The 57,957-nt window shown below is 38.4% G+C and overlaps 6 protein-coding genes across 12 annotated transcripts; 2 read left to right on the top strand and 4 right to left on the bottom strand.

Annotated features, from left to right (window-relative positions):
• Positions 1 to 1,071: 1,071 nt before the first annotated feature.
• Positions 1,072 to 10,220, bottom strand: LOC122655145. Its single transcript, XM_043849369.1, has 5 exons — positions 9,685 to 10,220; positions 9,297 to 9,567; positions 5,799 to 5,897; positions 5,468 to 5,682; positions 1,072 to 1,288 (listed from the first exon to the last, which is right to left on the bottom strand). The coding sequence occupies exons 1-5, from the start codon at positions 10,170 to 10,172 to the stop codon at positions 1,213 to 1,215; spliced, it is 1,149 nt and encodes a 382-aa protein (XP_043705304.1). The 5' UTR covers positions 10,173 to 10,220; the 3' UTR covers positions 1,072 to 1,212.
• A 2,950-nt stretch (positions 10,221 to 13,170) lies between these two features.
• LOC122655146 (zinc finger MYND domain-containing protein 15) lies at positions 13,171 to 20,259 on the bottom strand. 2 transcript variants are annotated; one of them, XM_043849370.1, is made up of 11 exons: positions 20,143 to 20,259; positions 19,425 to 19,538; positions 19,214 to 19,332; positions 17,405 to 17,451; positions 17,218 to 17,318; positions 16,889 to 16,976; positions 15,549 to 15,657; positions 14,185 to 14,356; positions 13,892 to 13,963; positions 13,561 to 13,674; positions 13,171 to 13,461 (listed from the first exon to the last, which is right to left on the bottom strand). In XM_043849370.1, exons 1-11 carry the CDS (start codon positions 20,242 to 20,244, stop codon positions 13,369 to 13,371), a joined length of 1,131 nt encoding a protein of 376 aa, XP_043705305.1. In that variant the 5' UTR covers positions 20,245 to 20,259; the 3' UTR covers positions 13,171 to 13,368. The 2 variants fall into 2 exon arrangements, 1 of the variants encoding a protein (XP_043705305.1); XR_006331971.1 differs by having other exon boundaries at positions 13,443 to 13,461; positions 13,561 to 13,682.
• A 2,063-nt stretch (positions 20,260 to 22,322) lies between these two features.
• On the bottom strand, positions 22,323 to 25,560 carry LOC122655850 (E2F transcription factor-like E2FE). 6 transcript variants are annotated; one of them, XM_043850215.1, is made up of 12 exons: positions 25,307 to 25,560; positions 25,096 to 25,163; positions 24,943 to 24,995; positions 24,759 to 24,836; positions 24,607 to 24,664; positions 24,393 to 24,527; positions 24,147 to 24,214; positions 23,989 to 24,061; positions 23,789 to 23,850; positions 23,292 to 23,706; positions 23,024 to 23,115; positions 22,323 to 22,652 (listed from the first exon to the last, which is right to left on the bottom strand). In XM_043850215.1, exons 1-12 carry the CDS (start codon positions 25,393 to 25,395, stop codon positions 22,647 to 22,649), a joined length of 1,197 nt encoding a protein of 398 aa, XP_043706150.1. In that variant the 5' UTR covers positions 25,396 to 25,560; the 3' UTR covers positions 22,323 to 22,646. The 6 variants fall into 6 exon arrangements, with proteins under 6 accessions (XP_043706150.1, XP_043706153.1, XP_043706148.1 ...); XM_043850218.1 differs by having other exon boundaries at positions 23,789 to 23,862; positions 24,393 to 24,507; positions 24,608 to 24,664; positions 25,307 to 25,559; XM_043850213.1 differs by having other exon boundaries at positions 23,789 to 23,862; positions 24,393 to 24,525; positions 24,608 to 24,664; positions 25,307 to 25,558.
• An 8,012-nt stretch (positions 25,561 to 33,572) lies between these two features.
• LOC122655851 (protein transport protein SEC13 homolog B) lies at positions 33,573 to 34,836 on the bottom strand. The gene has a single exon (XM_043850220.1). It carries the CDS (start codon positions 34,802 to 34,804, stop codon positions 33,896 to 33,898), a length of 909 nt encoding a protein of 302 aa, XP_043706155.1. The 5' UTR covers positions 34,805 to 34,836; the 3' UTR covers positions 33,573 to 33,895.
• Positions 34,837 to 48,048: 13,212 nt separating this feature from the next.
• On the top strand, positions 48,049 to 49,274 carry LOC122654183 (two-component response regulator ARR5-like). Its single transcript, XM_043848170.1, has 5 exons — positions 48,049 to 48,240; positions 48,342 to 48,418; positions 48,510 to 48,587; positions 48,735 to 48,805; positions 48,950 to 49,274. Exons 1-5 carry the CDS (start codon positions 48,078 to 48,080, stop codon positions 49,272 to 49,274), a joined length of 714 nt encoding a protein of 237 aa, XP_043704105.1. The 5' UTR covers positions 48,049 to 48,077.
• A 4,538-nt stretch (positions 49,275 to 53,812) lies between these two features.
• On the top strand, positions 53,813 to 55,423 carry LOC122653523 (formin-like protein 8). The gene is made up of 2 exons (XM_043847379.1): positions 53,813 to 53,973; positions 54,087 to 55,423. The coding sequence occupies exons 1-2, from the start codon at positions 53,825 to 53,827 to the stop codon at positions 55,369 to 55,371; spliced, it is 1,434 nt and encodes a 477-aa protein (XP_043703314.1). The 5' UTR covers positions 53,813 to 53,824; the 3' UTR covers positions 55,372 to 55,423.
• Positions 55,424 to 57,957: the final 2,534 nt, after the last annotated feature.

The following is a 57,957-nucleotide window of genomic DNA, read 5'->3' as shown; positions in this document are numbered from 1 at the left end:
ACCGTATACCGCTAAGCATGGCCAACAGTTCATTTATAAATTTTCAAGGTAATATTAGTAGGATTATAAATTATGGACTACTTGAAGACAAACTGATAGCGCATTTGGGTTGGCCTTTCTTGTAGAACGCAGGGGCCATCATGAGGTCAAGAGTTCCGACTCTTCTGTATTCTCCTTGTGTCATAAGGCACCCCCACACTTCCCCCCCTCTCTCTCTCTCTCTCAGCTGTTGTTTAGCACCCAAATTTGGAATAATCCCTGGATTCACAAATACCCTCTTTGTTCCATAATACCCTTCTAGATTCCAAATCGGCGCCTTTGGGGCAGCAGGAACATAGCTGCAACCCAGGCATAGATAGATCCCAGTACCACTTAGGGGTATCGATTAAGGACCAAAACCATTAAACCGGACTGGGACAGATCAGACCAAATGTTACTTGGTCCGATTTTGGCCATAGCTATTAATAAGATGTGTATTTTAGAACCTGAACTGAACTGAATAATCAGTTAGGAGTAATTAAGTCTAAAACCAAATAACCTACTATGACTGATTGGGCCAATCATACTCATGTTATAATGGGCCATTGCACCCCATGGGCCTTAAGTTTTATAGAAAATTGCCCCATTTTATCATAGATTTGAGTATGGGCCTTATCTATGGGCTCAAAATCGATCACTTGTAGACCCTATTTGGTCTTGGGATCAATTAGGCACCTGTTAGGACTGGTTAACCAGAATCATTTGAGATGGTAAGAAACACCACCTCATCCAAAACACCCATGAAAAGCCTACAACATGCTCAACCAGATAGGAAAACTATCAAACCGAAAGGATACCATAATAAAAACTTAAAAGCAAGGCAACTCATGTGATGCCTGATTGACCCACACCTGATCCAATGTAAATCCTATAGAGAAAAAATGTATATACCAAACCATAACCATGGGGATTAAGGCATGAGAACAGCATACAACTTTAGCAGTGGTGGTGCCCCAGGTATTGAACAAATGGTTTACCATGAATGATCTTCAGTTATGCCCTGAGCATGCAATGAGATGACAAAGATTTAAGTTGCAGGACAAAATTCTTTAGAAATTTTGTTATGAACTAATTGGTACAAGAATTACAAGTGATGACCATAATTATGGTTTCACAGGAAGTCTATAGAGCAGAAGAATATACATGCCTCTTCTACTTTTACTTTTTTCATCTTTACAACAGTCCGACAGCACAGCTCAAATGCAATCTGTTCTCCAAGCCTCTTAAGTGATGACCTAATAGCATGCACCTGCCATCACAAAACAAGATCCCTTTGTTATGGAACTACAGATGGGAAAATAACATCCAATGAGGAATAACTGTATGTGAAATATAGCAGCAACATAGCATAGGGGAAGAAATAGTGAACTCAGGAATATTTAAGGTTGTGCAACAGAAAATTTTCAAAGTTTGAACCATAAAAACCGATCTTTAACTGGTCTCCTTGGCCGTTAATCCACTTGTCCACAGAAAAATATTATTATTATACAATGGGTGGATAGAAGAAGATGGAAACAAGGTACTAACACTCATTAAGGAAATGACAAGTACCAAAAAGAAGCTTGAGCAAAGCTCATGCCTTTTACATGCAGTACAGGAACAAGAAAATGGGGATCAGCAGGTAAGTAAAACAGTGCCATTAAAATGGGTTTAGGGATAGGAGGATTACAATTGAATGGAAGAATGGCATGAAGAGGTTGAGCCTCTGGATTAACTAAGAAAATAAAAAGAAAATTTAGATGATTAAGCAGGAACTACTTCCATCAGAAAGATGAATGGATGCAATAATAAGGACTAACTACAGCATCATACCCCAGGTGCTATGGACTAATACCATGGAAGCACACAAGCGACCAATAGGAGAGTGGTATGGAGCAAGTGGGACCCGGGATTCGTGAAAGAAAATATATGTAAGCATAACTAAAGTTATACATCTATTAAAAAAAAAAAAGCAATGGTAAGGAAGATTCTACTTCCTCCTAAAAGATGTCATTGATGGATGCCCGCCATAAGAAGGATTCATTTACTAACACTTGGATTAGCCTAATGTAGCATGCCGCTACCGTAGTAAGATTTTCTTTACAAAAGAAGAAATAGTTCTCTATAAAAACAAAAAGAAAATATACAGGAATGGGAATGAAAAAAGAAAAGCGCATTGCATAATACAGATTAAAACATAGAAGTGAACCCCTCCTACTTCTAAACTGCATCCTGAAATTCATAGTAATACAAATAAGTTGACAGAAATTGAAAACTCAAATACATACTGTAAATAATCCTAGAACCTGTAACCAGTGCCTAGAAAAGAGAAGAGAGAAGAGAGAATGAGATGGGGAAGAAGAGAGAACAATGGGAGAAAAGGGTTGTGCGATAGAATCTGTATTCTACCGTACTAGCCAACATATATTTATATTAAACCAAATCAGAATTACAAAAGGAATATAACTCTTACCTAATTAAGCCTAAAGCCTAAAACAAGAAACTTACTTAGACTAGGAAACTAACAATTAAGACATAAACTAATAAAGGAAACCACGATAGGGGGACTCCCCCTATCGTGTTACATATCTCTTAACACTCCCCCTCAAGCTGGAGTATACACATATCAGAAGAAAGCTCCAGCTTGGACCAACAAGATCAAAAATGAAAGGCAGCACCAGGCTTGAACACATGTAGCCATAGATGCCAGCGAGCTCAAAGTAGCACTCCAATCAATAAATCCATCAACAATAGCAGTCCAAATCCAATCAACAACAGCAACACGCCAACACCAAAAGCTCTTCCCAAGGAAGTCAACAAAATGCAGCACTCAACAGCTACACCCAACGTCCTTCCCAATGAAGGCAATAAAATGCAAGTAGTGACCTGCTCCAACAAAGACAAACAAAAGTGCAACTCCAATGGTGACACAAAATCCCGTAAAAGTGCAGTTCCAGTGGCTACACAAAAGTCCACAAAAATGCAGCTCCAATGGCTACACAAAAGTCCATCTCGATTCTCGAGGAAGGCACTCCAACAACAATCAGACTCACTCTTGAGTCCCGAACTAAAAAAAAATCTCAGATAAAATTGCTTATAGTAGACATCTTCAATCTCCCCCTTACGTGTAGCATTACACGTGAACAGAGAACGACCAATAACATCTCAACAAATCTTATAAGCAAGACCACCAGCAAATAAGATCCCAATAAATTAATCTTCAATCAAGAGCAGCTACATATAATTGCCAATAACAGAAACACCCCTCACGATAATAACTAAAATCTCAAACCAATGCGATCTGTCCACCCAAGCAAGATAATGGCAAATTTGTAATTAATCTATCAATCCCAATATAATCCCAATCTTAAAATCCAACTATTGATCCACCCAAGATAGGTAAAACACAAATACAAGGAAGTAGTGGCAATCTGGTAATTAACCAGAATTTTCAAGTGGCTCTTGGGTAGATAAATAGGGAAATGGCAAAATGGTCAATAACTCAAAGTTGAAAGAAAAACAAAAACAAAAACAAAAACAAAAAGAAAAGGAATCTCATAGCTGTAATTAACCAAATAGTGGAGTGTCAAATGAAGGAATTAGTATTTATAGATGGGGGACATACTTGGAAGGCATGGTAAAATATGGACATAAGGAGATAAGTAAAGAAGTGAGGGGCAAAAGAGGAAAACTTACTTAAAAAAAAGATATGGACAGGAGACAAGAAGGTAACGTGACTGTCTTCTTCTCCTTGACAGTCACGCAACCACCAAAGCAAACAAATGGCAAGAAAACAAACTCAAAGAAAGAAACCCATTCGTAATAGAAAACCTGAAAATCGAAGAATAGCAGTGGTCTCCCATCTTCAGCTTGAACCAGAGGCGGAACCTGGGAATTGATCATACCAATATCACTTCAGAAGGCTCTGGTAGGTCAAATCGAACCAAGAATCCAAGCAAACAACAACCAATCGAAGCACACAACAACCAATCCCAATCGCAATTCCAGCAAGACCAGAAGCAAATCGAAAAGGGATTTAGAAGCAACCACATCTTTATCCTTCAAGAGACGCAAGCAGGGAAATAACTATCTTCAACCACAACCGACAGCCTCACTATCGAGAACCAATACCTTTCCAGATGCAAGCTCGATTCCAAAAACCCCTAGACGGTAACCACAAATTCTCCATCCAAGCACGAAGCTGCAAAAGTATGGCAGCAAAATCGATTCAAGATCAGCAAATCAATTCAACCATAGCACATATTGAAACACTTAGCAACAAGAATAGTGGTGTTGCTATCGAATCAGATCGAAGAAACACTTAGCAGAACCTAGCAGCAGAACAACCTTCAGTCTACAAACGATAGTAGTATATTTTCAATCGTCTCAATATACGAAACCCTTGTTCAGGAACAGTAGAAATACTTGATCACTCTCAATAGCAGTAGCAGCAGCAAATCGATAGGCACATGCTTCATCATACAAGAATCTTCATTGAAACCAAACGAATCTAAAAACGACTCTCAAACCGGCAACTGGTTGTTGCTCTGATACCATGTAAATAATCCCAAAACCTGTAACCAGTGCCTAGAAAAGAGAAGAGAGAAGAGAGAACGAGATGGAGAAGAAGAGAGAACAGTGGGAGAAAAGGGTTGTGCGATAGAATCTATATTCTACCGTACTAGCCAACATATATTTATATTAAACCAAATCAGAATTACAAAAGGAATATAACTCTTAAGTCTTACCTAATTAAACCTAAAGCCTAAAACAAGAAACTTACTTAGACTAGGAAACTAACAATTAAGACATAAACTAATAAAGGAATCCACGATAGGGGGACTCCCCCTATCGTGTTACATATCTCTTAACACATACTAAAGAAGCTAGATGTGTAACTTAAGAAACACCTTTTGAGTGAATTTGCATGGTTATAAAACCATGTATTTGCCTCATAATCACTGGCATAAAGCATCTACTTGGAAGAATTGTCACCATGTTTCCATGAAACAATAGTCATTGCTCTAGTTTTAAGGTTCAAATAACTGGAATATTGTAATATAAGTTGCGGGGTTATAATTACAGATCCAAGGTTCAAGCTCCTTCTGATTAGGTTTGATCTCCTTCTTGCTCAATTTCTTTCTTGGAACTCAGGCTCTCATACTCCCTTCTAATTGCTAGTTTATTTCCTACACCGTAAAGGACACCTCCCCCCTCTCCTTTTTTTCTGTTGGGGTGGAGCAGGAATGGTTCATATGAAGTTTCCATTGTAGAACAGTGGCATCTTTCACTAGTTCATTCAGACCAACATTTAAGTTATAATCACATGTATCGTGGGCCTGCAGATTATGAATACAGTAAAATCATAGAGTCCAACTTGGAAAATAAGTGTAATTATATGCATTATTGACAATAATACAAGATGACTGCCAAAGTATGTGGAGCAAACCAGAATAGCAGTTTCGCAAGGTAATCCCGAGAAGTTCCTATAGTATCGCAAAGCTCAATATCACCATCTGGTAGGTTCTCTGTTTTCTCTCTAGCTGAATCTTCCAGGAAACTGGAGGAGGTATCATCTTTAAACAACTTTGGCAGTACGTTTTGAACAAGTTCATGAATAACTTCCCCAACCTCTGAAGATGATGGACGAGATAGTTCAGTCACCTGTTCAAATCATTAGAGTAAAAAGAGATGTTAGAAAGTATGAGAGATGCACTATTGGTTTGAAGTACACAAACTGTTTTAAAAAAGTGGTAATGTAAATCAATCTAAGTCAATACCATATTTGGTTCCAAAGTTCGAAGGTACTCTAACAAATCGTTATTTCCTTCCCCATCATATTCCAAGTGCAAATTTTCCTGCTTTTGAGCATTGAATTCCTGAGAGAACACAAACCTTGTCATCTAAATATTCAATGAGGTATCATACCATCCAGATGTGAGGTTGGAACAGGAGCATATACTATGTACACTCATCATAGTTTTTTTTTGGATGAATAACTCATCATGATGTTAACTCATCATAGTTAACATCAAGCAAACGGATTTCTGTAATCAATGATTATTCATGCGACAAGAACAACAAATAAAAATGGAAGATAAGAACAAAGTCCTTCAATATCACAATATATCTTGCAACCAACAAGTTTTTTGTGTTGGAGAACAGATCCAACTATGATGGTAGTACTAGAAAGATGTAAGTAACTTAAACCAACTACACATATTGATGATATAGGATGTCCACGTTACTGTTCTCATGTAAGGTTGATACTAAATGGGTTCACTATGAATCTTGAATTTATAAGAGAGAGATTAACTTTGGGCATGAGGGGAATATTCATTGACAACTGATCCCTCTTGCCATAGAATGACATGTGCAGAATGGACAAACAAAATACTTTTTGAGCACCAGAGCTACAGCCTCTTCTTCATGATTAAGTTACTGGAAAGGGTTTGTTCTTTTGGACCCTTGCTTAAAAATATTTCCGGGGCTCCATATGACAGACCAGAATCTAAAAAGGGCCCAATACAGGTTACAGTAACAATCCATTCGGAGCCAGGGGCAGCTCAACCCCTCCAATTTTATTTCCCCCAACTCTTCCTCTTTGCTTAAAATAAACAAATAATTGGAATGATTGGATTGGATAACTAGACTATGAGACTAAGACAAATCATTTTCCTGGAGTGTGATGCGGAACCCGGGATACAAAACCCAATTGGGTTCGCTATGGGCCCACTCAGTTACCAACTACCTAAATTACAAGGAAACGATGGTCAATTTTGTAATAAACTGAAATTATCAAGAGGGAGTGGCAGGGATGTAATTAAACAGAATTTAAAAGGCTATTGGGTAGGAACAAAAGGTATTGATTTATAGATTTAGGACTAACTTTGAAGAAAATAAATTAAAGGGTAGGGGCTTGAAATCTTGAATAAGAACAAAGGACGGGTATTTTTGGAACTTGAGCTGTAAAAGGGTTTAATTAAAAGGGGAAAAAGAAGTATCGTCTTCTACCTTGGGAATGAACTGAAATGGCGGAAATCCAGCACCTCGCAAAGGAGAGAACTCCTTCTATATGCTTCAGTCGAGCCTGCTGACTCAAGGGGAAGTCGGTACTGACGAGGTCTTGAATGCACACCACCAACAACTCAAACAGCAACTATGAAAGAGATAAAGAACTGCTGAAACTAAGCCAGGCGATGGAACAGAGATCAGATTTGTTGTCAGTTTGATATTCCACCACAGGGAAAGATTTCGGATCTGAGATTCAGAGGTTAAGGTCACCTATGGATAGACAATCCATGCCTAACATATGAGGAAGAAATAGGAGGATATGAGAGACAACAACCCACAAACATGAGGGCTGTTTGTGCGACAGAACAAGGGATTGGGGAAAATAAAACCAGAGATACAAGGAGGAGAAGAAGAAGAATGAAAAAGAGAAGGGACGGAAGGGTCTCGCAGGGAAGGGGAAGAAGAAGAATAGCTGGGAGAGAGAGGGGGGGTTCACACAAACTACAGCCACGCAGGCTTTAACCATAATAACTCAATTATTCTATTCCAATCTGAATCTATTAGCATGCATACATGTATAAAAGGAAACCTATTCTAATTTGGATACTCAAATTAATTAGGAAACTAAATCCTAGTAGGTATCTCCTATGTAACCTATCAAAATAAAAGATTACATGTTAATCCCAAAATAGAAATAAATAAAAATCGTAAAATATCCTACTAGTGCACAGAGGCAAATTGGACCAGGTTCATCCACATCTGGGTTCCCAAACAGGTTCGGCCCGATCCATAGAAGCGCTCCTACATCATACTTGTTAGGTGAAATTGGTTGTTTCATGGCAAAAACAGGCATTCGGAAGAAAAATATCATCTTGGCTAGGATTGTATGGTACATTATTTCTTGTTAGGAAGAAAAGTTAGAGCTTGATGAATGTTTTGAAGCCAGTGGCGGCTGATGAAAATGGATGGGCTTTCATTATGGAGGCTGGCCGTGCAGCTCGATAATAGCAAGTCTTCTAAAATAAAGGAGTAAGAGAAGAAACTCCTACTTAGGTGTAATCATTCAAAGCAATTTAGGTGTAATCATCTCATTCATGATTTGCAACACCTTATAGCTGTTCATATGGATAGTTAATAAACCAACTCCTACTTGGGCAAACTCCTAATCAATATATGACTCAAATTAATAACTCCCACAGCCAGCTTACAATTAATTAGAGAATATCCAAGTAGAACCCCCACACTAAAAAGAATTTATCACCAGGCTCTTCTGCATGTACACAAAAATATTGCTGCAACCACAGGACTCGAGAGAAATAGAATACAACACTGACTGACTATGGGTACAAGTCAGGCAGGCCTGGATTGGGAATCGATAAATTTTGAACCAAATTGAGCCTGAACCCAACCTGGTCCATCAATTTGATTCAAAGTCAAACCTGAATTCAGCCGAACTTGCACCCTACTATTGAATATTTAGCAAACTATTTCAGTGATCCTCTTTAACAAACCAAGCACTATGACTGCAGTCACTGCACACAAAATCCAGATCCACCGAACCACCACCACCACCACCCCCAACACACACACACACTTGTGGATCATGCAAGCAGAAAAGACTCCAAGATAGCTGAAAATCGGTACAAAAGATCACTCTTTCAATTCTTCTCCTAAACTTCCACCTGTCTTATCTTTAGGGCTTGCATCACACATACTACATGTACAATATTCTTTTTATCTCTTTCCATATAATCTTATCGAGAAACTTGATTGTATTTTCAGGTAATTAAGCAACAGACAGAACAATAAGTTCATATCCTTTGTGTGTTTCAATATCATTCTCGTGGGTAAGAGAATCAGTTTCTGCATTAATACGCACAAATATCAGGTGAAATAAGAAAGCCCATACTTAATGTACATGAGGAATGAGATAGTTATGACAGATTAAGGCTACTTCTACCATTGATGCCAAGGGTATTGAATTACAATGGGATGTTCAAGTTGAACCCAAGTTTACTAAAGCAGTATATCACAGTTAATCAATAAAATAAAAGGTTTTAATACACATCATGCTAATGCAATGCCCATCAATAGTTTATCTTCCAGAAAATCCTCTGGAATTATTGAAAGCAACTTTTTGGTATAAACAGCTACTACTTCCTGTTGGAGTTAGTATATCCTGTTTTCATAAAAACGTTAGCCAACACGGCTGCACATAGCAAAGATGCAAATATGTGTGTGCCAGAGAAAAAGGGAATTTCAACCTTCTCAATTGTAGCCAGCTCGGATTTTAGCTCTGCAATGTAATTCAAAGCCTCGGGCGACAAGTCCCCCAAACCCGGGGGAACGCTTCTGTCCATTGCAAATTCACTGCAGGTATCCACATCAACCTCAACACCCGTACCTTCCCTGTTCTGATACTCCATGTCTGAAACCCCACAGCCATGAGAATGAACCGAATCTCCAGAACTCCCGGGAGAGATGTCGAAGTTCCTCATCAAAGAAACCCTATATTCCGCATTCCAAAGAGTATACCTGACAGATTACCAATAAAAAGAACCAATTCACACTCAAACCCAATTTTCCAAATTAATGGTTGAACCCAGCAGCAGTAGTAGTGCCGCCACCCAATAGTGCAGCAATAGTAAATACCCGGTAATGATGGCGGATACAAGGAGGCGATCGAGGGGACGCCTAGAAACACTGATGGTGACGGAGAATTGATCAGAAGGAAGCAATCCGAGCATCGTGGAGATTGTCCGCTTCATGGAATCCCTTGCGGCTGCAGAGACGCCCTTGGAGATAACGGAGGTATCGAGGGGTTCGATGCGTTTAAGCATAGTGGCGATTACAGAAAACTCTCGATCGAATCCAGACTTTCTGATGGATACAAAGTCGTCCGCAACGCCACCACCGTCGACACCCGATACAAGACAATTGAGAATCGGAGGAGAGGAGGAGCGATTCTTACAGTTCGAGGAATTGGTGGTGGTGAGGGTGATGGAGGGAAGTAAAGGGCGGATGAGGAGGAGATGACAGGAGAAGAGAGGTATTGGTGGAGGGGATTGGAAAGGTCTGAGGAGTGAGAGGTCGTTGGAACTGAAGCGAGACAGCAGGTAAGCTTTAGCAGTGGCCGCCATAAAGCCCGGGCCAAATCGACGCCTCTGCTAACGCCACTTTTTTTTCTTTTTTTTTTGGGTTGCCTTCAATCTGCCTCTCTCTATCTTCGCCTTCTTTTCTTTCTTTTACAACAAAATCTCAATCCCAGCCCCACACCCACATGGCCACATGTCCCCGTTGCTCCACGATTCCATGATGGCCACAGCCACCCAATTTGGTTCTTTCTTTCTTTCTTAATTATTTGTTGCCATTTAGGCATTTACTCTCTCTCTCTCTCTCGTTGGTTTATTTCCATTTGGGCCGGGCCAGGTTGTCAGGTTGGTGCGAGCTGGGGATGGTTTCATTATGAGCTAAAGGTAATACTGCTATAGATACATCACAGCATGGTTCAAAGGGTTCAGTATCCGTTGATTAAAATTCCAGTTTAGTTGGAATCGATTGAGGATCGACCGGAATTGACCTGAACCCTAAAATTCAATATGAATATCTACTAGAATTGAAATCAGGATAGGCCGATTCTTATCCAATTCGACCGAAATCGGTGATCCAACTCTGATTTCTCAAACCACGTACCCGAGTTTGATTGTATTGTCTTGTGTCTAGGTTCAGTCCCGAATCCATGACATATTCAATGAAACTCTCACAAACCCTTTACCAAAGTGCTCCCCCCCCAAAAAATAAAGTATATTTTCCAGTTGTTTGGAACTCAGTCCATTTAGTTGCAAGGGAAACTAAAAGGAAGGGGAAGTAAACTTTTTTATACTTAAAAAGGAGAAATTTATAATTATTATTCAATATGATTGTATAAATTATTTAAATATTTATCATATTTGATTATGAATATATTTTTTATTTTACTTTTCAAATCCAAGGAATTTAGATGCAAAATAAAATAGAATTCAATAACTAAATATGGAATGACTTTGAATTAGTGTCATAATCATGTAAAGTAATTATTACAAAAATCTCATTTTTACATTTGAAATTTTCACTTCTCTTCCCTATAATTTTCCATACAACTAAACCGAGTCTAAGACTCCCAATGGAGCATGAATCACCATCTTCACATTAGTATCTTTTTAAATTTTGAAGTAGTTTGACTTGAATTTCACCTACCTAGTGACATTTTTTTTTTTTTTTTTTTGATGAAAACCTACCTAGTGACAATGACAAAATGAGTTGGAACTCATTTTCATTGCTCTCCTCGAAGTGTTGTCACAAGTGGAGGTCAAAAAATTCATTTCGTCATAACTTCTGATTCTCCACATGAGATCCAATATAGTTAGGAAACAATAAAAATCCTCTACAGTGCAGTGGCAGTGCGGCCTCCATAAAATGCCACATGGCCTCTAGAGATCCTGCGGTTGACGATTGTTGCACATAATTTCAAATGGAGAAACCCATTTTACAATCCGATTTGTTAAATGACCCGCCCCACAACTGAAATAGGTCTCGTGAGATCCCAAAATCCAAATCCCTTACGAAGATCGAGCTTCTATCTCCTGCGTAAATTGAGGAAGATTCCCATGCTGTCCCTTAACGTAATCCTTCTCTCTCACAGGATTGTTTTATTCAAATTTTAATTTTCTCTCCTCTTAACAAATAACAATTGTGGACCCTTATTCACGAAATAAGCATTGCCATTGGCGTGGCGTGGGAAGAATCAAGCATGAAAGCCCTCTCCATTTGTAAAATAACATTGACTTCCAAAAGCACTACAAATGGAAATCCATTGTATTATTCATCTCCTTTTCAAAATCTTCATTTCAATTCTTTTCGGGAGCACGTACCCAGCACATTAGACTCCCACTACTACGAGGTTAGGGGAGGGTCATAATGTATATAGCCTCTGCTTTGCAAAAAGCCTATTTCCTGACTTGAACCCACGATCACTTCAATTTGTTTACCACCGTGGAGGAGATGAAAAATCTATCCACCCTTGGGTGGCAGGATTGTTCAGTTCATGGAAGTAAACATGCATTAATCCTTTGATCAGCGCACAAAGTATCACTTCCACTGTTCAAGACAAGAGGGAGAGAGTGAGCACAGAAATCGGGGCGGGTAATGGAATCTCTCACTCTTGTCACTGTAGTGATAACGGTTGTGGCCTGGGGTAACCTACCTAACCTAAGTGACAATGAGCTTTTCCCTTTAAAATATAGGGAACTTGGGTTCTTGTTTACTTTAGTTCATAAGCCAGAAACTCACAACTCAACTTCTAGAAGAAGATGATTCAGAGGTATTAGAAAATTTCAGTCAAGAATGTTTTGATTCTTTTGGAGTAACAAGAATTCTACTTAAATTTAAGTACATAAGGGTTTGCATTAACTATTGAATATATGCTCTGACAGAAACGAATTTAGATCATTGGAACAAACAAGGTGACCAATGTCAAACCAACTATACTATATTTTTATCAGTCAAAAAAGTTGTAAAAGTTCAGGAAGAAGCTTATAATTTGAAAGATTACCTTCAATGAAACACCAGACACTGAATAAATACCAGATACACATCGGCTTCATTGCGGTGCTAATATTATGTTTTATCATCTTCCACGCATTCATGAGGGAAGAATAAACAAGATATCTGAAAGGGACAAAGAAACAAATACACACTTATGCAGTGATAATTTGAACCGAAAACAAAATCAACTAATTAAAAGGCGACAATGTAAAATGACTATTGGGAAACACCGTAAGGATGCGGCATGATAAAGCCTTTCAAGATAGTAACTGCATTCTCATTAAAGAAACTATGCTCATATCTTGTACACATTACATGATGCATTGCTGGGGGATACCAACACCCCCCCCCCCCCCCAACCCAATAAAAAATAATAAGAGGAAATAAGAAAATAATGTATAGCTCCATATCCCCATCTAAATGTAGGACATGTATCCATCTTTCTTACTTGTCAGCCTTCATAGCCAAAGGCTAAATGAATATTCTCATAATGTTAAAGCTTCATTGAGCAAAAATCAAATACTATATAACTAGATGTATCCATTTTTCCTATTCGCAACTTAGCTTAGTAGCCTTCCAGTCATAATGCTCCACTTCGCTACCATCCTGCATTAAATACATCAGAAGATAAATTGAAGGACATTCTCAAGGTGCTTATATCTCTGTTCCCATTGCTTTCTTTGGGTGGAAATACTAGACCAATGCAGTGAAAACTATATCTTCAAATGGTCATTAAAGCTTCAAACACCCTCTTCACATCCCAAAGATGAAGCAATTTGAATAGCAAGGGAGGAACAAAGAACTATCTTCCACCACCATTGGTTGCCTGAATGGGTTTATTTGAATCTGCCCAAATGAGGACCAACCATTAGATCTAATCAATTAATTCAGTAAACATTAACTTCTTCCAAATCATCAAACCAGGGGTTTATAAATTGCACGCACAGGAATCCCAAGAGGACGGCCAGTTACAGAGCTTATGCAACAAGCAGCCAGATTTGCAGCTTCTTCACAGTAATCAGAAAAAATTGCTGGTACATTCATCTCCTTTATAAGCTCCTGCATAAATTTTTTTTACAAATCATAACAAAGGAAATAAAGATTTTACAGCTAACCCCTTAGATTGAAACCATTTCAGTGTTTAATTAACAAGAACGCAATAGAAAAGCACTTAGTTGAACCCAAACAGGAAAGAACTTTAACCGAAAATCTTCCAGAGCAAATACAGAATACTATAATCTTTCATTTCCAAAAGAAGAGAAAGAAGAAGACATACTAAAGTTGGTAACCAGCTAGAATAGGCAGCAATACCAGCATTTGAAGCAACAACCAAGTGAGGAAAGGAATCCTGCACATGAAACAAGAAATAATGAGCATGCTGCTGATGAAGAATCCACTTATCCACATAATTTTTACTCCAATATGCACTCTATATTAGGAAAGATGGCCCACAATGAACAACACTAAGACAACATAACACACACCCATTCATGCATGCTTGTGTTCACACACACACACTGTCCCTGCATGCAAAACACACACTGTGAGTGAGAGAGAGAGAGAGAGAACCTTCACTATTTCTCTATGCCGTTCATGATAAAAACCTTTATGGAGTTGCAGAGTCACAGGTGAATTTATGCCATTTGATACTCCCAAGCTAGCATTCTCAGTTGAAGATTTACAAGCACAATCTATCTCCGTACAACGAGCATACCTGCAGAGATCAATCCTTTCTCCATCCCTACTTTCAAAACACAGAAAACACAAGAATAAATGGCATGAGCCAGTAAATAGCCATCAGACAGCCAAAAGAATAATAAAATCCTTTGGTTGCTCCAATGGTCAAAACCTTTGTGTGGTACCTTGGAAACCAAGGATCAAGTATTGGTATGGTGAAAACCCTCTTCTCTCAAAAGAATAATAAAATCCTATTCATCAGCAGGTTTTAAAGAGCAAGGGAGAAACATGCAAAATGCATCTACAGAGTTATAGGATCACCTATAAATGGAATGGGTTATCAAGAAACTGTGTTTCAAAGTAGGTTAGAGATATGAGGGGAAAGACCCTTGCAAATTGAAATGATGAGACAAAAATGTGAGAGATACAACATTGATACTATAAAGATTAAAGGATCTTCCCTTCCTCCCAACCTCCCTCCTTTCGGTTGTCTTCATTTTCGACTCTTCTCCTTTTTTGGTCTAGGTTTACAGTTTAGACAACTGAAGTAGCAGCATTTCATCTTTAAACAAAATTTTCCATCTTGGCAAGGTCTTCCCAATACCTAATGGAACTTAAAAGCTACAGTTTCATAGGACACCAGGTGATTAAGTAAGAAACCACTAACATGATTTTGGCATGTTCAACAATTAACACTGATAGCACTGGTGAAGACTGAAGAGGATTGCACATTGAAGGAACTGTTGACAGTATAGTGAGAATAGGCTCCAAGACACCTCAATGGGAGATTGAGCCTTTCATCAAAGGGATGGAGGAACAGTATTTGACAGAAAGGCAGAAAGGTCATTCATGCACCATAAGGGGGTGTCTCTAACCAGGATAGGAACCTTTGAGGACAGGCATGATTTTACTCTGAACTTGCCCAATTTTGGGGGAAGCATTTTTTTGCTTGAGGGGAATAATACTATCAAGATGGGTAAAAAGCAAGCAAATTATAAATACAAAATATCCAACTCTTTGCACACACACCTGCAGAATAATATCCTGATATAACTTTGAGAGGATGAAAGAAATAACTACTGAATTCTTAAGAAGAGTAATCTGGTCTCATCATTGATCTCAAAATATGAACCATGATTAGTAATCTACTTTCTAACATGCTACATTCATTTTACCCGCGGGGGTGGGGGGGTGGGGGCGGGGAGAGACAAGGGAGACAATAGCTGAACACTGTAAAGGAAGTGCCTCCAACCAACCTAAATTGTGGAACTGCTGGACCAATAAGGTCTATATGAACCTGAATACCGGGAAGAAGAGCTCTCAACTCCCCAAAGACAGCAAGTTGAAGCAGTTCTTTATCAGGCCCTTAAAACATTGTTCAGAAAGAAAATTTTATAGATTAGCAAAACTTAAACAAAATTATCCTTCAAAGTAAATATAGTAATGAACTTAGGTTTTATATCAGTGTGTAAAAAAAAGTCTTAAGTCTTCATTACCAAAACCCATTAGACCATTGACAAATGCTACAAAAAAGTGTGAGAATATCAAGAATAATCTACGAGTAACAGGTAGCCTGTTTTTAAAGCTATGTAAGATGAAACGTATTTGTGTTTTAATTCATCCAAAGAAACAGAGAGAAAATAAATACCATACACGAAAATTCTTGGGTTTAATTTAGATAACATAAATGCTATAAAGTTGAAAATAAGATTTTAGTTTGATTCAATTCTTTGCTACAGTACTGAAATTTATTCTATGCATGACTAGCATTTTTGGACTTCAATGTAAAAAAGAAACAGAACACCTATTTAATAGTGTTTAATTAATACCCGATATGCAGAAGAATATCATACAAAGCTAGCATTCGATAATTTACGTATGCCACACAAGTATCAAATAAAAGACGGTTACAAGAAATAATTTCAACAACCATCAACCAAAATTGACGGTTACAATAAATGAGAAGGCTTTAACTGGTCATGACCAAGAATGGCAAGAAACACTGCTCTCACATGGTGGGCCAGGAATGCCCATTAAGCTCAATTAGTCCCGCAATCAACTCGGAATTCATCTGGCCCAAGCCAGATTAATCATATGCTGTGCTGCAGATCCTATTTCAAGACTCCTTTTTTGTCTTACATTCGCGTATATTCATTTCACTTCCATGAATAATCCCATTGGTAAGTGTCATTTGTCACATGCTAGGTTAACGACTGACTACAAAACCAAGAAACATATCTCATCAATGGAACTTAATTAAATCATCATTTAATGAGCATCTTTGCTTCTTTGATGGCATACCAGTTCCAGAAGGGTTGGGATAAATCTCAATTCTTTAGTTAAAAAATCCTTTAATTTTTTTATGGTTAAAGACAGATGACTTGCCAGTTAAGTCAAAAGCTGACATGTATATAACTTTCTTCATTAAACACATGGAATTAAGAAGGCAACCGCAACAAGGTAATTATTCCAGTTCCACATATGGTACTCAAAAACAACGAAACATGGCACAAATAAGGCAAAGGTTGGGAAGAGAAATTCAATTTCTATATTATGATTTTCTAGGGAACAGAAGGGCACAGGAACTGAGATATACCTAGATAGTGTATGTACAGTTTGTTGCTATTTTCATTAGTTGAGTTTCTTACAGCAGCAAGTTGTATGGCATGATATATAGTAACTGTCTGAAATAAAAAGCACAATAAGTAGTTACAAACAGCGCAAAAGGTTTAAGAATAAGTCAACATAACAAATAAAGAGAAATAAATAAAAACAAAATCATTGTGAACATTTTTTCTTTCTTTATTTCCCTTTATCAATTTTTATACAGACAGGGTTCATTGACATAGGTCAAACTCATTTCAAGAGCTGGTGTTGACAGTAGTAACCCAAAGTTCAACTATTAAAATAAAAAGCATATCATACCCACTGAAGAAGCAAAGCAACAGGTGAATGGAGTGGGAGGCATCTCCATTCATAGTAGTCTTTCCAATTACTCAAACGCATTGATGTTGGAGTTTTTGGCTCTGCGTATCATGTAAAATAACAGGTCATAAGTCAGTTGTTTCTAGCAATAAATAGTAGCACCGTAGCAGTAAGGAAATTACAGTACCACGGCATGGGCATAATATGGTTGGAAGATTCCAATCATAAATCATCCTGCCACACAGTAAAATAAGTTAACATAAACAAAAGGTCAGGGTCTAAATATCATTGACTAAGAAAGAAACAAAAAATTATCTCACTCTTACTATTACTGCTATATAGTCAGGCCATAACAAAGAAATAAAAGTTTATTTTACTAATATAGCAGCCATAACAGTCAGGACCAATAAATGTTATATCATGTATATTATGGCTACACTTAACCATTGAAGCCATACAGCTATCTTAATGTATAATATGCATTAAGATATAATAATAACAATTGTAATGATAAAATAGTAATAATAACAACAAGATGACGATGATGATAAAACCCTACATTGATAAATTTAGTTATTTAACACCTCCGTCTAAATTCCCAAAATAAAGAGAGGGTAAAAATTGATGGATCGCGAAATCAATCACTATTATTACAATTGAACTGTTTCAATAATAAAGCTTGCTTTTTAAAATTTTTCATTTTTTTACAATAAATTATTAGTAGCACTGATTTGGAAAGCTAACAAATTGTTACTAAAACAGTAGAATGTCATTATAGTGGTCCAAAAAGTAACATGTCCATAGCAAGTGAAGAGGTTATTCACCATTATTAGACCAAGCAAATACAAAATAAAAAATGAACTTGCATGCTCTACCCAAAAATAGAACTTGTAGTTAAAATGAAGAGACATCTGATAAATAAATTTACGTCTAAATAAAAGCATGGCCATTTGTTTGACACAAGACTATGGAATGGTGTCTCACACAGCCAATCTTCAGAAAATGAAGAGTTGTACTTACAAAGTCTAATGATGTCATTGTAACTACGTGCACTATAAATGTTTCTTACACCATATGCTTACATCTTTCATATAGCATGTCTCAAGGTACTTTCCGGTTATGGTAACTATCACATTCACAAATGACACAGTTGGTCAGCAATATGCATTAATGAGTGGGTCAGCAATATGCATTAATGAGTGGATGACATGCACATGGCCACAGAGAAATAACTCGAAACACGGTTAAAATTGAGCCTAGCCACCTGATCCAGATTGTGGTTTGTGATATATGATGCCATTGGGAGACAGACAAGTATTTTATGGCCCCTTCTGGATGGTTGAGCTAAAAGAGAGATATGAGCTGCATCAAATGTCTTCAAACTTCAAGATTCACATAGAATGGTGTTCTCACCCTGTTGATTAGTCATATCGTATTTGGTGATAGGCATTTTCTTACCCTCGGGAGATGCAACATAAGTTCATCAACCTAGTGCATAATCATTAGGTTGCATAAATTCCAAAATCAAGGTACAATCATGGAAAGTACAATCACGGGCAAAGCTTCACTGATTAACTCCAGCACCAATATCCAATGACATGGTGAGAAGGTTTGGTATAGTAGCTTAGTAGTATTCAAAGTATCATATGCTCCTGCTTGAAGGGAGATTAATGAATGTTTAGCCAGATTACCGGCAGCATAAACCAGTGTCCTTTCATATGAGTTGAGAGGATCTTAACTGACAATTCAATGAGTTAATAGAAATGATTGTGGTTTCAGTCCATGATGTTCAATTTTTCCTTTTCTTTTTCTCCCCCATCCTGCTGTCCTAAACCCTACTCTTTTTTTTTAATTCCTAAACAGTAGATTATACTGATATAGTCCATTTTTCATGTTGAAACTATTGTTCCACTCATTCTAATTAAAGCGCACAGTGAAGATCATATACAAGTACACAATGTCCATTACTCCATGTTACTTGAAAAGAGAGAAGAACCTCGGACAATCAGAAGCAGCAACTGATGCCCCGCAATGACATTCGTATCTCCACATTCCTACCTGATGAAGGCCTTGTCTCATAAAGAAGGAACACCTAGTCTCCGGCTTTTCATGAACCTATAAAAAGCATAGAAGAGACATACTAATCTAAGCAATCCAAAATAAAAGGTCACATGCACAAAGTTTAAATTATCCAACGTGCCAGATACCTGAACCAAAGCTTCCGAAGAGAATGTAAAAGGAAAATCATGCAAAACATCTGCAGATCTCATTTGCTGTTCAAATCTGGCACATTCTTCCTTGTGGTCACTCCAGTGTGAAAGCTGGTGAAAAATCTTTGACAAATTTAACAGAGCTTTTTACTTGAGTTATAATGTACAATTAGTGCTTTGGTAACTTTTTTTCGAAGTAAAACTAAGCCATTAAAAGATCCGATGGTTAGCAACTCTAATCGATCGTTGTGAGAAAGAACCAAGCTAAGAAATTCCACTTGTAAGATATGAGATCCTTTATGTGCACAGAATACTCACGGCGGACCCAACGACAGCCTACCAGCTCGCTTTCGTCCATATTTAGCTATTTATATTAAGCTTAGCATCCTCACCCGTTGCGTAGGTAATCTTACCATGTGCAGTAACAAAGAAAAAATTAACAAAACAAGAAGTAGAGTTTCGTTCTTTCACCAGAAACATCAGATTTGGCAGATGAATAGAATTGGATTCTACAGAAAGCAAAAGGTTTTTCAATTCAATTGGACTCAGTTCTGCTATCCGGTTTCTAAGTAGAAGTTACAGAGGCTGACTTGAAAGAAGCAAGGTGAGAAGGGCATGGGAATGCATCAAACCAGAACTAACTGTATATCCATATTGAATTGAAAGCTTACAGGAGTTGTTGATTAAACAAAAGAACAGAGGAGAGATAGAAGACCTGGTGAGCGACGGAGCAGTAAGCAACCACACCGCAGCGACCACATCGTCGAGTAGGAGGCCCGATACAACGCGTTCCGCGTCCCTTCGCCGCGCACTCCATCGTTTCCCTATATTCCCTCTCCGACTCTGAACTCAGGTTCTTCGATCACGTCAGTTGCTACTTGCTAGCTTGCGACTCTGCAAGCTGTGTGTATGTGTGCGATCTTCTCTTTTCATTTTTCCTATAGCAAGGGTCCGTTTGCTTGGAAAAAAAGGTCTTTCTTGGTATTTCACAGTACGTGAGTTCGTCCATGTGAAAAAGAATATCACATAAGACTAAGTTTCTATCCACCCACTTTCCTAGGGTTCACAAATTCTTCCTAGGGTTTTAGTATGTTCCAAAATACTCTCCTAATATCCTTTCTCGTCCTCCCCCGCCCCACGGATAATAGGATCCCATTCACTGTGGATGGAGGGAAACTCGGTCCATATCACATATATCTAAATGGCCAAATTTTAATCCAATGTAAGTAGATAAAGTAACCCAAAATCTGTCCTAAAATTTTAATAAAATTATCAAAATATCATCAAATGGAGATGAATATAAAATATAAAATAGCATCTTTTGTAATTTTACTTATTTCATACACTCATTATAAGTTGAAATTGTACCAATGAGATGCTTTCCAGGTCCTCTATCATATGGAAGCATTTATATGCTATCAAGTCGCAAATAATTTTCTACCAAAAAAATAAAAAAGTCACAAATAATGAAACGTCATACTTTGATAGGGACGCATGTGATACAACATAAAATCACCTCACCAATCAGAAGTCGCCACGTGGCAGAGTCGGGGTCATCCCAAGAACCGAACCGAACCGAGCTGAATCAGAAACCGGGCCGACCTGATCTTCGACACATCGCATGGCTGGGCTGAGCACTCTACTGAGCTCGCGACACATCATCCATGCCGACCTCCTTGGCCGAGCATACACAGGACGGCCTAGGCCGAGGTAACTGACGAGCTCGACCTTTGAGGTCGAGCATACACAGGACAGCCTAAGTCGAGGTAACTGACGAGCTCGACCTCCCTGGTTGAACATACACAGGACGGTCAAGGCCGAGGTGACTGCCGAGATCGACCTCCCCTGGCCGACCTCCATGGCCAAGCTCCTAGGCTGAGCCCTCCACCAAGGTCATCACAACGGCTTGCCAGGAATCGCAGAACCACGTCAGCACCGCCCGAGATCCCGGAATAAGGATCGAGCCACGATCCCTACACAATATCGAATCACGCTCCCATTAGAACTCTTACCTTAACAAGAGTCTGACCCCGAAAATGACTCTCCACTCCGCCCTATGCGAGAGAGCTTTCCAAAAGAAGAACTCCTACCATACTAGGACTCTCCCAACCGCCTCATCTCCCCTTATAAATACCCAGGTATGGAACACAATTCCACACTTTACTTTCACTAGCTGTTACGCTATCGTATTGGAGACCTAACTTGAGCGTCGGAGATTCCTAGGCCGAAGCCACATCGGCTCTCTTGCGCTCACTCGGTTTTTTGCAGGCTCATCCGTGGGCGAACCGGGCACTGGAGGTTTCCACACTCAACAGCATGTATATACTGTATATACTTTGATATGGACCCATCTATAAACAAATCAATTTAGCACCAAGTACATGCTTGACCTCAAAATACCTTCTCAGGCATCTGCTTGACAATAGCCAACCGTATCAAACCAATTACCTCCAACTACTTGCTTGACCTCAAACTTCCTTCTCAAGTATCTAAGTTCGTGGATTGTACACTCCCACTGGTAATGAATTTGAGCCCTAAGAGGGAGAAAATCAACCCCATTGCAAGGATAAGAGTACTAAAGTCAGGATTACATAAAAATTTGAGGCCACATTGTTTAATTGAGCATGCCCACACTGTAAATAGTGTCCACAACTCTTGGCACCTGATCAAAATGAAGCACCAATGCCTGGACAGATCCAGTTCTTTCAAACTTTCAAAAGCCCCAAAAGAGGAAAAAACATCACCTCTGCCCTTAAATCCCTGAGCTATGACTTGGTATCCTTGTCCACACATCCAAGGAAATTAAAATAGGGGGCACAGCCATTCAAATTGAAAGGCATTCCCTTGGAAACTTTGAAACCATACAACATAAGATTCAAGAGAGAAACAAGACAGTAGCAAGGTAAACAAATCTTTATAATGGGTCACCAACCCGGAAACAATTATTTATTCAATTCAAAGATTTAAAAAAAGGGGGTGAAATGGTGTAGGCATCACAGTTGGAGCATTGAAAACATGCACCCAAGTACCCAACAAGGCCCATCTTTACCCCCCAAGAAAATGCAAAAATGAAAGTACTTAAAAAAATTGGTATTTCATTGATGTACACTGCTATTAAAAAGTTTAAAGTGCATCAAGAAAACTGTTCTATCGGTTGCTTTCCGGCAATTTCGACATACCACGACTTCCATGCTTCTAAATAATGAGCAAAGAGGTCGTTCAAAGCTGCAAAAATCACAAAATTCCATTCTAATGTCAGTTTGGTGAAATAGTTTCCCTCGTTACAAATGCTTATATATATACTTCAGCCAGGGCATTCTAGAGGTTGCCCACATCCTACAAGATGGCATAGCCCATAAAATTTCATAGTCAAGGATCCCTTAACAACCTAATCTTGAGCCAAAAGACTCATGGCCAAGAAAGGTTCATAAATTGGGTAACTAGGAATGGCAACTGCAATACCAACTGGGGTGGTGGACCATCAAATGAATGTCCAGATCCACGTAATATAAGGTGCTAAGGAGAAAATTTGAATTCTCCCCAAGAGTGCCGGAAAAAGCACATCTTTTAGAGTTTGAAGATGGCCTAAAAAGCACCTTCTGTTTTTCTCTTTCCCTGTCTGATTGTGAACCTCCCGAACCAAAGATCGTCGACACTTTTTCACAGCTGTGCGATCTTGATTGGAGAGCTGTCAATTGTTGGATCATCAATAACATGGGATATAAGTAGAAAAAAGCATAATACAAAACTAGTGTATTGCTGATGTAGGGCACTTAGCTTGATCCCAACCACAGATGGATCAGTCAAATAGTACTGAAATACAATGGCATGTAAACTTAACTGGTAATTTTCAAAAGTGGGTACCTTGATTGTGATACTGAGGACGATAAGAAGTGGCAAGGCTCTCCCAGTCCTGAACTCTTTTGACATTATTCTCGCTGGCTTCACCTACTTTAGGCATAACAATTGGACTGAAAGGTCCAAACACAAAACCCTTGGAGCTTTGCTTTGGTTGTTGCTCGATCTGGTTTCTGCCCATATCATTTTTCATATTATCATGGTTCAATTGCATTTGCATTTGGAGGTTAGGGTTCCGGTTAGCCTTTTCATCCATCAAGGAATTTACTTTGTTTCTCTTAAAATTATCGTTTGTAATCTCAGTCCCAAACACTCTTTTTCTGGAGTCCTTCAAATCAAAAGAACCCGCTGATCCATTGCCAGGTTGCCCCCCAAATCCCAGCCACCTAAATGCAGGCTTCCTGCTCTCTGGATGATGGATCTGCAAAATCAAAAAGAATGTCAAAACTGTGATGAAACATATATTAAGAGATAAGGATTACGGCTGGCTTTGGGATATTTACCTTTTCAATAAAATTCATGGAAGACAAAACATTCGCAATATCATATAATCGTCTAACTTTTGCTGCAGAATTATCTTATGAAGAAAGTATTAGTCAGGGAGCTATTGATTTTTTTTATTTTTTATTTTTTATTTTTTACTTGCTATTTCTTGCATCAGAAAGTAATTCAGAATAAAGAGAGACAAGAGAAGGTTAATTACTTCTCATCTGAGATGAATTGCTGGCATCACCAAGCAATATCCTTGCAGCATCTTCAAGGGAAATCAAGTCTAGCTGAAGAAATGAGGAATTGGAGGAGTTGAACAAAGCAATAATTTACAAAACAAAACTTGAACAAAGACGGTAAGCATCCACTTACATTAGAGCAGAGAAAAAGCTTGACAAAGTTCTGTGTAAGAATTCCCAATGATTTCTCTCTTCTGTTGTCTGTAGAGTAAAACATCCAAAGGAATTAAATTAACAAATCAATACTGGCCAAATTCTACAAGGGTACTATGAGACGATCATATTTAGGAATTAAGGAATTGTGCACGCTTGGCCACAAATAATGGGAGTGAAAAATTGAAAGGATGTGAATTAGCAAAAGTGAGGAATCGAATGATACCACCAGGTTTGGAGGATGCAGAAATTCTAGAAATAATAGAACTGGAGCTTGATTTGTCTTCCCTGCTTGGAATGTTTGGATCAACAGACTTTTCATCTTCTTCGTCATCTGAAACCTTGGGTGATAGGATAACCTTGTCATTTGAAAATTAAGCTATAAAAGCCATACAATATAAAGAAAGGGAGAAATAAACGGATCAATGCTAAGTAACCTACTTTGTCACAGTTACTAGCATCGAAGGTGTTGGAAAAGTTCTCTTTAAAAGCCTCCTCCTGAACAAGTATCAGTATACAACTTAGCGCGATTGGCAGAACTTCCACCCTTAAATCACTTGAAATCTGTGATCGTTAGAAACAATAAGATTACCTTAAGCGCCTCGAAAGTCTGCGGAATTCCTTCAAATCCTTTCCATGTGTATCGATTCTTTGCCTTCCTCGCTAGAATCTAAACGGATTAAATACATAGAATTTCAAAAATTTGCAAAGTCAAAACTAAAATAATTAGGAGAGAGGTGGGAAGGGATGGGAGAAGAAAAGATAAAATATCATACCCCAATGCTTTCCAAGACATTGACTATATCATAGATCCGCCTCCGCTCAACTCCTGAAGCCAAAAGATGTTAAGATAAACACAATCAACAGATTATTTAGTAGAGGCTATTTATTGAACGAGAGAAGGCAAGGAAAGCAGATCGGAATTTAACCTAATCGATTCGCAGCGTCATCCAATCCAATCGATTCAATACCATCACGGTTGTACAAGCTCAAAAACCTGTGCAAAGATTCCGAAGATTAGAAAGCAATATTAATATGTGAGAAAGGAAAAAACGAAAAGAGTCAAAAAAAAAAAAAAAAAAAAAGGAAGGGGGGGCAAGATCTGAAGAAGGAAGAAAAAAAACAAAAGCGAACTATTACTTAGAGCACAACAGCCCCAAAGATTTCTGTTTCCTGCTATAGGAATTTTGCTTTGTTTCAGGATCTTGAAACTCAACGAACGACGTCATTTACTGATCTCTTTCTTGTTCTTCTGCTTCTTCCGCCGCCGCCGCTGCTGCGCAGTTAATCTTCAAGTTAAACAACAGATCATACACAAATAAGCATCGAGTTGTGATCTCCTGGTCACGGAGATCCACCACAGAAGAGAGCAATCTATCCTTCGATGAAGAGAAGATAAAAGGAGGGAAAGAACGAGACTCAGAGAGAAAGAGAGATCTGGAAGTTTGAGAGGGAAAAAGGTGACGACCGTTAATTAAATTAAAAAAAGAGGGTTTGGAGATCTAAGCTTGCTTGGCGGGTTTGGAATTTCGAATAGAGATTCTGCGCCGTAGCCTTTTAACTTGGGAGGGAGGGAGGACTGAGGAGGGTTTCTATTTTAAACAGGCCGCGAGAATTCAAATTGCGACGTTGAGAGGCGCGCTGTAGTTTGAAATTCCTATAATAACCTTCTTGACATGTTCTTTTGTTTATGCTTGTAAAGGGGTTTCTTGTAATCTTACTCTTCCATCCGTTGAGGATTTTTTGTTTTTTTTTGGGGTGTGGAGATATGTCCTTCTTACAAAACTACTAAAACAGTTGGAATTTATAACCATTAAATTTCAAAACAGTGTTGAATCCCACGAGGGAATCTGGCTTTTCCCTCCAACAAACACATGGTCCACATCCACCGAGTTACGAACTCACGAGTCATGACTCACCTTTCAACCTTCAAGTCATGCTAATGAAGCAACACGTGATTGATATAATCTTTTTTTTTTTTTTTGGTTGATATAATCGATAAGGGTAAAGAATCAAGGCTAATTGTTTTCCTTTTTCTCTTTCTTTTTTTTTTTTGTGATAATTAAGGCTGTGTTTGTTTAATTTGGTTAGCGATAAATGACTAGAAAAGGGAATAAGATGAATCCAGATCATCTGCCGGACTGCATGGTGTATTGGTGTGTGGTGTACATCCTACGGTACAATAGAGGCCATGTGACACACATGACCTCTACTGTGCCGCATGAGGTGCATATTCCTGCAGTACGGCCAGGGGTGTCAATCAATCAGTTTGGTTTGGGTTCGGGCCAGTTTTTATGGTTTCGGTGTGACTTTAAGGGAAATCGAGACCAAACCAAAAGGAATTTTCGATTTCGGCTCAGTTTCAGTGCGATTTGGTTTCATGTCACTTCGGTTTATGATAACAGGTTGATAGCAGTTTAGATTTGGTTCGGTACTAGGTATTTTTAATCGAGTTCGGTTCGGTTTGTGCCTATTTCTCTTTCTCTTTTCAACTACATAAAATATTTCATTAGGCCCACACTTAACAAGGAGATCAATGGAAGAAGCATTGTTACAAATCAATTTCCCTATTTTCATAACCTCATACTCATTGATTTATAACAATTCCCCTTACAACCATAAATTTGTTCACTAATATTGAAATCAATTCAATTATTCATAACCTTATACTTATTGATTTTTTTATCGGTTTCATTCAGTTCAATTTTCGGTTGATCCGATGCGGTCCGATTTTCAACTGGTCCCGTCATACCCCAGTCCAAAACCAATCCAATAAGGATCGGATTGGTTCGGTCTGGGTTTTCAGCCGGTTTGGGCTAGGTTTTGACATCCTTAAGTACGAAAAAGGATTTTTATACGAATAAGATTGTCGCCATAGTGTGCATATTCCTACACGTCTTTCTCACATCTCACTCGTGGACCATATTTTCTCTTCTCATAAAATTCCACTTATTGGATGATTCGATTTCTCACCTTCTCATTGGTGAAAAATTGTACTTTGGCGTCGAAATAATTACTCTAGAAATACATCCAGAAGTGGACATGTAGCACCATAAACGCCAACTACTTATGGATTATTAATTTTTTATCCTCTCCAATCTCTAAATTATGGACCGTTGGATGCAGCAGCTACTAGGTGTTGACATCTCCACCTAGCCCTACCACATTTTAAGGAATTGAAGAGGATAATTTTCAGCTACTTGTCTTCTTTTTTTCTTCTCTCTTCTAATTTCTTATTTATTTTTCCTCTTGAACTACAGACCCACGTATAATTTATTCATTTCATCTTCCTCCTCCCCTTTTCCCCTCTTTATCTTAAATAAGTAGATATTAGATTATTCATCAGCAATATCTCATGTTTAGGAAAAAAAATTGGTATTTTGGGAGCAAATAAATTGAAATCAAGATTTGTTAATTTAAGATAAACAAATTGTGTTATGCTATTTGTTTTCTACGTTTAATAGAAACTCTTCCAATTTCCTTCAATACTTTTGAAGAATAATTGAAAAAAGGGAGAATGTTTCACTCTCTCTCTCTCTCCATGAAATGACTTTTCTACCACCTATTGATTGAAGCGATAAGGGGCCCTCATTGGCTTTCACTTGCCTATGTAGCCTCTGTTATTGAACAGGAACCACCTTTCCATACTGGTATCATACCAAATTGTATTCAATATGATACAATACATGTAATACGATATAATATCGGTTCAATAAACGATTTCGGTACCAAATTTACACCCTTGACTCAATCTGCCCTACTTGTTGGCCTGCAGAGGGTTACCATCCATTCAGATTGCCAAATTTTGATTGGGTGTCTATCTGATGACTATGGTTGGCCACTATGGGAGATTTCCACCATAGTTTGGGAATTGGGATATATAGTTATTTCACACTTGTTTTGATGTTTGTCTTTCTGGCCTCTAGGTATGTGAATCGATCAGTGACCATAATTGCCCATTCTATTTCTAAATGGATTGTCTCCTAATCTCGTCGAAGACTGTGGAGGTCTTGTTGGATTTTAAGTTTTAAATTATGAAAAACCTCTTTTCTTCATTATATTTTGTTTTTGTTGGAAACACTTGTGTGTATATATGGTGATTTGAACCATAGACCTCTTATGGAGACTTGTAAGATAAACTTGAAAAGGCAAAAGAACATTTTCAAGTTTAGTCCCACATTGGTTAAGGACAAGTGAAATGGTGAACTAATATTAGCTCATACATGTACCCATGCGTAAGGACAAGGTATATATTCATACACCTATATGTAGAAGATTCTATATGTGAAGTGTACATGTTTGTACATGTATAGATGTGTAAAGACACAAACATACATATAGGTATGAATGGGTCTATAAGTACAAAAGGCAAGGAAAGTACTCTCTGTATGGCAATTTGTTGTTTCATTTATTTATTTGATATTCTATTAGGTCTTACTTTATATATACACAAACACACACACACATATATATATATTAATTAAAGTGGTTAATGAACTCCTATGACTTGTACATCTCTTTTTGCTAATATGATTAAATAAATTGCCTCCTTTCGATACCCTTTTGGTGTCGATCCACCGATATATGATCGATCAAGAATCATTATTAGATTTGAAAAAATATACCCCTTTGCCATATGTTAACAATCGTTAGTGTCATGTTGGACTCAAAACTTACAGCATAAATGGTGAGAATAGGACCTACAATCAAAAAATATTTGGAGAACTAACCTGCCACATGGGTAGGTTTGGCAGACCTTCACCCATAAATTAGGGTGGACCCGCCACTGTGGGATCTAGAAAGGACCATAATGTACGCCGTCTAACCCTTGCTTTCGCAAAGAAACTGTTTCCAAACTCAAACTCATGACCCCTCGATCACAATGGAGCAACCTTACCGTTGCACCAAGGCGCACCCTCTACCTTCACCCATCCACCCTGAAAATACGGGTAAACGTCTTTGTGCAGCTATGGTTATAAAAAAAAGGGTATCGATACGAATACCGATATTGATCAGCCGTATTGGGCAAAATTGGATGATATTGCCCTCAATTTTAATTAAAAATCATTTTTTTACGGAAGCTTGTAGTATCGTATCATTTTGCTTAGTCTAAAGAACAAAACAACTTGAAAACAGGAAATCTATCATAATATAAGAAGGTGGTGAAGTAAAATATGAAAGGACACATTACTAAGAAGTAAGAATAATGAAAATTCAACATATCTAAGAGCATCTCCCATTATTTAAGAATTGTAGCTTTCAGTTCCACCTGTTAACTGTTATTAATATATTGTGCAAAAATTTGGTCAAGCATGTACTCGAAATTTTGCAATTTCAACCGTGGAAGCATATACTACTGAGGAGAAGGATGGAAATAAATAATGCATAACAGAAACAGAAACATAGCATCATTACAAATGAAGAATTTAGCTAGCGGCAATACAGCAGTGCTTTGTCAGATTACCCAAAGGATAGCAAGTTGATCTGAAAAGAAGTGATGGGAACTGATCTTATTCTCTAAAGCATTAACAAGCGCACATGGATGCTCTGTTCATGACTTATCAGACCATGACCAAACTCTGATAACAGAGGCAGTGGTACTACTAGCATATCAAGGCCACAAAGGTAGCTCCATTCTATTTAAAATCCAAAGTACACTCAGAAAATCACCCAACACAACCATTAGTTCCAGTTATTCCCAATATCAGTACAAGGAAAATAAAGTAAGACCTGATGACTTGGGTGAGCATGGGCAACTACTAATGCAAGAAGCTTTTTGTCAGGAGGGAGTCGAGGAACAGAATGGAGGCAACTAATCTCTAATTCCGACCAACGTTCTGGGTATACAACTAACCTCCTCTGATTCAGTTTTTTCTGAAACTAGACTGAGCATTGGACTGTTTCAGCTTAGTGTTGGGCTATCTGAAAATCCAGTCCGGCGATAAGAAAGGTCTGACCTCACGAGTCTGAGCACCGCTGGACCTGTCTGTTGACCAGTTCATGATTTTCATGACCTTGTCGCCCCAGGCTGGTATGCAGTATGCAGACCTGTCCAACAGCATATTAAAACGCCGCTAACAAACAGTAAATATTTTGACTGCCTTTCTTTAATCCATTTTCCATAGCCTTAAAAGGACTTGAAAAAGCCACCTTCTTCATCCTATTGATAAGCTCTCTGCTGCTCCATCGATAAACGTCAGAGTCCAGACTGTGATTCACTCAGTTTTACCCAAACATCGTTCTCACATCACAATTCCTTGTCCTGATATTTAAAGAACTTCTAGGATTTCTTATTCCACTTACTTCTGCATTTAATCTTGAAAAGAAAATCACAACTTGATAGATAATAAGAGGGGATGCCTCTCAATTGCATATATTTCCACTTCCAGAGTAGGAAAGGGTTCTAAACTCCAAAGCAATCATAAAAGCCAACTGCTGAGACTACAGTATGTTTAAAAGTTTCAAAGTAACTATAAGAGCTTAACAACTTAGACTAACACATTATTTATGTTCAGATACATTAATTCGATGGACATCAATTTAAACCACCAGGCCATTATGTCACTACCAGTTTTATTAAGTAATCATAAAAGCTAAGCAAGATGGACTAAACCGTGGTTTCCAAGTTTCAGACACAGTGATATGGTTTGTGAAAACAAACACCATGAAACACGAACAAACCAAACAGAGCAAACAAAGATGACAAAGAGATTTAACATGGTTCACACAATAATGTGATGTGCTACGTCCACGGGCAAAGCTGAAGAGATTCACTATGTAATGAATTACAGTGGAGATCTCTCAAGAACACCAAAACAGAAACCCTAACTCGAAAATCCTCAAGTCTCACTTGTTTCACTTGCTTACACAACAACACACAAAAAACATATAAATACTCCTCCAAACAGGTCGATCTTCGAATCGGGTACAAGAATTCGAGACACATAATATATACGCATAAGATGGATCACTTTTTCCAAAATTTTATGCTACATGTGGATGAGCCCTCTTTGCTTGAGGATATCCTATATCATTAATACTTCCAAAAGAAATTTTTTTCCTCAAAATGTTTTCATATCTTTACAGTACTCTCCATACATCTCTCTCAAGGGCCATAGGCCCATAGACTACAATGGCTTGCTATTTTTTATTTAGGAGAGAGAAAAATCAACCTCTGAACCTCGGCATTCAATACAGCCATTTCAAAGAGGTATGGAGCTGACTATATCACCAGGAGTCATTCATCTGATTAACAACCTTTCTGATCTATGGAACAAAATAAGAGTTCAGATTCTATTCCAAGTTTCAAATACTGCACATCCACAACCCCCCTCCAAAAAAAAAAAAGAGAGAAGAAATAATAAAATCTGTCAACCATGACATTCATTAGATATTCAGATGCACCTACCCACCAAAAACTACAACAGTTTCTGAGTGGAACAAAGGGTACCCCCAATAAGCCATCACTTAGTTAAAGTATCATGCCAGATTGTCTCTAGAGATGCAACATTCTCTGGTGCTCTTTACATTGCAATCATAATACCCAGTACCTCAGCAGGTGGGTAAGCAAAAATATTATCAAATTGATATGTAGAATATAAAACATAGAGCAACTATAAAGCCGATATGAACTCTATAAGAACTCCCTTGACTAAGAAACACCTAACATTGGCCAACCTTGGCCATGGCATATAGAACTCCAACAAGCACTCAGCCAGTTTTAACTTTTAATCCTTGGAGAAGAGCTAAAGCTCGATTTTGCTACAATTGTACGCTTGCAGTTGAGGAATGGTCCCAAGAAATGTGTCCCAGTCATGATCCCAAAATGGGGGCCAATATCCAAGAGGCCAGGTTTCAGAATGGTCAATGACTGAAGTTAATTTTAGTCGAACCATCTAACCGACGTCATTATGACAATGTTATTTGCCAGAAATTAGGAAGGTCACACCATTGCTGCCAAATTCCCCCTCCTTAAAGAAAGGGAAAAAATGATAACAATTTTGCTAATATTTTAGAACCTAAAGACTCTACTCAGCTTGAGTGAAAAAATACTGGGTCAAGTTTACTCTATTTTTCCTGAGTAAATAAAATACTACCAATTAAATTAAGAATATAATAACCCCGCTATGGACTTACGAACTAAGTTGCCTCAGGTACTTCTATGACTTGGTGACTTATCAACAGGAAGGCTTCAATTTCGGGTGGAACAACCAGTTCCAAAAACTTGGGAAGAAAAGGAAATGGGTTTGATGTTAACTAAAAGTTCATGGAAAACCTAGAGAAGGTAACACAACACTTAGAAAGGCGACTCTCTACAATCATAGTAAAGAGAAAAGACACCTTTCAGTTTCAACAGAAGCACAACAATGGTGTCAATGTAACTTTTTCAAGTTCTTCATGATTACTAACATCCCAAGACAATACATATATTTATGACTCTGTCCAAAGTGCAGACAGAAGACTAGAAGATCATTGCATGGAAAATCAAAATTTGAAAGACAAATGGCTATGTTCCTAGGCACGATAGTTCTCTTAAAGGCTATGTATGCCAGTAAAGGATCCCACCCACACCAAGCTTTACTCAGTGTCAAGCTTCTAGAACTTGGTTATGAGCCTTTCGGCTTAGCCTCAGCTTAATCCTGTGACAAACAATTTACTCAGTGACAAGCTTCTAGAACTCGGTTACAGCTTAATCCTGTGACAAACAAAAGATGAGGAGATCAAGCTCAGATTTGGCCCAGCTTGGTTTGCCCATAATCCAATAATAACAATGGGTCCATTCAAGCCCCAAATTTATATCCAAAGTCCACACCCCCATCACAATCCAAAAATTGAAAAATTAAGGAGCACGGAAGTAAGAAACCACTATGTTTGTAAAATCTAAAGGAGATGCATATAACATAATATCTGTACAAGGGATGCTAGCTCAAGCTTAAGTAAGCTGAGCTTGAGGCTCAAACCTAGCTAACAAGCACAATCAGATAAGATTGACTCTCAACTTGAATGACCTGATTTCAGTTTGTAGAGTCATGTTAATTGTGGGCATCTTATTTATTAAAAATAAATAAATAAATAAAAGAGTTGTGGGCATTTTTATAGCCTACAAAAACAAGTATGCACCTTTGAGAAAAAACAAGTTTAACAATAGCATCATGGTTTGGTAGTTTTTTTCCCCCTACCAGACTATCTTGTGGATATAACAAATTTTACCTAATTGACACTTGCGACAGTTAACTGATACTGTCAGTCAATCCTCACTTCCTTCCACACACACTAATCTAAAATAACAACACAAAATAATTATTTGCAATCAAAGAAGCTTAGCTTAACAACAAAGAGCAATAACACATTAACATTGATTCGTCCATTTTGTTTCAGGCATCCAAAAGAAAAACTGAAACATAAGTCTGTAAAGTGCTCATCAATCCCACTAGTCATTTTAAAATAAATTGGTAGAACCAATATCTAACCGATACAAAGAGTGTAAAGAAATCAACACCCTCAAAAGGGAATAAAGTCTAACTGAACAGCAAGAAATGAAAGAGAAAAAAAAATTTGAAATCTAGTGCTGGCCATGGCCAAAACCATGAGAAAGCAGCACTAAGATGAATAGGCACTTGAGTCTATCTGAACAGTAAGAAAGCAAAGGGGGAAGGGGGGGACCAGGCAATCTAGCGGCCGACCAAAAACCATGAGATAGCAGCATTAAGATGAATAAGCACAGGTAGTCTATGGCTCAACAGTAGTCACCTGTTGCCATTCCCCATCAACCGCTTCTTTCCACAATGTTACATTGTTGTTTCCATCTGCTACAGCCAATATATTTCCTGTAAGTGACCATGAGACCCTCCAGACCGGGGTCCTAAAATCATTCAAAACCTTGCCTTCCCATTGGTCACCTTCCTTAGCTACAGTCCAAATAATAACAGTTCCATCCTGTGAAGCGCTTGCAATTGTTGACTTTGGAAGTCCCAAGTTAGGCGCCCAAGCAACATCCCTAACCCAATCATTGTGCATTTGAAGGGCAGGGAAGCAATCCATCTTCCAATTTCCATTGTAGAGCTTCCAAACCTTAACAGTGTTATCACAGCCACCAGAAACAAGCTTCTGGACGGGCTCAAATATGCCAGATCCAACAAGTGCACCAGGAGCCATTGAAGGGGCCCATGAAACAGAGGTGACACCGACGGGGTGAGCTTGGTCAATCTTTGTCGTGTCCCATCCACCATCGGCCCTGGCAGCATGGACCGATATGTTTCCATCAGATGACCCACAAGCCAAGCAAAGGCCAAGTTCATGAGGAGCCCAAGCAATGGAATTGACAGAGGATTTATGGTCATCAAAAACATGGGCCTGAGTCCACTCGTTCTGGTTACCTTCCTTCCAAAGGATCACTCTGCCATCATAAGAGCAGGAAGCAAGGATGGAGCCAAATTTGGGGTGTGCCCATGCAACCTGCCAAACAGGACCTTGGTGGCCACTCAATGTTGCCAAGTGCTGCGAAGTAGAATTGCAGCTCACACCAATTATCTTGATGGTGGTATCAGACGATGCTGATGCCAAACGCTTGCCGTAGTAATCCATGGCCACATCATGAACGGTGTCTTGGTGGCCTGTTTCAATCTTCTGGGAAGGCATTATTCTCAATTCGAATCTTCGATCTCACGGCTTTCGAGGAAAATTCTTTTCCTCCTCTTACCACTTCCTGTTCCACGGATGTCAATTCAGTCCCCTCCCAATCTCTCACACAGTTCTTTATGTTTCTTATAATCAATTCAGACTAGTTCAAACAAAATCGTATTTCTCCACTAACAATTATCACAGAGAAACTCGAATCAATGTCAGGGATAGGCACTTATATAACAATAATTCGAGACAAATAATAAGTTTTTCCATTTTAATTCCCCCAATCTTAATTTTCTTTTAATGGATCTAATCTTAGTGCTTCACTACTCACTACGTACGCAAGGGGAAATCATAGAAAAGTTTGTCCAATTTGAGCATCTAAACAGCATTATCGTTAAGAGAATAACACTACAAACAGATAATTCTCTTTACCAAAAAAAGGGATTTTAGAGTGAGGGGAACTTAGATCAGAGCGAAAATTCAAGCAGATAAAGAAAAAGGATAATTGTACAGATAAAAAGAAAAAAACCCTAAATCTGATCTGGAGAAACAGCAACGCGCAACCTTCTTTTAGGCTGGAACGAAACTACAAATGCATTAAAACCCGAATGAACAGTAGAGAAGAAAAGCGGAAAAAACTTACCTTTGAGAGATGAACACTTCACGGAACAGATCGAGGACTAAAGTCGACGAGGGGGAAATTTTTCAGAAAAGGCTCCTCCTGAAATGAGTTTTCTCTTTCATGAAGGGTGGGGTGTGGCTTATTTTCGTTTTGGAAAAATGAGTGCTAACCGGTGGCGTGGTTCCTACGACTAGACACAGGGTCAGACGACTTTCTTTTCAACCCCACTGAACAGAAAAATCTCATTCAATTAAATATTCCTACATGTATTCTTATTCGTCTCCGTGCAACTAACAGAATTCACTAACGGGTTGAGTTAAAGTGTTAAATAGGTTGTGCTTTTAAAAACACAAGGGGAAGTGTAATTTAGCCATTCATCAAGGGAGATCCGTTTAATTTACCTTCTTTTTAAGATAGTTTCCTAGATCAACAAGATAAAAAATTAATTACAAGACATGAGGTGAAAAAAGTAAACTTGTTTTTTTACTTTCATTAATTTTCTTATCTTGTAGATCTAGGCAATTTCCCCTTTGTTTAATGAAATCTCATGCAGTGGAATCTTGAGGTTGAAATACATTGTAGAGATCCTTAGACAAGGTGGACCAAAGTCATGGAATAGAAAGGGGAACCACTCATATTTTGTTGCAAGTTGGGACCCTTACCGGTGAAGGAGTGAGCCACACCATTTCTTTGTTGTCAATAAGTTGTAAGTTTGGCCCTGTTGGCCCAAGCTCGCCCTAGCCTACCCTGAGCCCGAATAAGGCTTGGTCTAGATTTTTTTATCCTGAGGGTGGATCAAGGTTGAAATTTTTAGGCCTAGGTTAGGATCGGGCTAGGCCAGGGTTGAGGCCTCGGCCTAAGCCCAACCCTGTGTTAGGTTATGCTTTAAAATTTATTGATTATATTTTTCAATATTTGTTTAGTATCTAATTATCTATTGGTTTACCACAAAAAAAAAAAAAAAAGATTAATTATCTATTGAACAAAAGTAATTAAGATTTTAAGATTGGACTAAGTTTTATAATTCAAAAAAAAATCTAATAGTCAATTGAGTATAAAACAAACCAATACCTAATCACATGAGACTAGTCAATCAGGGCCAACCAGGCCCTAGCAAAAATCAGGGTCAATCAGGGCTGGGCTGAGCCCAACCTAGGGCTGGGTTGGGCTTGGGTTGAGCTAAGAAGACTTAAGGTTGGACTAGGATTTTAAAAACCCAGCCCAACCCGGCCCTGTTTCACCCCTGGTTGTCAAGCAAATACGAACACTCATAAGAAATGATTAGTGATAAATCTAATATATATCATCAACAACTGGTGCAATCTTTAGTTGTATTTCCAAGCCCTTTTTGTTGATTGCATTAATTAGTTCTTATTTATCATTTTCAACCATCACTTTATCAAACTAATATCCTAGCATGTCACAATATTGTGTTCGAAAAAACATTTGAAAAAAATTGATTTTTGGGGGCCATAAGCTTGAGATGAGTCATCAAATTCGATATGTGATTATTCAAAGAATCTTCACACTATACAATAATCAGAATATCAAATGATTTTGTTCTTATAAATAAACTAGCCCACAAGCTTTTAGGAGTAAGTCGGTATTTTGAAATATGGAATGGTGAAAATTAGGGAAGTCAAATAGTAGAGCCTGATTAGTTTGAATTGAGACTGATATGTTCCCACCAATTTAAGGTCAGCACCGTTATAAGTTGTTCAGGTAATTGAGTCTCGTGGCTAGGGCTTGGACATGTTTCTATTCAATCGGTCGATCGATTACTGATCCATGATTCGGCTTTAAACAGATTAATTTGCTAATTGGACTATAAACGGGCTATCATCGGGCAAAATAGATTTAATTGATCTCTCTCACTCTTTCATATCTTCTTGTGAAATCAACCAAAATGGTCAAAATCTCACTATTCAGTGAAAGGGGGGGGGCTGTTTTCTGCGTGGGACGCAAGGGCCACGCCCATGTACAATAGGGGCCAAAATGACCGCCATACCCCCATGTATGGCTAAAATTTCATCAATTTGGCTTCAAGTACCTTTGAACTATGGGAGCTGGCAAGGTTTCCACAGAAAACCTTCTCAATTTGAGGCTTCATTGGATAGGGACAAGAAAATTACACCGAATCTGGGCCTGGGCCTGGCCCAATCGTGGCTTCACGTTGCTTGCATTCGATTAGTCCAGACTCCAGAACAAGTGACATGGGCCCCAACCAACCCCAAAGCTGGATCAAGGATAAATATGAATGGGCTTTCTTGTTGGGCTCACCTGTGCCTAACCTTCGATGAGCTGGTTGTTAAAATTGAAACTAGAAATAGTATTGGCTTTAGATTTCGAAATCCAATCCTTCTACTGTGGTGCAATTTTGCTCTAAGTCCTCAAAACTCAGTTACTTAGAGAAGCATTTTTAGCAAAACCAATTGAAGGGTCAAGGTGAATTGATTCTTTTGACTTAATTGGCATCTCCAAGCTTAAAATCTATAAAGCGTCGAGCTTGATTTATGATTTATAAGCACAATTTTCTCGCCTAAGCTAGCCAGGGATTGTGTATTCCAGTAGGCTTGGGCCTCCAAACTAAAATCTACATTTGATCTGAGCTTTCTTTGGCCCATCCCAAACCTGGCCCACTTGTCTATTGTTAAGACTATAGTAACTCTATAACCAAATATCAGGTTAGTAAGGATTCTGCTTTGAGAAATGCCATTTTGAGATGCACTTGGCAGTGATCCCCCATTAATCAGGAGGATTTCTCTTAAGCCCCATTTGTTTAGAGGGGTTTATGGGGTGGGAGAGTTGTGGGATTACTGACAGGTGGGTCCCATGTGTTTGGAAAAGTAAATAATTGTTGGATTACTGTAGCATTCCATGGGAAATTTGCAAAATCTCATGACTTTGTAAAACCAAGGGGTGGGAAAATTATGGGATTTACAATGCCATGTCACCAGACAATGATAATGATTATGTTACCTCAATTATCTCAACATTTCCATCTCTTGCAAACAAACAACCTGTGGTGGGATTGTTGCAATGTCATGTCAGCATTTTACCACAGTTTTCCCACCCCTTGCAAACTATTCTGCTAAACAAACTGGGCCTTAGAAATTATTTAATGGAAACAAAAGCTCAAACTATTAAGGGGAGGGACCCAATTGATACATGAAAATACTCAAGGTTCTCCACCGATTATGTCGCGAATTCTGCTTACTTGAACCATGGTTTTGTGAGGATAATATTCTCTAGCACACATTATTTAACACTTCAGAATCAAACCAGTACACTCAAGAGGATGTGAAGCTTCATTTAAACTCACCAAAAGAGCTGGCATATCACTATCATATCTCCCCCCCATATAGATAACTTCAACCACAAACCTGGACTGGTTCATATGGTTTGACCACCGGCTTTTTCGAATTGCCTAGGTTTCATAAAAAATCGAATCGAAATCAGTGAAATCAACCAATTTGAATCAAAATTGACCGATTCTGTACTGGCCGGGTTACATCGATTTTGGTGTCCAATTGATGGGTGGATCAGTTTTGGGTCGGGCCGGTTCATACAATTATGGGATTCGCAGCTTTCTGTGATTCCTTAAATCACAGATACGATTTTGTATCTTTATAAGTTGATTCGCCACCCAGAAAGTTGTTTTTAATTAGTGATTAATATCTTGGCTTTGTTGATTGAGATCTTTCCAAGACAGGGATCCCAGTGGCCGGGAAAGTATCTTAGAAGGCTATACTTTATTTCTTTTTCTTTTATGATTTATTGGAAAGAAAGAGATCTGTTCCTTGGCTTCGTCTTTGTGGGATGGATATACCTGTTTGATTCTTTCTCTTTTCCCAACCTCCATCCCTTTTTAATCCTAAAAGGGATTATAAAGGGTCATTCGAATCCTAATTTACTGATTTTGTATATATAAAATTAGGTTGTAGGAACCTTTTCCATCCACTTGTTGAATGTCAGATTTTAATTTTATCAAATATATTCTATGTATTGGTAAGGATTTCATGTATGTAAGTGTGTGAATCCGTTTGGTTTTGGTTATTTGGTTCGTTTTGGTTCTATCTATAGAGGGCGGCTTAGACGCAACGATAAGATTGCTCGAACTTGGTGGTCTCAGGTTCAAATTGGGAAATAGCCTCAGGGTAAGGCTGCGCACATATCTAGCCAGACCATGGTTTAAGTAATCGATATCAATCTCAACCAATACCACTAAAATATAGAAACGGATTGACCTGTATCAGATAGTTTTGCCCCCTTTTTTCTTTAAAAAAAATCGTTTTTGGATGATTTTACCCTTTGTCTGTACTATAAAGATGTCAGTTAAATATCAATATTAGTCTCTGCCAATACCATTAGAGATCGAGGCCATATTGATTGATCCGATATTGATTATTTAAACTATGGCCCAAATCCTACCAAGACATGAGTTTTGTGTACTGGGTACGTCATATCTAAGATTATATTTGTCCAGATTTGAATTCTGGCTATAAAATTTAGGTCCCATCTGATCTATTATATCATATGTATAAAAAACTAAAGGCCTATGGACACTAGGCTCCCTATAAATTGATCTAAAATCAGAAGGAAATATGCCCTACAAAATGGTTTTGGTCGGTCGTTGCCACCAATTTTTTATGGCCGATGCTAAGTCAATGAGGAACCGCGGGACAGGACTTTTGGGAAGTCAAAATTGTATCATATGGGAAGAGAATCTCATGCAATCCTTGCCGTATTGTATTACTCTAATTGTTTATACATGAAAACCTTTAAACTTGAGGATTTGTTGGTATTTTAAAGGGTATTAGTTTAAACTTGCAATCAAACAAATAATATTTATTCCATTGATTTATACTAAACTCGTTTTTATTGCCTCCTAATTGGATTTAAAGTATAGGTATATAATGTCTATGGGGAGAGGTTCGTACACGACAGTGCATGATGCACGATCATGCTTACAGTCATTGGATGGACATGATCATGTACAATATACGACTCCTCATTCCCTATAAACGTTTGTACTAAAATATTTCTTTTGAGTATAATGGCATAAGAAGGGGAGAAAAAAAAACAAAGAACCTCTAACAGACAAGTGCATTGAATACTTGTTTGTAGTTCCATTCATGAACCATGTGAGTGTATTTATCCAATTTATGGGACTACTTGATCAATTTGGATTTTGGAATAGAGATATATAGAGAGAGGCAAAAGGAAGAAAAAGTTAGACATAAAGAGAAATTAAAGGTGGTTAGTATAGGTATCCTTTGTTTTAACATCTATTTTTTCTATTTATTTTTTTTAAAATTTATTTGTGAATTAAGTCAATTTTTTTGTTTTGTATTGTGGTTATGGACTTATGGGATATTAATAACTGCTCACAAATGAAATTGATTTGATGCTCTGAATATTTTTTTTGTTATGACTTATTTTTATTATTAATACTATTTTAAAAACTCGGATTAGGTACAATATCGATTTTCATTGATTCAGATTCAAATTGTTGAAGCATAGGTTGGATTTGCCTGAATTCGGCTTAACTTGGTCAAACTCAATAAGTATAGAATCAGGGCCAATTAACCCCGATTCTGAGTCGAATCCGCCTATTCCAATTTAATTTTTAAAATCTTGCATAGTTGTTAACCTATATGGGAAGATGATCGGACAATCTTGATAATAAGGCTTAGTTGAACTTATTCAACTATTCTCTACATCTAATGGTGAGATTTACCACATCACTCTTGCACGTAGTAAAACTAGGTGTACTTTTATGGATGTGCATTTTTTAAAGTTATGTAAGAAAAATTATTGTTTATGTTAATCCATTATAAAGATATTATACATGATGTTAGTTTAGCTGCGCCTTTCACATTATTTTTCTATTTTCCTTGGGAGGGGATCACTGCATGCGTAGCCCTTGTTCCAACATGGGGCCAAGAATGCATTCGGGGTATCCAACAAGAATGAGATTTTTCATTTCACAGGGGCAGAGCGCTTCTTCCATGCACAAATGCTATGTAGCCTAACAGACTTTTACTTTTCATTTTTAACCCTCATCTTTATATTTTCTTCTTTTCCGGTTCCCTCTCTCGTTGGTGCCCTTCGAAAGCAAAGGCTTGCTGGGATCTTTGTTCCCTCCAGTTCCCTGCCCGACCCAGTTCCTCCAGTACCTGTATTATGGGAAGAAGTAATGACCTCCCTGCCCCTGCCCGAACACTCTGCTCGAGAGGGATCCACCCTCCTCTTTTATTTAATTAATGATTGTTAAGGACCAAAATGTCTTTCCACTCGTTTCTTAACCTTAAGATCCGTATAAGCAGGGAGAAATAAATAAATCAATCAATCCAACGGTTGAGAGAACCCGTAACAGATAACTCCGGGGCCACATAAATCATCATTTAAATGGTGACTTTACTAGAGAAGCGAGACGAAGGGGGAAGGGGCAATGAAGAAGGGTAGACAACGCGACCGAGAGAGCAGACTGGCAGAGGCAGCCTCGTGGTATGTGGAGATTATCATTATTATGTGGGTCCCATCTTGATTCTCGCGGAAGGTGTGAAAGAATCGAACTCGGGGTTCACAACCGAGTTAAAAGTTTTATCAAAACTTTACCTCTACAGGACGCATCATGGTACGTCATGTCATAAAATCTAGTCAATTTCAAGAAAATCAGGTCCATTTACGACATCTGTCGGATTTTATGGGCCCGACCCGATCCCAACCCCCAAAGTCCTGAGAGTTACACAATCTTTTCCTTCGAAGCTTCAACAAAGACAGATCAAGCGGACCTCTACCCAAAGGGTCCTCCTTCTTCTGTGTTTTTTGCTTCCATAGAAAGCAAAGTTGGGGTCCAGTCCAGTCTGTCCACTCCAGTCCAAACGTCCAAACAAAACAAGGGTCACATGGGTCCCACCCCAAGATCTCCTCGATACTCCTAAATCTCTCTCCCTGACTGTTGTGTCTCGTCTTTGGACTACAACAAGCAAAGAACACCTGGTCCTGCACAATCCAGTATCGCCGTCTGATTAGAATCCCATGTGGATTGTTGCGGACCGTTTATTCTTCAGATCTGGTCTCTCTGAGATAAGTTGAAAGTTTAGAATCTTTCTAGGAAGGTGAGCTGCTCTGCTCTTTCGTGTGGGACATTTACCATAAATGGGGGGCACTCGCAAGTCGCAAGTCGTAACGATGGATAGTGGATAGCATAAAAGGGTATTTTGGTAATTGAACCCGCATATCTTATGGTACAAATCGCACCGATGGATATCATTGAGCTGTTCAAGAGTCGGCCGGGACACGGTCTTGTCAATTGGAATGTGACGGCGCGTCATCGATTGACTTGGGGTCAACCGGTCAACATTAATCTGCGCTCAAAAGACACTAAAATTGCATTTAGCCCCCTACCCTATATCTTTTTTACGTTTTCTATTCCTTAAGAAAAAATATTTTTTTTGTTCAACTTTAACCTGACTCGAACTAAAACAAAGGGTTATTATCCCTTAACAACCCCCTAAAATGTGGCACTACTATACAATATTCCAATTTTTTTTGGTGGACTTAGAAAGAGAGAGAGAGAGGGGAAAGAGTATTCCAATCTTTTTATTTGGGTGGAGTTAGCGAGGGGGGTTTGTTAGACTACATGAGGAACAGGAGGTCTCGAATAGCCTCAAGCCAACTGCACTAGCAACTATCCTTTATAGGGAAGCAGTTTTCTGTACGAGAGTGTGACCTATGTCAGCACTCCCATGTGTCTATCTCTCTTTTTATTAAAACAAGGGGGCAGAAATATCTTTTTACATGGGAAAGAGAGAGATAGACTCATGGGAGTGTTGGCATAGGCCACACTCCCAAACAAAGAACTTTTTCCCCATTCCAATCCTTGATGGTTCATACTGCACAACAACTTTTGACCCTCAATGTATTGGAAAGATATCCAATAACCCAAATATTGCATATCATTGATGTGGTGACATGGCAAATTCAAATATGTGCCAAATTCATATTTGTGGTACCATCCGTATCTTATCCTTTGTTTTGGGTTTGGGTTTTGGAAGATGGTATAGAGTATGGACACACTCTACATTAATTCATTTAATAGACATTTAAAGGGAAAAAGTTGTATACGCACCTATGTGTGTCTTTTTCCTCCTCACATGAATTGATTTCCCTACTCTCCCATGTATGATACCATTATACCACACCTCATTGAGGCCTTCTTTTATGCCGCTTGCTCAAAAAACCCTCTCCCAACGCTTAAATATAATAAACAGTCCCTTCCTTGGGTGGCTCACAAAACTACCTTCTAGTTCTATGGCATGTATTTTTATTTTTTGGTAAACTGTGGCATTTATTAACGAATAGTATGTTTGGGTCACACCCCTACGTCATTGGAATGCAGGCTAGATCACTACACCAATAGAGCCCGCTCTCTCTCCCTTTTAGTTGTAGCCCATATGATACTTTCTTCTACTTTAGAGCATGCCTGAGGATCAGATAAATGGATCAAAACCTCTTGCCCGCATGATTCTTGGCATGCAATCTCCCCCACACCGCAATAAGGGGCTGCCCCTAGAGCGCCCAATTCAATAATCGGCCCCTAGTGGATATGGAAGCACTCAAAAAAGAAAAAGAAAAAAGGAGGTGGCACTATTGTATTTCCTTTTCTTTAAAAAAAAAAAAAAAAGTGATTTTTTTTGTCACAAAAAAATTGAGAAGTCAGAAATTGTAACCTTCTTTTGACGTCTTTTGTTTTATTCAAAATTTATTTTATGTACAGGTAAAAAAGATTTTAAAAATTATTTGAAAATGAAATATCACTATTATTAAAAGCATATTTTTGAATAAACAATTAAAACGACAGGATTTGTTCTCATTATAAGAAAAAAAGTCTTACACTAAAAAGGCGAAAAAGTAACATTATGCACTTTTTCCCCACCATTACCATTTACAACAAAAAATTCCTCAAAATAAATATGGAATTTGAATGACACCGTTATAGGTGTGTTACATTTGTGCAGGTGTTAATTATTTCATTGCTTTGTCTCGCATCAACCTGATCCATTTTTCCTGTAGATATATAACAAATCGATCATGTGGTGACACTTTTTCAAGCCTCACCTATCCAAACAAGAAGTAAAAAAATATTTCAGTAACTATCATTCATAAAGCAAGAACGCAACACTTTAACATTAGGTGGTCCATGGAGCTAAATTGAACAATGACATTTACATGTGCCTAAAAAAGATTTTGTAAGATTTTCAAAACCAAGATTTACCTCAAAGCTTCTAGTGTTATAACTAATAAAAATTTCATCTAAAAAATATAATTTTTTTAACAAAATGATGAATTTCATGCTTTCTCTCCTCACCACTCTTTTGTCTTTCCATCGGAGCAAGTCCAACTCTTTTTCTCTGACTTTAGTTACTTAAATAAGAGAGAGAGAGTTCTCTAAGCAAGCAGCTTAGGGAAGCACACCAAAGATGTGCAACAAAATACTATCATAGATACGAGAGCAGCAAGGTCATTTCACGAGAGGAGAGATAGAAAAAAAGTGCTAGTGTACCCTCCACTGGCAGCTTTCCATACCTGTATCAAGAGAGAGGGAAACATGGTCAAGATTTCAATCAAGTCAAAGAAGAAATGCTTTTTCCATTGCAATCATAATAATAAACTTCGAGGAAGCTGCTTACTCCTTGGGGGTGCTCTTTCCTCATTCATTTGGTTGGCTTTGGGATGATAATCACAACATATTAAATCACTAAATATCAAAAAGGAGAATGTTCTCTGTGCTGTAGCACAACCTACGTCCAGGCACATGGGCAGCCTATGCAGGGAGGCAGGGTGGTCATTGCGCCCACCCCCATGTACCTGGGCGCAGGCTGTGTTGCGGCACAGAGAACAACGCCCTATATCAAAATCTAGGAATACATTTGAACTTCGCCCTTTTTCTTTCCTTGTATAACCCTAAGCATGCAATTGTTATATGATCTTTTAGGCCATACCACAATAACTTGGAGAATGTAAGTGTCACGCTTCTTGCTGGATTATGATCCAAATATACCTAACATGTTCACCAAATAGGATTATCAAACAATCAAGAGGTAGTGCTTGCCAACTAATCAAGCTACTCAAATGCTACAACATAAATCATCACCTCTAGGGATGTAAATGGATAACCGAAATCCGAATCCGAATTCGCATCCGTATTCGTTTAGGGGCATCCGTATTCGTTTAGAGATATCCGGAAAATAATCCGAATACTCCGATTAAAATTCGTCCGAAAAAAAATCCGAATACTTAATAATAAAAAATTAAGTAAATAATGATTTCAAGGGTTTTTGAAGATTAAATAAGTTCTAGAATATGATGAAAAGAGAATCATGATCTAAGAGATATGGGTTGAGAGTGAATTGTATCCGCTAGGGGGAGGAAGGTCCGGGTTACACAAGGCAGAGATGTAAACGGATGGTTGAAAATCCGAATCCGATCCGCATCCGAATCCGTTTAGAGGTATCCGTATTCGACCAGGGAATATCCGGCTCCGATCACATCCGATCCGTATCCGATCCGAATCCGATCCGTTTACATCCCTAATCACCTCTAGGGACATACATTGTGCTACCCTCACTCTAGATGATAGCATACAGTTGGAAAATATTATATCTTGAGGGATTAGATATTTAGCAAATGGTTTAGTTAGATTAGGCTTCAATTTTCAGTCCTAATTCAATTATATATCTCCCCCTTTACCTTGCCTATCCATACAAGAAGGATTTTTTTGTCCTAATTCAATTATGGGAAGTAGTTTTCTGTTCAGGAGTGCGGCCAACGCCAGCACTCTGATGAGTCTATCTCTCTCCTCCTCAAAACAAGGGGGCGGAGATGTCTTTTGAAATGGGGAGGAGAGAGATAGACTCATGGGAGTGCAGGTGTAGGTCACACTCCCGGACAAAGTTATTTTTCCCTTCAATTATATACATTCCCCTCTATCACCTTGGCTATCCATACAACAAGTTTTGAGTTTCTCAGTGCTTTGTTTTGTAATTTGAAAATTTTTATTGAACTGAAACTTAACATGCGAGTAGGGAGTCTTCGTGCCTATCTGTACATAATGTATTAACTCTATTCAATCTACTACAGATCAAGTATTCTATGTAGACTAGGAATTTTTTTTGGTTAATGAGCTTGTCGAGTCCTATATTTAAGGGTTTTTTTTATTATTGAAAAGCCTTACTCCAATTATATTTTGGTAGATTTTTTTTTGAAAAATGTTGTCCAGAATCTCATTATCACATACCGTCTCACACCTTCTCTCCTCCCTGATATGTGAATCCCCAAACACTCTTTTTTGTGCTCCTATTTTCTTGGTGGTGAGCCTGGATTATTTTGTTCATGGGAAGAAAAAATGTTGCCCAGTTGCATAGTCCCTACACCAACACTAAGCCAATGAGGGAATGTACAAGGGCATCCAACAGGAGGGGTAAGGCGTCGTTTCATCCCCTTGTGTGCGGGCGCAGGTAACATGACTAGACAACGTTTTTTTTTCTCTTTATTATTTTAAAGAAAAAAAAACCTTGCTTGGCAACGTGGTGCTTGCATCCAGACACATAGGGAGGCAAAATAGCCGCCTTGCCCGTACAAATACCAAAAATCTCACCCTTGTTTATGATCCCTTACACACTGATTGGTCCCACACTGGCGCAAGGGCCATGTTGTAAGGCACCAAACAACCTTTTTTCCCCCTTTATTATTGTAGGGGAAAAAAACCCTTGACTGACAATGTGGTGCCTGCGTCCAGACACATAGGGAGGCAAAATAGCCACCCCACCCCTACAAATACCAAAAATCTCGCCCCTATTTATGCTCCCTTATACACTGATTGGTCCCCACGCTGGCGCAAGGGCCATGTTGTCAGGCACCAGACAACGTTTTTTTCCCTTTATTATTTTAGGGAAAAAAAATCTTTGCCTGGCAATGTGGTGCCTGCGTCCAAACACATAGGGAGGTAAAATAGCCGCCCCGCCTTCTTAACGCTCCCTTACAGGCTGATTGGTCCCCCCACGCTGGTGTAGGCGCCATGCTGCCAGGCAGCGAACCTTCTCCCATTATTTTAAGAATGAATTTAAAAAAAAAAAATAAAAAAAATGAGGGCTCGTGGGTTCAAGCATACGATAATGGGTGATAATAGAAATTCATGAAAAAAGAGGGGTGTTTTCAGAAATAAAGGAAATTATAATTTACTGTGGGCCGATGGGGTGACTAGTGATGCGCACTTATCCACTTACGGAGAGGACAATAGAGAGAGAATTCGGGTAGATTTGCAGATCGCACGAAAGCGGATTTCAGAATCTCGCGTTGCTTAAAAAAGTAGATTTTCAGATTTCTGAGAAAGATATGTGATGGATATATGATGAGAGAGAGAGAAAGAGAAAGACAAAAAGTAAAGAAGAGACCACCACGAGATAGAGGAGGACAGATATAATGATCTAACAACATTATTAAATGTGTATAAAACCAAGGAGACAGATATACAGAAAAACAGTGCATATAAAGGCGGCCAAGAATAATAGCTTCCTTCGTTCAATCGTTCTCATCTTCATTCACTGTGTTCTTCCTCTGCACAATTCCTTCGACTGGATTCAGAATTTAGCTGTAATGGCGAGTAATGACGTGCTTCCACAAGTTTCTGTACAGGAGAAGAATGAATTCTTCGATCATTTGACACCGGATTCTCAAGAACTACATGTTCTCGCTGTTGACGATAGCCTTGTCGATCGAAAGGTTGTCGAACGGTTGCTCAAGATCTCTTCTTGTAAAGGTATGTTCCTAATTGTTTTATCATATTAATTGATTCCTTCTTATCTCTTTTTCTTTTCTTCAATATCTTCATCTGAACCGATATGGTGGGATTTTTTTCAGTGACAGCAGTCGATAGTGGGAGAAGAGCTCTGCAATTTCTTGGATTGGACGGGGAGAAGAGCTCTGTTGGATTCGATGTAAGAGACGTTTAACTCTGCATATTTTTCTTTAGTCCCCTCGTTTAATTGATTTATAGGTGTTCTTACGATTTTGGTCGCTTATTTTTAGGGTTTGAAAGTGAATATGATCATAACCGATTATTGTATGCCTGGAATGACCGGATACGAGTTGCTAAAGAAAATCAAGGTTCGATTTCGCTTTGATGATCTCCTATCATTTCTGATTTATGAGATCTTCCCTCCCCAAACCCAAAAGAAAGAAACAAGAGAGAGAAACAGAGAGAGGCGGAATTGAATTCGCGTCTAATTTGATTTATGTATATTTCCCAAGCAGGAATCTTCGACTTTCAGACAGATTCCAGTGGTGATTATGTCGTCAGAAAACATCCTGGCGCGAATCGATAGGTATCCTTCATGCTCCTATTCATTATTAGCGTTTTCTCCGATTCTTCCTAAATCTCAAGACTTTTGAGTTTCATTTTTAGGTTTTGGTTGATTAGAAAATTGAGACGTTCAAAATTAATGCTCTCTGATAATCTAATTGAACAGATGTTTGGAAGAAGGAGCAGAGGAATATATAGTCAAACCAGTAAAGCTGTCGGACGTGGAACGTTTGAAAGATCATCTGACAAGAGTAGGTGGTGGTGGTGGTGATGGTGATGGGGAAGCTGAAGCAAGACAATGGATCCATCAGAAGAACAAGAGAAAATTGCCAGATACCACCACAGATCTCTCCTTTTCCTCTTCGTCATCACCAACATCATCACCGTCGTCGTCACCGTCCTTTTCAACAATGTCATCTCTAACCCCGTCGACGTTTTCGCCGGATTCTCCTTCAAGGCGACTTAGAACTAATCCCATTTGTGATTTGTGATTCTGCGAGGAGCTTGATCATCAATCCAGTTAACCCAAAATATTTTTTGGTTACTTGGAGAAGAAATTGTGCATTTCTTCTTCCTTCTGTGATAAAGGTTTTAGATTACACTTTTTTGTTGTTGTACATGACACGATAAATGATACGTATTTTGACATGTCTTAATGAGGGGGATACAACAGTCTTCTTCGGTGACCTATAACTTGAATCGCGCGAACCCCTAACATGACTCAAAGCGAGTAGGCGTGAGGAGGAGACTGGAGAGAGAGAGATGGAAGTTTCAATTATCAAGATCTTGGGTCTTTTACTTCGTTCTGGATTTCTTCTTCTAAATACATCAACCACATGATCGATGATGCATCAGGTTCCAAGGATTTGGTGGGATCCAGCCAGCATAAATGACCAAAGAGTATCATTCAAAGATTTCTTGGTTAAAAATAATAATAATCAGATTTTCATAAGATCACAGTCAGTCTGTAATGTTCATTTATTTATTGAAGTGCAACGGGTAAACATTAATTTAAGTGTTTCAAGAACATATCAAATGGATAAAGATTGCCGGTAGTGCTGATTTTTTGACCACACAAATATTTTGACACTATGATTGGATTTTGAGTTCCATAAAAAATAACTATCTATGACTCGGCGTGTCCATCGATTCGAATTAGAATCGCTGACATCCATACCATCCAATATATGCTGTCACGTGGCAGTTTCTCATGATACTTTAAAAAAAAAAAAAAACTAGAAACCTTGAAAGTTATGTAATTAGAAAATCGGTTTTTGACTGGACGATTCATTGGACTCTAATAAGACTCGGTATTTTTACCCGAGGCTAGACAGACTTGATGAGGCTAGACAGACTTGATGAGTTTAGTAAAGTCGATTCCTTTTATAAATTGAATTGAGTAAAATAATAAATTTGTATTTTAAAACAGTAAGAAACCCTCACGGCTTTGTTTTCCTTCTCTTATTCAAATAGTATAAATTCAAAATGCATTGTTAAGAGAGAGAGAGAGAGAGAGAAAAAAGGGTGAGATGGTCAAGTCAATCAATTCAATTTCTGGCTTGATTCGAAAGGTATTGGAATCGGTCAATTGTGGTACCAATCAAGGTTTCAAGAATTGGGAATTGGATCGGTGAATCCATCAATTTAGAGTGGAATCAACTATCACCAATCCGAATTTTTATAGTCTCTAATTGTTACAGCTTGATTCAGAATCAAATTGGCCGTCTAATCCGAACCGTTTGATTTCTAGTCTGTAATTTGATCGATTCTTGATTTTCTGATTCTATTTTCACCACAAAATGGCATAGAACCAATTGGATCTACCATAAATCGGACCGATTCATGGCCTGATTCTCGATCACGATTTTTAAACCCTAGTAGCAATCCATTTTCCAATTCCAACCATCCTTACTGTATGATATGAAAATATCCTTTCCCAATTCAGCCAGAAGATTAGATTGAGTGAAGAGATTCTCTTTTCACCATGGGTGAAGAGAAACTAGGCCCATCTATGATCTGTATCGGTATCGGCATGCTCCGATTCAGGAGTAAATCTGCCCAGAAAAGAATTTCACCAGGGTAAAACTGTCCAATCAAAGCCGATCCATATCGTTGTTGGGCGACAGACCAATCCTATCTATTGATTTGAATGCTTCATTCACACCTCCCCAGAAGGGAAATGTGGGAGACCAGTCCTCAATAACTCTCAACTGTCAAGTCTCAACCAGATGAACAATCAAATCCAAATGGAGGAGACCCACCAAACCTAACATTCTAACAACCAGAAGGAAGAGGAGTGATGATGAAAATCTGGGGAAGGAATCTAGAAATTCTCCACCGTATCTCAAAATAGCTCATCAATCTGTCTACATCCTCTTCTGCAATCTCAAGAGAAGATGCGAAATCGGGTTTCTGAGATGAAAACAGAGCACGAACTCCGGCGATCTTCACAACCGACAGTTCGTTTCAGTGGAAGATGCAAGTGTGAACACGGACGCATGAGAAGCCCCAAGGACTTCATTTCGGGTAGTACCGAAACCTTCATCTCCTGTTGCCTTTAATTTATTTGATTTCTTCGTTGTCTTCATACATTGTTCTTAGCTATTTCCTTTCAGTTACTGTATCTGAACAATAAGTACCTTAATCGTATCCTCTGATTATTAGCTTTCATAATGAAGTTACTCTCCTGGAATGTTTGTGGTTTTCAAACGAAATCCACCATTAGAGCTTTAAAGTTTCAATTACTTGAAACGGAAAAAAGGAAAAGGGGGATTAGTTGCCATCAAACCAAATATGTCTCAATCCTATGATGGACTTGAATGGGGATTCATGACAGCAATCGTTGAATTTTTGGGATTTGATAGTAAATGGTTTGACCTCATTAGCATTCTTATTTCTTCCGCTTCCTACTCCATTAAACTAAGTAGTAGCAGCTTTGACTTCATAGAGCCAACCAGAGGAATCAAATGGGACTTCTATCGATGTCTAGAGAACTCAACATGTTTAAGGATGACAAAGTGACTCACAGTCTCGCACTGCTCCAGAAATATCCCATCTACTCTTTACAGATGATGATACCATTATTTTTTGCCAAGCAATCTTACATTACAAATAATTTTTTTAAAAAGTGAAGTGGTATGTTCTTTAGCAAAAACTGTTCTTTACATTTGAGATCTTCTTTCATCCACCACCTAAGTATCAATGAATTTGATCCATCAGCTAAATACCTAGGGATTTCTCTTTTCCTTTCATGGATAAGTTCTTATTCCTTTCAACCCATTGTTCACATCTCTATCAAATTTGTCCTTAGTTCCATACCAACTCACACAATGTCTAGTTTTCTCTCCCCCAAAAAAGTTTGTAAGCAATTGGAATCAATTCAATCAAATTTTTGGTGGGGTCATTCAGATTCAGAGAAAACAAAAAATAAAAAAACTCTGGGCACAAGTTCTTAAGGTCAAATGTTTCAGTGGGGATAAGAACTGCATAATCTCCCTGAGAAGTAACAGAGGCTCCATCATCTGGAACAGCCTTGAAGTAATTAGACCAACACTGATGAAATAGTAAAAGTGGTTAAGGGAACACAAGTCATTGGTCTGATCCTTGGATCCCAAGTTAGAGAAATTTGCTATACTCTAAATTTCACAATCTCAACCAATGTATATTACTGTTAGTACTCTTATAACAGGCAGGTCTTAGAACTCTGCCTTGATTACCTCCCTTTTCCCAAGAACAATTTCCTCAGCCATTCTACAAATAAATTTGAGTGATTTTGATCAAGAAGATCATTGGATCTCTCCTCTCTCTCCAAATCAGGAAATTTCTCATCAGAACTGGCTACTTTTTTTTTTAATAGAATTCTCCTCTCATCAAACAGGTTAAGTAGTTCTAATAGAAACATATTGAACACCATATGGAAGCTCAACTTGCACCCAAAATTTAACATCTTTATATGGAAAATCCTAAAATACATTCTACCAACTAGATGCTTACTAGGACAGTTCCTTCCTTTACCTTCATCATTACCAATATGTAATGAAGCAATGAAGACCTCATGCAAGGTTTCCTAAAGAATATGGGCAGTAAGCACATCAGGCATACGGTCTGAAAGTCTAAGAGCTAATAACATATATGAGCTGTTATCATACAAGACGAGAAGCCATAGGCAAGAAGAGTCAGCAAGGAATCAACCGAACCAACAATTTCTAGGCAAACAACATAGAGATCAGGATGGATTCATAAGATCTAGTAAATTGGCTCACGTTAAAGGATACGTACAATTAGGGTGACATATTTTCCATGGTTTATCTCTTTTATTTTAGGATGCTAACAAATACGTATGATCTAATCAAGGTTTGATTACTTAATTTGATTATTTATTATGTTTTTAAGCTTTTTGAAATTTTGTGCGTAAATCCATTCTAGGAAGTATAATCTATTCTAATCATGTCATAGTTCACATAGAATTCAAACTAGGTTGCACATGTTATCTATTCTATCATCTAATTTGTGAGATAAATTTTCATTTTAATCTAATTTCAATACCTTTAAAATTATTTGAAAAAATCAATTATGTTTGGAACTTTGGATAACTTGAATCACTGAAAAAGGATTCCTCTTCATAAAGAACGTAATTTTGTTGTTTTTTTTCCTTCTTTGGAGTTAAGTGAACGTAACCAAGTTGAGTTGTGCTGTGTTGAGTTACCAAAATTTAATATATGTTAGATAGATTGCAGAAGAGTAAGTCAAAGAAGGCAAGAATATGGTGTGGTACATCAGGAAAATATTCCTTTACCAAATCTTATGTAGCCATTATCATTTGATGATGATGACGACTTCTCTATCATGATAATTGTGGGAAAAGATTTAGACTCTTTCATGATTCATGCGTCAAGGGCTTAGCTTGTCAACCCTGAATCTCATATCTGTTTTTGTTAGTCATCTTATATTGCTCTGGAAGCTATGGCGAAAGCCAAGAAACTATCCCCTTCTAATCCAGTGGTGCTACCACACTCAGCGTCGACACCATCCATTACCGCCAATGAAAAATCCACCACCTCCTCCTCCACCGCCAACTCCGGTGAAAAAAGGTATACAATCACCACTGAAGCATTTCCATTGGGATAAGGAGAAACCCGATAAGGATCATTCCATGGTGTGGGACATGTTAAACAACGGTGGTTCATTCTGGTAAATCAAAATCAGATTTTATCGAATTCCCTTCAATTCCATTCCTTTTATTAATGATGACGAACAGTTTATCTTATCTTACAGAGTTGCTGATTTTTATTTCTCTTTGATAGTCTTGACGGTGATCTCATGGAAGCTCTGTTTAGTAATGCTGCAACCAATTCGAAACTCCCTGGAAGAAGTGGAGAATCATCTGATCGGGTCTTCATTTTAGATCCCCACAAATCTCAAAACATAGCGATAATCCTTAGATCTCTTGCCATATCTCGTCAAGAGATCCTCAATGCCCTCTTAGAGGGCCGTAGCCTTGATACTGAAAACCTCGAAAAACTGAACAAAATCGCTCCAACCAAAGAAGAAGAAACCAAAATTCTTGAATTCAATGGGGATCGAACAAAACTTGCAGATGCTGAATCCTTCCTCTTCGGCATCCTCAATGTTATTCCCTCTGCTTTCACCCGTCTAGATGCCCTGTTCTTCAGGTCAAACTACGACCGTGAAATCATACAAGTAAAGGAATCTCTACAAACTTTGGAATTGGCTTGCAAGGAGCTCAGAATTCGTGGGCTCTTCGTGAAACTTCTTGAAGCGATCCTCAAGACAGGCAATATTATGAACGCAGGAACTGCCAGAGGCAATGCACAAGCCTTCAATCTCACGGCATTGCGAAAGCTCTCCGATGTGAAAAGCACCGATGGAAAGACTACCCTTCTTCACTTTGTAGTGGAAGAGGTAGTCCGGTACGAAGGGAAACGTTGTCTGATGAACCATAACCACAGCCGTAGCAGCATTAGCAATATGGACAGTGGGGTCAGCTCACAGAGTGCCGGAGCGAAAGAAGAAAGGAGGAGGGAGTATATAAAGCTTGGGTTACCGGTGGTCGGAGGACTCAGTGTTGAGTTCTCAAACGTGAAGAAAGCAGCCAGAATAGACTACGATGCCTTCGCCCAGGTATGCCCTGCTCTCAGAGCCCGGATGGCTGAGATTAGGGAGTTCTTGGGGCAGTCCAGCATGAGTGATCGAGGTGGGTTTGTGAGAGACATGAAAGGATTCTTAGAGGTTGCGGGAGAAAAGCTTGATGTTGTGGAAGAAGAGCAGACAAGGGTGATGTTGCTTGTGAAGAGAACTAAACTGTTTTACCAATCAGGGGCTTCCAAGGCTGAAGGGGTTCCTCCACTCGAGATATTTGAGATAGTTAAAGATTTCTTGGATATGGTGGATCGGGCTTGCGTAGACATCGCTCGGAATCAGAAGAAGAAGAAGGTGGAAAACACGGGATCATCTTTACCGGTGAAAAGGGTCCCAGTGAGATTCCAAAACTTGCCGGAGCATTTCTTTATGGAAAAATCAAGCCCATGGACCTCACCTTCCAGTGAGTCAGACGGTGGTGGTTCCTGATGAAACCCTTGGCCGGAGGAAAATTTGATCACTGTACAGTGTACATATACACATATGAAAAATGTAGAACAACAAAATTAAAGGTTGGATAATTAGATTTCTCTCTTTTTTTTTTTTTAAGGGGTGGGGGTGGGGGTGGGGGTGGGGGTGGGGGAGGGGAATTACAAGATTAACAAAAATATAGTTTCACTTTGCAAAACTAACCATTCAATTAAGGGTGTCAAAATCAAACCGAAACTGAAACCAAGTCGAATTAATCGATCTGAATAAATTTGGGTTGGTATATGAGCATTTAATTCGATTTGGTTCAATTTTGGTTTCACTTCAAAAAACATCGGTTTGAACTGAAACTGAATCGAATACCACACTTAAATCCAAAACCCCATAACTGTTTTTATTTATTTATTTTTATGGTGTTGCCTTTCCTTTTACAACTGTAAATTTGATGTGTTTCTCTTACTTTATTGATTGATAAACTAAAAGATAAGATTTGAAAGTGGAGAACTCACTTGGGATTCTTATTTATTTATTAATATTTATGGTTCCTTTAAGGTTTTGTGAGTATTTATTTATACAAATGGAGTTTATTGAGAACACAACAAGACAACAACAATTGACAACCTAGCAGAATGGAACTGTATTGGAGAACCGGATTAGACCCATATTGAAAAATCGAATTAGAACCGTAACTGAACCGAATCGAACAGGCTCAGATTCGGTTTCCACTTCTAGAACCAAGTTGGTTCTCGGTTTGGTTTCGGATCACACCATCAAGGCATGGAACCGAACCGATTGACACCCTTACATTCCATGTTTACTTCAATAGAATTATTTAAAACAAAGATTGATTTTACAAAAAGATTTTACAAAAACTTCTAAACAATGGTAGAGTTTGGTATGCCTTCTATGTCGATTTGAATTCTTAGATGACACAAATACTTGTTTTTAATTTTTATTGTCTGAAAATGCAGCATTCCGAGAATGCATACCAAACACACTAATTGTGTACTATACGAATTTTTCCATAGCTGGCAATTGGCAACCATGAAAAACTGAAAGGAAGTTGAACCCGGTTTCATCTACCACATTTACACAGTTCAACACTGCCGGTAGTGTTACTCCATTAATTCCCATGGCCTTGCACAGCAAACTAACAGGACTTGAGGGTGGTTGTTCTCTGCAACATAGATACATTTTGATGACGAAGAAAGCTTCACACAATACTTTAGTGCCATAGTCTTCTATTTCAGGACATGGCCTAAATTGCTTAAGTCAAATTTTGGAGCCAAATTAAATCCTGGTTTTACCCCTTTCAAAACCAGCAAATAAGGTCGGGCTAGGCTCGGTCGGGGTAAGTCAGGCTAGCATTCAGTCGATCCGGTTGGGCACCCGATGGGCTAAGACCCCACATCGGGACCACCCGGTTACTAAATGTTTGAGTCCGACATGTTTAGTAAACGGGCCGGGTGGACTCAATCAATTCAGCCAGGCGGGCTAAGTCGATTTTGCTGGGCCGGGCTTGGAATTGACACCCCTTAAAACAGTGTCAATGTGAGACTCACATGATTAAAATGTGAGACTGTGAGAAAACATCCTCACATTTTCAACTTGGGATCTTTTACCTAAAAAGAATTCACCATTTAAAATATATATAGACCTATGTTGTATCAATTATAGTGCGGTAGTTTCATCCAATAGGGAATAGAAAGAGTGTCAATGCGAGACTCACATGATTAAAATGTGAGACAGCATGAGAAAACATCCTTCCCATTGTCAACTTGGGATCTTTTTCCTAAAAAGAATACACCATTTAACATAAATAAATAAATAAAGATATATATATATATATTAAAAAAAATAAATAACTAGAGAAATGCTCATCAAGCAAGGAGGATTCAACCCTTGGCCACAAAAGTCTCCACCTCGCACGAAAAGCAGAAGCTGCAATCTCATGAGCTTTGTTAATAAGACATGTAACCCTATCCCATACCATTCAACTCTGATGGCTTCATGACTATATCACTAATTCCAAATTATACCATATTTTGTTATTAAATCTCACTTTTGCATCCATTTCTCTTTGGTTTAAAAAAGTAAAATAAAAATTACATGTAAAATGTATCATTACTAAATATGGTAAAAATTTTAAGTAATTTATATAATCACATTGGATAATGATTAGAATTTTTTTTTTTTATTTGAAAAATATCCCTTCCCTTCCAACCAAACGTAGCCGACTGTTTCACCTACCTTACCTTGCAGAGTCGCATGGGTTGGCTTAAGCTCCCTACATCATTCATATTCGTGAGCATTAGTAGGGTGTCACAGAAGGAGAAGGCATGACCAACAAGCCATACTACATGTACACCAAACCATAGTTGTCAAGGTGGCGAAGCGACCCAAAGCGCTAGAGGGGTGTCTAAGCACTTAGGCGACAAGGCACTCACCTAGGCGACCCCAAGTGTTATTTTTTGTTTTCCCCTTTTCTAACATTATTTAATATGCTACAATATATATTTTATATCATAAAAAATCAACATTAAGCCACATTAAATCACATCAAATCATAAAAAATCAATATTAATC

This window comes from Telopea speciosissima, chromosome 3 (genome assembly GCF_018873765.1).
Source record: "Telopea speciosissima isolate NSW1024214 ecotype Mountain lineage chromosome 3, Tspe_v1, whole genome shotgun sequence".
In the NCBI taxonomy this organism is placed as follows: domain Eukaryota; kingdom Viridiplantae; phylum Streptophyta; class Magnoliopsida; order Proteales; family Proteaceae; genus Telopea; species Telopea speciosissima.
Note: the sequence above shows the minus strand (reverse complement) of the source record. Positions and strands in the feature narration are given on the sequence as shown.

Excerpts from the sequence above, each read along its gene's own strand:
- LOC122655850 (XM_043850213.1), bottom strand. The coding sequence starts at position 25,395 with ATGACGTCGTTCGTTGAGTTTCAAGATCCTGAAACAAAGCAAAATTCC. Across the intron at positions 25,164-25,306 it reads TTGGGGCTGTTGTGCTCTAA|GTTTTTGAGCTTGTACAACC; the intron begins GTAATAGTTCGC and ends ATCTTTGCACAG. Across the intron at positions 24,062-24,146 it reads AGCTTTTTCTCTGCTCTAAT|CTAGACTTGATTTCCCTTGA; the intron begins GTAAGTGGATGC and ends TCATTTCTTCAG.
- LOC122655851 (XM_043850220.1), bottom strand. The coding sequence starts at position 34,804 with ATGCCTTCCCAGAAGATTGAAACAGGCCACCAAGACACCGTTCATGAT.
- LOC122655145 (XM_043849369.1), bottom strand. The coding sequence starts at position 10,172 with ATGGCGGCCACTGCTAAAGCTTACCTGCTGTCTCGCTTCAGTTCCAAC. Across the intron at positions 5,898-9,296 it reads AGCTGGCTACAATTGAGAAG|GAATTCAATGCTCAAAAGCA; the intron begins GTTGAAATTCCC and ends GTGTTCTCTCAG. Across the intron at positions 1,289-5,467 it reads CTTGCGAAACTGCTATTCTG|GTGCATGCTATTAGGTCATC; the intron begins GTTTGCTCCACA and ends TTGTGATGGCAG.
- LOC122654183 (XM_043848170.1), top strand. The coding sequence starts at position 48,078 with ATGGCGAGTAATGACGTGCTTCCACAAGTTTCTGTACAGGAGAAGAAT. Across the intron at positions 48,419-48,509 it reads AGAGCTCTGTTGGATTCGAT|GGTTTGAAAGTGAATATGAT; the intron begins GTAAGAGACGTT and ends GCTTATTTTTAG. Across the intron at positions 48,806-48,949 it reads ATCCTGGCGCGAATCGATAG|ATGTTTGGAAGAAGGAGCAG; the intron begins GTATCCTTCATG and ends CTAATTGAACAG.
- LOC122655146 (XM_043849370.1), bottom strand. The coding sequence starts at position 20,244 with ATGGAGTGCGCGGCGAAGGGACGCGGAACGCGTTGTATCGGGCCTCCT. Across the intron at positions 16,977-17,217 it reads TTGCTTTGCTTCTTCAGTGG|ACAGTTACTATATATCATGC; the intron begins GTATGATATGCT and ends TTTTTATTTCAG. Across the intron at positions 15,658-16,888 it reads ACTGTACATACACTATCTAG|GGCCTGATAAAGAACTGCTT; the intron begins GTATATCTCAGT and ends CAATGTTTTAAG.
- LOC122653523 (XM_043847379.1), top strand. The coding sequence starts at position 53,825 with ATGAAAAATCCACCACCTCCTCCTCCACCGCCAACTCCGGTGAAAAAA. Across the intron at positions 53,974-54,086 it reads AACAACGGTGGTTCATTCTG|TCTTGACGGTGATCTCATGG; the intron begins GTAAATCAAAAT and ends TCTCTTTGATAG.